The sequence below is a fragment of the Cucurbita pepo genome, chromosome LG05 (assembly GCF_002806865.2).
Source record: "Cucurbita pepo subsp. pepo cultivar mu-cu-16 chromosome LG05, ASM280686v2, whole genome shotgun sequence".
NCBI classification, from domain to species: domain Eukaryota; kingdom Viridiplantae; phylum Streptophyta; class Magnoliopsida; order Cucurbitales; family Cucurbitaceae; genus Cucurbita; species Cucurbita pepo.
Window position 1 is genome coordinate 2,110,269 of NC_036642.1, and position 64,009 is coordinate 2,174,277.

General features: G+C 36.1%; 9 protein-coding genes and 2 long non-coding RNA genes across 24 annotated transcripts; 7 read left to right on the forward strand and 4 right to left on the reverse strand.

The window, feature by feature from the left end:
* Positions 1-1,149: 1,149 nt before the first annotated feature.
* LOC111796105 (probable inactive receptor kinase At4g23740) lies at positions 1,150-4,904 on the forward strand. Of its 2 annotated transcripts, none has more exons than XM_023678799.1 (3): positions 1,150-1,320; positions 1,717-3,291; positions 4,110-4,904. In XM_023678799.1, the coding sequence occupies exons 2-3, from the start codon at positions 2,061-2,063 to the stop codon at positions 4,760-4,762; spliced, it is 1,884 nt and encodes a 627-aa protein (XP_023534567.1). In that variant the 5' UTR covers positions 1,150-1,320; positions 1,717-2,060; the 3' UTR covers positions 4,763-4,904. The 2 variants fall into 2 exon arrangements, with proteins under 2 accessions (XP_023534567.1, XP_023534568.1); XM_023678800.1 differs by having other exon boundaries at positions 1,992-3,291.
* Positions 4,905-6,107: 1,203 nt separating this feature from the next.
* Positions 6,108-11,090, forward strand: LOC111795621 (ubiquitin-conjugating enzyme E2-17 kDa-like). Of its 2 annotated transcripts, none has more exons than XM_023678154.1 (5): positions 6,108-6,185; positions 6,438-6,533; positions 8,190-8,317; positions 9,869-9,973; positions 10,732-11,090. In XM_023678154.1, the coding sequence occupies exons 2-5, from the start codon at positions 6,464-6,466 to the stop codon at positions 10,873-10,875; spliced, it is 447 nt and encodes a 148-aa protein (XP_023533922.1). In that variant the 5' UTR covers positions 6,108-6,185; positions 6,438-6,463; the 3' UTR covers positions 10,876-11,090. The 2 variants fall into 2 exon arrangements, with proteins under 2 accessions (XP_023533922.1, XP_023533920.1); XM_023678152.1 differs by lacking the exon at positions 6,108-6,185 and adding an exon at positions 6,270-6,309.
* Positions 11,091-16,963: 5,873 nt separating this feature from the next.
* LOC111795791 (ethylene-responsive transcription factor CRF2-like) lies at positions 16,964-18,591 on the forward strand. Its single transcript, XM_023678375.1, has one exon. The coding sequence runs from the start codon at positions 17,451-17,453 to the stop codon at positions 18,408-18,410; it is 960 nt and encodes a 319-aa protein (XP_023534143.1). The 5' UTR covers positions 16,964-17,450; the 3' UTR covers positions 18,411-18,591.
* A 3,253-nt stretch (positions 18,592-21,844) lies between these two features.
* LOC111794683 (arabinogalactan peptide 20-like) lies at positions 21,845-22,965 on the reverse strand. Its single transcript, XM_023676792.1, has 2 exons — positions 22,461-22,965; positions 21,845-22,381 (listed from the first exon to the last, which is right to left on the reverse strand). Exons 1-2 carry the CDS (start codon positions 22,591-22,593, stop codon positions 22,284-22,286), a joined length of 231 nt encoding a protein of 76 aa, XP_023532560.1. The 5' UTR covers positions 22,594-22,965; the 3' UTR covers positions 21,845-22,283.
* Positions 22,966-26,300: 3,335 nt separating this feature from the next.
* On the forward strand, positions 26,301-29,379 carry LOC111794845 (tyrosine-protein kinase ABL1-like). The gene is made up of 3 exons (XM_023677009.1): positions 26,301-26,695; positions 26,880-28,918; positions 29,003-29,379. The coding sequence occupies exons 2-3, from the start codon at positions 26,959-26,961 to the stop codon at positions 29,167-29,169; spliced, it is 2,127 nt and encodes a 708-aa protein (XP_023532777.1). The 5' UTR covers positions 26,301-26,695; positions 26,880-26,958; the 3' UTR covers positions 29,170-29,379.
* A 404-nt stretch (positions 29,380-29,783) lies between these two features.
* LOC111794947 (protein SPA1-RELATED 2-like) lies at positions 29,784-37,884 on the reverse strand. 8 transcript variants are annotated; one of them, XM_023677164.1, is made up of 11 exons: positions 37,572-37,882; positions 36,787-36,947; positions 34,729-36,087; positions 34,310-34,467; positions 32,168-32,999; positions 31,692-31,838; positions 30,944-31,261; positions 30,765-30,824; positions 30,478-30,651; positions 30,354-30,408; positions 29,811-30,105 (listed from the first exon to the last, which is right to left on the reverse strand). In XM_023677164.1, exons 2-10 carry the CDS (start codon positions 36,904-36,906, stop codon positions 30,391-30,393), a joined length of 3,186 nt encoding a protein of 1,061 aa, XP_023532932.1. In that variant the 5' UTR covers positions 36,907-36,947; positions 37,572-37,882; the 3' UTR covers positions 29,811-30,105; positions 30,354-30,390. The 8 variants fall into 8 exon arrangements, 7 of the variants coding, with proteins under 7 accessions (XP_023532926.1, XP_023532927.1, XP_023532928.1 ...); XM_023677158.1 differs by lacking the exon at positions 30,354-30,408 and having other exon boundaries at positions 29,784-30,105; positions 37,572-37,884; XM_023677159.1 differs by lacking the exon at positions 30,354-30,408 and having other exon boundaries at positions 29,784-30,105; positions 37,558-37,884.
* A 1,554-nt stretch (positions 37,885-39,438) lies between these two features.
* LOC111795547 (protein trichome birefringence-like 24) lies at positions 39,439-42,752 on the forward strand. 3 transcript variants are annotated; one of them, XM_023678038.1, is made up of 4 exons: positions 39,439-39,598; positions 40,037-40,368; positions 40,783-41,060; positions 41,457-42,450. In XM_023678038.1, exons 2-4 carry the CDS (start codon positions 40,059-40,061, stop codon positions 42,228-42,230), a joined length of 1,362 nt encoding a protein of 453 aa, XP_023533806.1. In that variant the 5' UTR covers positions 39,439-39,598; positions 40,037-40,058; the 3' UTR covers positions 42,231-42,450. The 3 variants fall into 3 exon arrangements, with proteins under 3 accessions (XP_023533806.1, XP_023533805.1, XP_023533807.1); XM_023678037.1 differs by having other exon boundaries at positions 39,439-39,585; XM_023678039.1 differs by lacking the exon at positions 39,439-39,598 and adding an exon at positions 42,470-42,752 and having other exon boundaries at positions 39,634-40,368; positions 41,457-42,271.
* Positions 42,753-44,781: 2,029 nt separating this feature from the next.
* Positions 44,782-50,444, forward strand: LOC111795946 (P-loop NTPase domain-containing protein LPA1 homolog 2-like). Its single transcript, XM_023678591.1, has 8 exons — positions 44,782-45,067; positions 45,250-45,426; positions 46,490-46,794; positions 47,694-47,775; positions 47,947-48,363; positions 48,448-49,188; positions 49,451-49,561; positions 49,851-50,444. Exons 2-8 carry the CDS (start codon positions 45,280-45,282, stop codon positions 50,223-50,225), a joined length of 2,178 nt encoding a protein of 725 aa, XP_023534359.1. The 5' UTR covers positions 44,782-45,067; positions 45,250-45,279; the 3' UTR covers positions 50,226-50,444.
* LOC111795947 lies at positions 50,362-50,870 on the reverse strand. The gene is made up of 2 exons (XR_002815270.1): positions 50,490-50,870; positions 50,362-50,399 (listed from the first exon to the last, which is right to left on the reverse strand). It is a non-coding gene; the product is annotated as an uncharacterized LOC111795947 (long non-coding RNA).
* A 6,470-nt stretch (positions 50,871-57,340) lies between these two features.
* LOC111795662 lies at positions 57,341-58,856 on the forward strand. 2 transcript variants are annotated; one of them, XR_002815229.1, is made up of 3 exons: positions 57,341-57,445; positions 57,650-57,772; positions 57,909-58,856. It is a non-coding gene; the product is annotated as an uncharacterized LOC111795662 (long non-coding RNA). The 2 variants fall into 2 exon arrangements; XR_002815228.1 differs by lacking the exon at positions 57,341-57,445 and having other exon boundaries at positions 57,453-57,772.
* Positions 58,857-60,347: 1,491 nt separating this feature from the next.
* On the reverse strand, positions 60,348-62,476 carry LOC111795661 (UDP-glycosyltransferase 86A2-like). 2 transcript variants are annotated; one of them, XM_023678204.1, is made up of 3 exons: positions 62,369-62,476; positions 61,536-62,165; positions 60,348-61,449 (listed from the first exon to the last, which is right to left on the reverse strand). In XM_023678204.1, the coding sequence occupies exons 2-3, from the start codon at positions 62,062-62,064 to the stop codon at positions 60,503-60,505; spliced, it is 1,476 nt and encodes a 491-aa protein (XP_023533972.1). In that variant the 5' UTR covers positions 62,065-62,165; positions 62,369-62,476; the 3' UTR covers positions 60,348-60,502. The 2 variants fall into 2 exon arrangements, with proteins under 2 accessions (XP_023533972.1, XP_023533973.1); XM_023678205.1 differs by lacking the exon at positions 62,369-62,476 and adding an exon at positions 62,254-62,359.
* Positions 62,477-64,009: the final 1,533 nt, after the last annotated feature.

Here is a 64,009-nt window from a genome sequence, read left to right on the forward strand (position 1 = left end):
TCTTGGGACGGTTCCTCAATTGTGCCATCAATGAAGCCAATTTTCTTCTTGGCAATAAGAGCATGCATAACTGATTTACTCCAGGATTGGTAATTTGCTCCATTTAATTTGATTGGAACAAGTGAATATCCTGGCTGATCAGAGTGATGAATATAGTACGGATGTGTTAAATCAACATCCGAAATTTTGAAGCTGGATTTGGCTGATTCCGCCATAAAGGAAATTTTGATATTTAAGAACACCAAGATCGGTGCTCTGATACCATGTTAAGAATGAGAAATAGAAATAGAATTGGGATCGAAAGTATGATCTTCATTCAGGTTTACCACGTTTAAATAGGATACAAACTATCAACTAATACCTAAAAATAGAAAAAATATATATCTAACTAAATCTGGTAAATAAATAAAATATACGGTTAATCAAATCTATACTAACAACTCCCTAAATATGTGAGATATATTCTAACTAATTATCACCGCAAAATATCCTCTTAATAACATCTAAACTTTAAACTTTGGTCAGGTATTTTACAACGGTAAAATTTGATCCTTATCTTAGTCCCACAGCTAATTTCCCGCACGCGGAAGGATATGTTCGCCAAGATGCATGGTTACGATGCTGCTAAGTGGGCCCCACCGCCATCTTTAGCGAACAGTTGTCAAAATTATTACGTAATAAATTCTGTTGTTGATTTTTCTTTATAGAAAAAAGGTTACTTCTTTAATAAACAAACAATATTAATTTGTTTTAATACTTAATTAAAGGTAAAGAAAATAGTATTAACCAATTTTAAAACCTTAAATTTAATGCAATTAATTAACACAATTATCTAAATATAAAACATGGGAATAATTGCCACGTGTTGAATATAACAACAAGAATAATGATTTGTGAAATTCATTGAGATTTTAATAAATAATAATAAAAAACATAAATAAATACGACATTAAAAAGTAATAATGTTATTTATTATAATTTCGTCGGTGCAAAAACCTCCAACTACTATGCTGTGGTACTAAAAAAAGGAAAATAAAAATAAACCCCAAATATTTGTAGTAATTAATAATCGGCCCCACATTTCGTGAAACTCTCTTCGTCTCCATTTATGAAAATTTATGGCGTCCAAAAATGCTATGCTTTATAATCATCATTCAATCCACTGTGGTTTTTGTTTGCCCTTTCTCCATTATTAGTTTACCGTTTTGTAATAATCGTCGATATAATTATTCTTCTCTTCAAATCCCCATTTTCCCTCTGCGTGTAACAGACACAGGCGCCATTGCTGTTTTCTTCTTCTTCCGAGCTTCAATGGCAGCGGTTTGAAAGCGCTTTTCCTCTTCCCTTTTGGCAATATTTCTGCAATCTTAACTTTACTACTTCCACTTTCGTTTCGATGCTTTTTTAGCCACCCATTACTGTGTTCATCGCATTTGAATTTGATTCACATCGTGCCATTAGTTATAGAGAAATCATTGCACCTTCTTTTCTTTTTGGGCTCTCTTTTTTCGACCTGCATTTTGAATTTTTGGTTCGGATTTGTGAACTGCTTTTGCTTTTTTTTTTTTTAGCGATAGGGGTAGCTGGGGGTTTCAGTTTAGATCTTGAGCTAATTATTAGCGTTGATTTGCTGCTTTTGCTCCGTTTTCGAGGCAAATTGTTTTTTATTTTCGCCTTTCTCGTTTCTTGTAATTCTGGGGTTTCTTGATTGTACAGCAAAGCGAATGCTTAATGGAGTGACTGAGTAAACAACGAAAAGAAGCTTGGTTTCGAGTGAAGAACCCTCGCTAACTTCTGGAATATAATAAACCCCTTTTTGACTATGTTCTAAGAATTCAAAACCCTTCTACTTTTCTCGACAATGTCTTTGGAATCTGGGTTTTTCGTTTCTCTTTTCCTTCACATTCCTTTCTCCCTTTTTATATAGATTTCAAATTTGTGTATCTTACCCATTTCTCTTCTCTGTTTTCCCTCTTCTGGGTTCGCTGCAGTTTGAACCATAGACGCGCGTGGAGGGAAACACTTCTGGGTTCGTTCGTTCTGTTCTCTACAGACCTCCGATGGAAGCTCTGTGGATTTTCAGCTTCGTTCTCGTTCTGGGGTTGGTTTTTGCGCCGATCAATGGCGACCCAGTTGAAGATAAGCGAGCTTTGCTTGATTTTGTGAAGAATCTTCCTCATTCTCGCTCTCTTAATTGGAATGCGGCTTCTCCGGTTTGCCATTACTGGACTGGTATAACTTGCAGTAAAGATGATTCTCGTGTTATAGCCGTTCGATTGCCCGGAGTTGGCTTCCACGGCCCGATTCCGGCGAACACTCTCAGCCGGCTCTCGGCGTTACAAATCTTGAGTCTAAGATCCAACCGTATAACAGGGGATTTCCCATCTGATTTCTCAAATCTTATTAACTTGTCTTATCTTTATCTTCAGTTCAACAACTTCTCCGGGCCATTGCCTTCCAATTTCTCTGTTTGGAAGAATCTCACCTCTGTGAATCTCTCTAACAATGGCTTCAATGGCCGCATTCCTTATTCGCTTTCTAATCTTCCAGCACTCACAGGTTTGAGTCTCGCAAATAACTCTCTCTCAGGAGAAATCCCTGACCTCCAAATGCCCAAATTGCAGATTCTGGATTTATCCAACAACAAACTGAATGGGAGTGTGCCTAAATCATTACAGAGATTTCCAAGGTCTGTATTTGTAGGCAATGACATATCCTTCGACAGTTCTTCGCCAAACAATCCTCCCCTGCCCCCACCATTGCCTTTGTGGAATGCAAAGCCTAAGAATGCTGGTGGGCTTGGAGAAGCAGCATTATTAGGAATTATAATAGCTGGTGCTATTCTGGGGCTCTTAGCATTTGGCTTTCTGATACTTGTATGCTGCTCAAGAAGGAAGAGGGAAGCATATTCAGGGGATCTGCAGAAAGGTGGAATGTCGCCGGAGAAGGTGATATCAAGGACTCAAGATGCAAACAACAGATTGGTGTTCTTTGAGGGGTGCCATTATGCTTTTGACTTGGAGGATTTGTTGAGGGCTTCTGCTGAGGTGTTGGGGAAGGGGACTTTTGGTACTGCATACAAAGCAATTCTGGAGGACGCCACCACTGTTGTTGTTAAGAGGTTGAAGGATGTAAGTGCTGGGAAACGTGATTTTGAGCAGCAAATGGAGATTGTTGGCAGTATCAGGCACGAGAATGTGGCTGAGTTGAAGGCCTATTATTATTCCAAAGATGAGAAGCTGATGGTTTATGACTTCTATGGTCAGGGTAGCGTCTCGGCTATGTTGCACGGTACGTTACCATTTCAACTGTGTACCTCGTAGTTTCGTTATTTATGCTTGCCATGTTCACACTCTACTTAAGAATATAGCTAGAATTACTATCTTTCATTGCATACTCTATTTTGGTTGAATTAGTAGCAGAATCCATATGATTTTATCAACTTGTTATCATGAGCGAAGTTTATTTTGAGTTTGTTAGGAAGGACTTTATGTTAGAAGCCAGAGTTTGTCTTGTAAGCTGTGAATTCTTTACGGGAATGGCTTAGCCTAACACTACACTCAGCTGCGTGACCGAAAATAAAGTCGAGATTATACTCTGATACCATTTATAACAGCCCAAGTTCGTAGATATTGTCCTCTTTGTGCTTTCCCTTTCGGGCTTTTCCGCAAGGTTTTTAAAACATGTCTACTAGGGAGTAGTTTCCACACCCTTACAAGGAATGTTTCGTTCCCCTCTCCAACCTAGGATTTCACAATTCACCCTCCTTGGGGGCCAACGTCCCTGCTGACACAATGCCTAGTGTCTGGCTTTGATATCATTTATAACCACCCAAGGCCACCGCTAGCAGATATTGTCCTCTTTGGGCTTTCCCTTTCGGTGGGGCTTCCCCTCAAGATTTTTAACACGCGTCTAGGAGGGAAACGAAACATTCCTTATAAGAGTATGGAAACTACTCTCTCCTAGACGCGTGTTAAAAACCTTGAGGGGAAGCCCGAAAGGAAAAATTCGAAGAGGAGAATATTTGGTAGCAGTGGACTTCGATAGTTTTCAGTGTTCCAAATGTTTATGCTTGCTTCTCCGAGTCATAAATGTGCCTTTTTTTCCAGGTGAACGCGGAGAGGAAAAGACCCCATTAGATTGGGACACTAGACTGAGAATTGCAGTTGGTGCAGCACGAGGGATTGCTCGAGTCCATGCCGAAAATGGAGGGAAGCTAGTCCATGGCAATGTGAAATCCTCAAACATCTTTCTAAACTCTCAACAATATGGATGTGTGTCTGATCTTGGACTAGCAACGATAACAAGCTCACTCTCTCCACCTATATCCCGTGCTGCTGGTTACCGAGCCCCGGAAGTGACCGACACCCGCAAGGCAACACAGGCTTCAGATGTTTTCAGCTTCGGCGTGGTACTCCTCGAGCTTCTTACCGGGAAGTCTCCAATACACGCAACCGGTGGCGAAGAGATCGTCCACTTGGTGAGATGGGTTCACTCAGTTGTCCGAGAGGAGTGGACAGCTGAAGTATTTGATATACAGCTAATGAGGTATCCCAACATAGAGGAAGAAATGGTTGAGATGTTGCAGATAGCCTTATCATGTGTGGCCAGGATACCAGATCAGAGACCTAAAATGGCAGAAATTGTGACGATGATCGAAACCGTTCGACCAATGGAAGCCGAGAATCGACCTTCTTCCACGCATCAATCTGAAACTTCAATGCCACAAGCTGTTGGGACAGAAAATTTAGCCTCTCAGTGAGTTTGGACCCAATTTGTTCTTATGGTTCTTTACATCGAATTTAGTATTTACAAGTTTTTTTATTTTTTTTTTTCTTTTTTAGATTTGAATCTCTTTTTCAGATTCTAGTTTTGCAACAGTAAATGAACAAGTTCAGTTCATACTCGGCATGTTATTTTTAGCTGCAATTCAAAGGCCAACAAATGGCAAAATTTAAGTTTTGTTCTTCTCAAAATAAAAAAAAAAAATAAAAAAGGTTTTTTTTTTAAAAAATTATCTTTTAGTAATTCTTTAGGTACATAAAAATATATGGGATAAAGACAAGGGATTGGAATCTTTTTTTATTTTAAATTTAAAATAAAGTGCATCTTTGACTCGAGCAATAACATTTTTATTCATTTTTTTTAAATAGAGAATATTCTAATTTAGAAAATTCAAAAGAGTCAACCATTAATTTAAGTTCAAAGAATAAGAGATAATCACAGAATTAAATAATAATTCTTTGGCTTAGTAGACATTTTTTTTTTTTAAGAATAAGATTATTAATATGGATTGTCATAATACAACAATTATTTGGATAACCATTATGAAAAAAATATTATATTTTTTTTTTGGAAATTTGTAATTATAACTCAATGAAAAGAGAGACAATTAATGTTGGAAGAAAGTCTCAGCTAAATCAGGGAATTATCATAGATTTATAATAAAAAAATATATTATCTACATTAGTACGAGACATTTTGGGGAAGTTCAAAGTAAAACCACGAGAGTTATACTCAAAGTTGACAATATCATAACAGTGTGAGAGTTGTATTCATCGTAAAAAGGAATGTTTTAGAATTTAGTTCATAATATTGTTTTTTCCTTCAAATTTAATATTTATTATTTTAAACCTTCTAATTTAGTATTTTAAAAACTGAATTGAAAGACCAAAGTTTTATTTTATAATCATTTAATTCTTTTTAAAAAATTATGTCGTTATATGATTAATTTTTCTACTTAGATTTCATATTTTTTTAAATAAAATATTTAAATTATAAACTAAACTTAAAAACTAATAATAAGTTTTTTAAAATTTAGTTTAATATTTTAAAATATATGTAAAAAGTAGTATTTAGACGTAATTAAAAAAAGAAAAAAATAATAGTGGTTAAAGTAAAAATAATGTAAAGGATTAGGGTTGTAGGGAAACAAATAGAGTAAGCAATAAGATTAGGCAATTAAAAATGTAAATAATTGGTATGAATATTCATGGTGGGGTCCACATGAAAAGACCAATGAGCTAAACGAGTCTACGGAGTATAGTACACAGCCCCCACTCCCTCCCTTTCTCTGTATTTAATTTATTTTTATATTTTTTTGGAATATATAAAGTGGATTTGTAAATAATTGTAAATCCTCTCTTCTCTCAGGCAAAACAACAAACACGCAGGAGGATCTCAAGGTGAGCTTTCTATTCCTTTCTTCTCTTCTCAGCTTCTGTTTTCTTTTTCCTTTTTTGTTTCTTTTGGTGTATTCATTTCTTCCTTCCTTNTGGCAAAACAACAAACACGCAGGAGGATCTCAAGGTGAGCTTTCTATTCCTTTCTTCTCTTCTCAGCTTCTGTTTTCTTTTTCTTTTTTCGTTTCTTTTGGTGTATTCATTTCTTCCTTCCTCGTTCTTTCTCTCTGATTCTCTACTCGAAACGATCTGTAGAGGTTCCACTCTTTTGGAATTTGGCGATGGCTTCGAAGCGGATCTTGAAAGAGCTCAAGGATCTCCAGAAGGATCCTCCTACGTCTTGCAGTGCAGGTTTCTTCTTCTTTCTAACATTTTTCATCGTCTTTCTCATCACCTGTTTCCTGCCTGATTTACCTGGAGGCTTGGAAAAATTGAAAATCTACTTGTTTGATTTGTTTTGTTTTTTTTCGTGCAAAACTGGATGGAGCTCTGTTTGATGTTTATGTTATTCTTTTTTGTTGTTGTTTTTTGGTTTTTAGCATGAGTGAGCGAGGATAGATCATGTTATTGCACGTTTTTAGGTTTTCGACATGTTAGGACTTTAGAAGATGGCAATTGAGAGTTCTGATCTTTGATTCTGACTGTTGTTGTTCTTAAACTGCCGTATCTGTTACAGGATCATAGTAACATTCCAATTTGTTCTAGCTTATGATCCTTGTGCATGTTTGCGACTGTGTGCTGAGCATTAATTTGTCAGTTTGGCGCGTTTTTGTTTGCATATTGTTGGTGAACTTGTTACCAGTTTCCCTGTATGTGTTTAAAACATTAAGCCTCCTTCGATTCCTAATCATAAAGTTCAAGAATAATGCTGAACAGTCAGAAGAAAGAAAGAATGAGAGAGGAATCCTTCTGTATTTCATTGCCAAGTATAATCGCATCTGCACAAGAGTATTTGTAGGCAAAATAACTCTCCAACTGCTGCGACTAATGCATAACTTCTCTCTAACTGATATGAACACGTCAAATAGAATTCAAAAGCAGAATTTATACTTATTCTTACTTTGTTCTTGTCCCTAAGCGTTTAAGTCATCTGTTTATATCATTCAACTCTTCACTTATTTTTTCATTAATTATTTATCATAAATCTTTTTGAAACCTAACACTTGATCCTCTATTTCTAGCTCCAAGTTCTGTTATGTGTAAATATCCACAAAACACATGTCTGTATTAGGTGTTTGTTAAATAATAGATATAAAAATTGAATTCAAGGACCAAAATATATTTGTATATGTAACGTACAAAGACTAAAACTGAAGATTTATAATAAGTGTGGAAGTTTTGGATATTGACATATTCAAAGGGGAAACTGAAAGTTACCGCCCCTGAAAATATTCAAGCTAATCAGAGAGTTATGTTATCGATTGCTTATTGAGCCTTGAAGTTGACCTTCTATGTTTATAATCTCCAAGTGAATAGATCCGCAATCAGAATATCTTAGTAGTTAATTTGCTCATCATGGATTCTGCATCTATATTTTGTGTATCATAATTTTATTTTATGACCTTGATGACCTTATAAGTTTATAACTTCGAAGTCCTGATACATCTACAATAAAAATATCTCAGTAGTTAAGCTTGCTCATTAAGGATTTTGCATCCAACCTTTTTGTATCATAATTTTGAATTTAATTATAATTCTTCGTGTGAGAACTGAAAATTTGGATGTCAAACTTGTAATCAGCCTTCAAAATTTACTACTGGTGGAATAAGAACCACTTTTAGTCTTACTGATAAATTTTTTAGTGCAAGTCTTCTCACGATGATATTACTTGTAAGTGGAACTGCTCGTAAATTTTATATTTTTCCGTCTTTTTTCATTTATGAATTTTATATTGTGACTTTTTCCCTGTTAGATCATATTTTTATTGTACCTCGTGTGACATAAATAATGGTTGTAGAATTATCATGTTCACTTAATTTTAATGGTCTATTCAATGAAAATCTTTAGGCCCAGTAGCTGAAGACATGTTCCATTGGCAAGCAACAATTATGGGCCCTCCTGACAGTCCATATGCAGGAGGAGTATTTCTTGTCAACATTCATTTCCCTCCAGATTATCCATTTAAACCACCCAAGGTACGTAGAAGTGATCTGCTTCATTTACACTACATCTTTTCTCTTTCACTTCTTTATGCCTCAGTATCTTTCTTTTTTTTTTTTTCTTTTTTTCTTTTTTGACACAAAACTAACTTTTCATTGAGATAACGAAAAGTTACGAGGTACAAAACTCTTTTTGAAGAATACAAAGGTCTCCTAGACAACTGAAAATTACAAGGAAATGAAACGAGCTTTATATTAAATCCCGTTTAGAGAAATTTCAAAACTTAACCGCCCAACAAAAGGAGGTTGCTAAAATATTTTCCTTACATGCCTCATAAAGAAATCTCCTAAAAAAATTTTGAATCCTCTTTGCGACCAGAACAAAGAGAATTTTAAGAGCTTCCGTCTGAGAAACTTAAACTTCTTTTTTATTATTTATTTATTGTTTTTCATTTATTTGAAAAATAGGTTCCTTCATTTCATTGAATAATGAAATTACAAAAGGGCAAGATGCCAAAGGAATTACAAAAAAACACTTCTATTGGACAATAAGTGAAGCGATACTATAAATGTGTTTGAAATCTAACAGATTTCTTTGAACCGAAAGTTGGCCCGAACTTCTGTGCACCCTTTAGCTTCTTTTACATATATATATAGGGCCAACTTACATGTTTACTGCATACTTTTGAATCCTATCTCCATTTGGCTCTCGTCTTCGTTTCATTTGAAATTGGTGATAAAATAACCTTTAATTTCTTCAAATAATCTAAAAGACCAACCTGCGAAGAAGAATCAAAGAGGCTTTCTTCTTCTTCTTTTCACTTGGAATTGGTGATAAACTAACCTCNATAATCTAAAAGACCAACCTGCGAAGAAGAATCAAAGAGGCTTCTTCTTCTTCTTTTCACTTGGAATTGGTGATAAACTAACCTCTGGTTTCTTTAAATAATCTACAAGACCAACCCATGAAGAATCCTTTGTTGAAACATAACTCCAAATTCAGAAGGGGAGAAAAATCCATGCTTGCCTCAAGCTTTCCTGTGCATTATCCCCAAAACTAGCAGCCTCTTTTGCAGGAGGAATTGCCAAGTTTTCCTCTTCCAAGTCTTCACTTTGGAATAAAAAACCGAGCTTTCCATTAATGCCAAAATCCTTGTTATTTTGATAGCGGNCCTCTTCCAAGTCTTCACTTTGGAATAAAAAACCGAGCTTTCCGTTAATGCCAAAATCCCTGTTACTTTGATAGCGATCTTGGTATCTTTCCATTAATGCCAAAATCTTCAATATTCAAACGAGTTTGCAGTTTCTGGAACTACTTTAGTTTACTTAATAGTTTGATAGCGATCTTGGTCATGTATTATACAGATCTCACTTGCACATAANTAGTTTGATAGCGATCTTGGTCATGTATTATACAGATCTCACTCGCACATACTTTTGTGTTATGTTAACCAGGTCTAGAACTTGTGTACTTGCCAATGAAGGTTTAGGCCAACTATATTACGTCATTCTATCCAGTAAAATTATTCGTTCAATTTATAATAATATATAATTGGTGGCTAAAGTTGAGGTCATTAACGCATACAGGTTGCATTCAGAACAAAGGTCTTCCATCCCAATATCAACAGCAACGGTAGCATATGCCTGGACATACTTAAGGAACAGTGGAGTCCTGCATTAACCATTTCTAAGGTTGTCATTCTTTGCATAACCGGGATTTATGAGTACTGAGAAAAATACTGATTTCAATGATTATTTATGCATTATTATCTAATGGAAGTTGACCTGAATTGTGTATTTCTGATGTTCTACTTGCTGTCTCATCCCACCTGTCATTAGATGGGTAGCTAGGATATATGGCCCTGTTACTGCTGAACAAAACTTTCGGAATCTTTTTTCTGGAACGATGGGGATTATCCCGAGATGGAAGTAACATAAATACAAGGATATTAACTTTTATTAATATATACCCATTTGGAGTCTTATTGATTATATTTCTCAAGAATGGTGGGAATAGTTTCATTTCTCACAATGATATAACTCGAGAAATGAATCAAACACGCTGTATTGATTAGGATGCTGATTCTTCCGTAATACCTCTTGGTTTGAATTACATATAAATTATGCATAAGATATCAAGTGGATGCTATCGACTACCATTTCGGTTAGCACTGAAACATGTTATAATTCGCATTTCCTGCTGTTTGGCTTTGTTTTCTCCACTTAGACTTCTATGGCTAGAAATATCTGTTTTCGTTCGTACAATACACATGCATTGTAATATGAGGTGAGGATATATATATATATATATAAAAAGTTCTAACACAGAGGTGAGGATTTGAACTTCTGACCTTTTAGTGGAAGGTACTCAACTCAACTAGTTGAGTTATGTTTGGATTAACTACAATACTTTGTTAAATTTAAGCATATGTTTATGCTTTGTCTCACAGGTGTTGCTTTCAATCTGTTCGCTGTTGACAGACCCGAATCCTGATGACCCTTTGGTGCCAGAGATTGCGCACATGTACAAGACTGACAGAAGCAAGTACGAGGCAACCGCCAGAAGCTGGACCCAGAAGTATGCCATGGGTTAGTGGCGCTGCTTAGTGTTTAGAGGAGGGCTTCTTCCCAATGGTTTTTCCTTGAATTATATCTTTGAATCTGCCTCTCTTACCCAATGGGTTTAGTTATGCTTCCCTCCTGAAAAACACGGACTGTTCTTTACCTGTTTGTATGGATAACAAAAATTTATCCTTAATCTTGAGAGTTTATTCCAATAAAAACCCATTCGTGGACCTAGACCTGGACCTAAATCCCTGATGGAAAATCTATGGCCACTTATTGCATGGTTTCAAAAAGATATAAATGGCTCGAGTGTCATTTGGATTAAAATGCTTAGCTAAACGTATTTCTTGTTGATGTTTGTCTAGGAAATGTGTTGGTCATTTTCTTTTCTTTTCTTTTCTTAAGATTTGTCCTGATCTAACCAGGAGTTCATATCAACTTTATGGATGAAGACTTTGATTGCAGAGTTTATAATATTTACTCTTGATTGCAGAGTTGGATGTTTGAATCTCTTATTTCAAATTTTATTAATTTTTTTTTAAATACTATTTTAATATTGGTTTTCGATATTTTAGAGTAATTGCGTTTGGTCACTGTACTTCTGTTATTGCTGTGTTGATTAGTTGAAATGGTTATTCATATATGGAAATTATATTGTTATATTTTAAATTGTCTTTAATGGTTAGCCAACTATGGAATGGTTCAAGTGGTTATTTACATTTAAAGGTAACCGTGGAATAAGCATGATATTCTTTTTTTCCTTAAATTATTCATTCCAATTATTCTCTACAACAGTCACTCTTCCTATTAAAACTATTGTCACATAGTAAGATGGCCACATTTATTGTTATCAAACTATTTGGCAAACATCCCATATAAGATTTTGTTTCAACCAATTATTCATCGCCAGTTCATTCATATCAAATATTAATAATACACCAATTAATTATATTAATGATCGCTAGTAATCTTGTTGATTTATTTTCTATTAACTAAAAACATGTCCAAATTATAACCTAATTACTTTCTTTAATTCTAAATTTTGATTAAAATTTATTCAATTTGACTCTTTATTTTTTAGTTCATTGTCAAGCTTTATAACATTATTAACCGAACAAATATCATTTCTTTCTTGTAGATGACCTCTTCCATGTTCATAACATAGTGTTGGGGCCTGGAAAATATTTATTTCTTTTTTAAATATAAACATTGTTATTTATAAAGTATTTAAAAACATTTTGGTGGGTTGGAGAATTTTTGTATTTAAAAAAAATAATAATCAAGATGCAGCCGGCAAACAGGTCGTGGGAGGAAGTGGGAAATGCAGACCAGAGCTTCGCTTCACTTACTTTCCATGAAATCCGGCCTTCCGATGCCTCTGTTCAGACACCACTTACTGTTCTTACAACTTGCCCTCCACAACATATATATATATATATATAACCTGCAATTTAGTCCGAAAATATCTATGATGATGTGTCAATTATTATGCCACGTGGGTTTGATATAATTTGACAGTACCTAATTTAATAATATTTATAAATAAAAATTAAAAATTAGAATGTGGGTAGTTATTAATGGCGAAATGATTCCTTTATGATTTGCAGGTGAATAATTAAAAAGTTATTGGTGAGAAAGTGGGAGAGATATGGTTCGGTGTTGCTGTCATTTCCAATTTAGTTTGATTGAAGTTGTAACTAATGGCTTCGCCTTCAACATATTTATTACCTCCATAACTTTTTACTTTTTACTAACTGTCGTCACAGGTATTTACCTTCTTCAATATTAAGACCCATTAAACTTTTAAATTTGTGAGATTTCAGGTTAGTTGAAAATAAGAACGAAATATCAATTATAAGAGTGTAAAAACATCTTTCTAATAAACGCATTTTAAAATTTTTGAAGAGAAACTCGAAAGGAAAAACTCAAATAAGACAATATCTGTTAGCGGTGGGTTTGGGCCGCTACAAATAGTATCAGAGCCAGACACGGGGTGATGTGCCAGCGAGGAGGCTGAGCTCCGAATGGAGTTGGACACGAGGCGACGTGTCACGCTGGATGTAGAAACCTTGATTAGAGAATGAAATGAGTGCCAACGAGAAGAACGAGACATCCTTTATAAAGGTGTGGAAACCTCTTCCTAGCACACGCATTTTAAAAACTTTGAGGAAAACCCGAAAGTGAAAGTCTAAATAGGATAATATCTGTTAGTAGTGAGTTTGGGCTATTACAGAACTAAAATAAATCCATATTATACAGATTTAACACCTCCATATGATGAGACCACAACAAATGAACGACGTACCCATACTTATTTTAATATTTAAAGATCGAATCTATATCTATCGTTGAATTGGCGACAAATTACATCAATGTAGCTTACGAGTTCATACACCCTAGTTTCTAGAGTTATCAAACAAGATCCATGCAAGATTTTAGACCTATGATGCCTATTGAATACTTGTAGCCATGGCAATGGACCCCAAAATAAATAGTGAAATATTTTAAAATACACAATTATATTTAAAATTTAATAAATTTAATAAATATATTATTACAAAATGTGTAGGGTTCTACATGTCATTTATTAATGGGGAGAGAATTATTGTTTTTTTTTTTCTTTTTCTTTTGAATAAAATTATTGAAAATCATAAATATAAATGGACAAAAAAAGGCGTATTAATGGCAACTTAAATTTATTTAAAGGCTGTGAGAGTAACAGCACTAACATTTATTATTTTTATTTATTAATTTTATTTATTAATTTGTGTTCTAAAAATGGAGTCCCTAAAACCCTGGTTTAAGGCTCCTTGGTCCACTTTTTAATTTAATATGATTTTTCCACTAACTTTATAAAATATATAATTTATTTCTATAATTTAAAATCTCATTATTTTATTAATTCTTTTACCTTAATATATATTAAAAAGGCCTATAGTTTCATCAATTATTGTGGGCTGATTCTATTCTCTTTTCTTTGTAAACAAGTTTAGACCAAAACTAAAAAGCCTATTTCCTAAAAGCCCACTTTTGCAACACACACACACAAAAATTCCCTTTCCTACTTTACGCCTAATAAATAAATATTTACGAACCAAACATTTTTAATTAAAGTGTGAAAATTTCTTTCTAGCAAACACGTTTAAAAACTGTGAGCCTGAAATGTAACAGGCGAAAGCAAAACTAGCGGTGGGCTCGAACTGTTACAATTGGTATCAAACAATTTACCAACAAAGATGTTGAGCCGAATTGTAAGATTAAAAGTTGATATCAAAGTCAAGACACTACTGTGTGAACAACGATAATGGACTTGATTATGAGATACTAATTATATGGTATGAAATAAATAAGTAAATAATATATATATATATTTTTTTTTTTGCAGAAGCCACGTCAGCGACTGAGGGTCACGTGAGTTGTGGAGTGGAAAAGCGTGAAAACCGCCGGTTTAAACTTTTTTTTTTTTTTTTTTGCCGAAACGTTTAGTGTCTGTGGGACCCACCGTTTCTCTCTCTTCATTTACTACTCTCCGTATTTCGAGATACACCGTACGCATCATATTATTTTATTCTTCAAAACCATATATATTTTTTTAATATATAATTAAATTTATGTTACGTTCATATATTTATTATATGCTTCATTTTTAAAAATTAATCACACCCTATACTATAAAGTTTCTAAAAATTACATATCACTAAGTTTGTTGACAAACATTTATATGATAATGTAACAATGTATAATTTAATTTAATTTAAACAATATAGTAAGACCTTAATTAATGGATCTAGGACATCGTGCTTATTTGACTTATAAACATTTATTAATATTCTGCATTTTCGTGGCTCAAAGTAACACTTTTTTTTTTTTACTTATAATTAATTATAAACCATACTTAGCTTTCCTCTATTTACATTAAATAATTAACTGAAAATATGGCAACTTGTTTGTCTCCAACACCCATCAACTCTAAATAAATAAATGGTCTATTCAATTGTCTAAACCAAAACGACATGTCGAATTTCCCATCCCAAGTGCTTACCTTTTCCTTGTTTTTTGGTATTTAAATACACTTTCTTATTTTTAGTTTGGTATTTTGTTTTGGTATTTTGTTTTTGTACCTTCCCAATAAAAAGAAAATATGTCATTTCCATCTATTCTCTAACCCTCAAAGCAATGGCTTTGTTGTAAATTCTTCCCATTTTTCATACGCCCATAGATATTTTTGTCGAAATTTACGTGATAATTAGGTATGTTTTGTGTCTCTACGTGAGACCCTATATCAGTTGGAGAGGAGAACGAAACATTTCTTATAAAGGTGTGAAAATCTCTTTTTAGTAAACACATTTTAAAATCGTGAGGTGAAGCCTGAAAGAATGAGCTGAGCTATTACAAATGATATCGAAGTCATACATTGGGCAATGTGCCAACAAGGACGTTGGACTCCCAAGGGAGACGACGTTTTTTTTATAAAAGTGTGAAAATCTCTCCATAAATATCTACTAGTGGTGGGCTTGAGCTGTTACACTGTGTCTAAATTTTGCATACTACGTTGAATGAAATTATGAAGCAGTTATTATAAACGCTTTTAAAGGTTATATAAAAAATACACTTTTGATTTTAAAATTTGAATAAAAAAAATACCAATTTATTAAAAAATTATTTAGTTTAAAAAGCTACCAAATTTTGAAGGGATAAAAAGTGCATGCAAATAATCCCAAAGTACAAAGACATGATAAAATGGTCCAAAACATAGGCATTGCCCAATACAAACAAAACGCTCGACTATTTGAACCGTAATATAATAACCCAAGCGATTGAAAATGAAACCTCACGGGCCAATCATTGAACGACACATGTCCTCAGAAATCCAAGTAATAATACTATTACGAGTCAACCGCATATTGGATTTTGGTCATCATAATTTCTTTCTTTATTCACGTCGAATTAATTACAGCAATTAGGGAGACAAAAATCGCATAATCCGAGAANAAAAAAAAAAAAAAAAAGTAAATAAGACCAGAAAGTATCAGACTGATAAACATGTAATATAATAACAAAACTCCAAATAAAATTTGCCAAATTATGTACGACAATAAACATTGCCCTTCCTTTTTTTTTTTCTTCGCATTTTTCGATGTTAATAACACAAAATCACATGATGTGAACGCTCCCCGACCCATGCTTTCTAGCAGCTGGGTACAGTTAAGACATTAGTAACATTTTAAGTCGATTACTATTTTACTTTAATTAGTTATTAATTATTTTAAAATAATAATTATTAATGAAAATATACTCACTTTAGTTAAAAAAAAATTGTGTAAAAATAAATTAAAAGGTATCCACGTGGTGCTATAAAATAGCTATAAAAGCTTATTTTTTAAAACACAAATCTATAAAGTAATTTTTAAAAAGCAAACCCGAATTATTATTAAATTCTTCCAAAGGTTTAACAGAGCTAATGGTTAATTAAATAATGCGGGTTTAATCGGTAATTAGGATGTAATTAAACGGTCATTAAAGTAATTAAGGGGCAGGGTGGCTATGTCGTGGTGGGGTTTAATTGTTTTTAGTCAAAGTACGACTGAAAATTGGTCTCTGCAAGTCACGTGACTTTTTTTTTTTTTTTTTCTTCAAATTAAACAAAATCTTTTGCTGACTCAGCTCCACCCCTCGTGGGTCCAATTTTTTTTTTTATAGCCTCCTGCTCTGCCACGTGTCTCCTCCATGCACCCCCTCCGATTTATGCGGCGCTTCGTTACACCACCTCCGCCGCTGCCCGACGGCGCCACCCGTCGGTGATATTTCCCGTTCCAAGATATTTAATATAAAATACTAATGTTTTTTTTTTAAAAAAAAAAATTAATATAGAAAATTAAAAAATGGGTATTGGAAAATTCGGTTACTTAGGGTTGGGATCCTATAAAAATAGCTGGCTTCGATTGGTCACTGTGCTTTTTCTTCTCTGCATCTTATCGTCTCTTTTGCCTTCACTCAATCACTCACTCCATTGCCCGCCATTACTTTTCCTTGTTCTTCTTCTTCTTCTTCCTCCTCCGCCATTAATATCTTTCAAGGTCTCTGAAAGTGAAAACAGCCCTTTTGTTGTGGTGGGTTTTAGCTTTGGGGGTTTTCAAGAAAGAAAGAGAAAAACAATTTGGCGTCCTCTTTGTGTAGGTTCCTTTTGATTCATCTGTTTCTCTGTTTCTGGGTTTTCCCAATTTTTGGTCTCTGTTTCTGAGATTTTTTGTTTTTTGTTTGTTTTCTTTTTCGTTTTGGGTGTTAGTAGCTTCATTCTCACGCTTGCACACTTCTTCAAATCCCTTTCCCTTTCCCTTTCCCTTTAGGCTTTAGGTGTCCCCAACTTTTCTGATAAATTTCTCGTCCTTTAATGGCTTTTTTAAGACGGGTTTTTATATCTCATTAATGCTGGGTTTCACTCCGTTTCAGGGCTTTCTTTTTCCATCTTTATATCTTCTTCTCTCTGTCTAATCTTTCAAGTACTCCATTCCCTTTTAATCTCTCCCCTGTTTTTTCTCTGTTTTTTCTCTGTTTCATCTTCTTCCTTTGCTTTCAATGAGAATCTGATTCTTTGAGCTCTGTAATGAGTATGGATTTCGACTCTGTTTTTGACCTCCCTGTTAAGTTCACCGAGCATCGTAACCATGTTAAGCTCTCTTCAATGCCGGAAATTACGCCGAGAGTTGTACGAATTTCGTTTACCGACGGTGACGCCACTGATTCCTCCAGTGATGATGAGAACGAAATGTTTGGTCGCCGCAGAGTGAAGAAGTTTGTTAATGAGATTACGATTGAGCCGTCTTGTTCTGGAGAAGGAAATGGAATCTGGGGTGTGAATAGATCGGCGAGAAATGGCCGGAGACGGTCGTCCGGGAAATGTGGGGTCCCGTCCAGGAGTCGTCGGTCGGTGAAGATGCCGGATGGGAAGAAGTTCCGCGGTGTGAGACAAAGACCGTGGGGAAAATGGGCTGCCGAAATCAGAGACCCACTGCGGCGCGTACGGGTGTGGCTAGGAACTTATGACACGGCAGAGGAAGCTGCCATGGTTTACGACAACGCCGCCATTCAACTCCGGGGTCCTGATGCACTGACCAATTTCACTACCCAATCGCCCAAAAAATGCTCCGCCTACGACTCCGGCGAAGAGTCGAACAACAACATTTGCTCTCCGACCTCAGTCCTCCGGTGTCCATCGCCTCCAAACGAAGAGGCCCAATCTCAACTCCCCGGCGAGCCAGACAACTCGTCCGTATCGGAAAATTTCTCGTCGGAGTTCTCAGACTTCTCGAGCTACTCCGACACCTTCATTCCGGACGACATTTTCGCCTTCGAATCTTCAATTCCGACATTGTTAGACGACGAGATAGGCCTACATCACCAAACCAACTTCTTCGGCGATGACAGTTTCTTCAACGGCGTGTTTCACAGTCCCATCGAAGAAACCGGGTTCGGGTTCGGGTTCGAGTACCCTACTCCCCCTACAGACGACTTCTTCCAAGACTTCAGCGACGTGTTCGGTTCGGATCCTCTCGTTGCCCTTTAAAGCTTCCCCGTCGCCGTCCATGCCATTTGTCGGCGAAGATTTTGCTCCGGCCATGAGTATCGAAGTTTTATTTTATTTTAATATTGTTTTAAATTTAATTTTGTAATTTTTCAAGCATTAGTATTAAATATGAACAAGAGAAGGTCTCCGTCACGTTAACGGTGATGGACGAGTTTGTCTACGTGTTTCATTCCATTTGCCCGTTCCGTTTTTGCACCGTTTTTTCCAGAGCCACGTGTTTATTCACGTGACCGGCACGCTGAGAAAAAGATAGAACCAGAGTTCAGAGCGTACAGAATCGCTCCAATTTTCTTACAAAAAAATTAATACACGTGCTAGTGGACCAAGTGGGTGTGTACGTTAAATGACCTTTGTGATTTTGGGGGTTCATGTTTATGTGTATGTCAGTTTTATTTAATAATATAAATTAACCTTCAAAAGCAATATTTAATAGAGGAATTAGAAGCCATTATTCAATGTATATTCACCTGAAACATGAATTAGGAACTGTAAATACTAAATTAATAATAATAAAACTCTTAATTATACTAGAAATTTAAATTAAGATTTTCTCTTTTATTTTTCCAATATGTTACCTCAATTTTCAAATAGATCGAACCATCGTAAACTTTTACAATAATAATCAGTGTTTTATGTACTAAGTTAAATTCATATTGGTTCGTCTGAAGTGATTAGCGTTCGCTAGCTTTACCTATTGTCGTTGATAGCTATAGTTGTTCTTTAAATTAAAAATAAGTTAATATACTTAGAGAAAATAATAATAATAATAATAATAATAATAATAATAAAAGGATAATTGNAGATTGAACCATTGTTTACAATAATAATCAGTGTTTTATGTACTAAGTTAAGCTCATATTGGTTCGTCTGAAGTGATTAGCTTTCGCTAGCTTTACACATTATGGTTGATAGTTATAGTTGTTCTTTAAATTAAAAATAAACAATGAAATTGGTTAATTAGAGAAAATAATAATAATAATAATAATAATAATAATAAAAAGGATAATTTCGATTCCCAAGGGAAATAGAGGCCTAGGGAGCGTAGGGAAGTTGATAATGGGTAGGCACAAAATTCCAAAGGAGGAGGAGGAGGAATGAAGGGAAGAGATTGAATGAATCAGAGCCGTACACGTGTGTCTGTCAGGCTAACGGTTTTTCCAGTCCCATTTTCTCACCACTCAATTGGAGGGACCCCCACCACCTCTGCATGCTTCCTTCACCCTCTTCACCCTCCTTTTGTCTCCCTATGCCCACTTTTACCATTACAACCTTCCCTTTTGTCTTTTCTTGTTCTTTTTTCTTTTGGTAAGGTAAAAAAATTTCAACCATACAAAATTTTTATCTTTTTACTTTTTGTACTCTTATTACGATCAAAATATAGATATAAGAGGCAAGGTGTCCCCTAGGGCAGCCATATTAATATTAATAAATGTATATTCTTACTTTATAAACACTAATTCAATATCATATGCTTAGTGTCCTTATAATCACATTAATTAATGTAAATGGGAATATATATATATATATATATTTTTTTTTTACCACCGTCAAAATAATTAAATTATCCACGTATGTTATGTTATGATTTAATATCTTATNATTTTTTTTTTTTTTTACCACCGTCAAAATAATTAAATTATCCACGTATGTTATGTTATGATTTAATATCTTATTAATCTTTCATTTGCTAAAAAGAATTAACGAAAAAAGATGTCCAGCTGTTGGGCCCACTAAAGATATGGGCCATAACGTTGTGTTCGATACGTCGTCAACCATGTCGCGACGCATCGGATTGTGAAATTGATAGAGTCACGTGGGCCCATCTGGGGACAATTTCTGATTCGGGCCCATATATCAGGCCCGCTTTAAATATATATATATATATATTACTTGTTCTGAAAAGCCTGCAATTAAAGTCAGACTTTTGACCAACTTGACCATTTTAAAGCGTGTGGGCTCGCACGTGCGGAACAGTTTCCTAGAAAATTTCGNTGGGGACAATTTCTGATTCGGGCCCATATATCAGGCCCGCTTTAAATATATATATATATATATTACTTGTTCTGAAAAGCCTGCAATTAAAGTCAGACTTTTGACCAACTTGACCATTTTAAAGCGTGTGGGCTCGCACGTGCGGAACAGTTTCCTAGAAAATTTCGAGTTCGAACGTGGAATCTGCGAATACCTCTTTTTACCTCTTCAGCGCAGCTTTGGTTTCCTTTTTTTANCGAGTTCGAACGTGGAATCTGCGAATACCTCTTTTTACCTCTTTAGCCGCAGCTTTGGTTTCCTTTTTCTTTTCTAATCCAAATGCGCCTTCCCATTGTTTTTGCGATTCCTTCATAAACAAGCTGCTGCATCTAGCTCACTGGTTTTGAAATCCACTTACTGTTCCGCCATGGATGAAGCTCAAGCTCAGCCGGTTTGCGCTCAAGAAGCTCTCGATTTGCTCAATTGCGTTACGGAGTCTCCGTTCGATCAAGAGAAATGCTACCGTCTCCTTCATTCTTTGCGAGAATGCGTGCTCAGTAAGGTATTCGTTTTCTCTGTTCAATTTTTGCCCTAACTGTTCGTGTTTATTTCGATATTTGATGAACTCAATTGGTGCTTTGTTTATTTTCGGAATTTTCGAATTAGATCGCCTTGCACTCTGAATAGGATTTGCGGAGTATCGATTGATTTTTTTATTCCATGGAGTTCGATTGTTATTCTCCAAATCGTGATTGATATTATATAATTTATTTTTCTAGATTTAGATTAGGATTCGTGAAATCGAGGATTATGCTTGAAATGATAATCTAGGTTTCTGGAATGATCTTTGATTTCACAATTTAGGATATGGCAGGTAATTGTAATTCACTTCACACTGCAACGCTGATTAAAATACTCAAAACGCGTGGTTTCTTGTTTTGATTATTTGTTCGGATTGGCTCGAACTTTTTGTCCTCAACATTCCAGGCACATAGATTCACNGGTAATTGTAATTCACTTCACACTGCAACGCTGATTAAAATACGAGGATTATGCTTGAAATGATAATCTAGGTAATTTAGGATATGGCGTGGTTTCTCGTTTTGATTATTTGTTCGGATTGGCTCGAACTTTTTGTCCTCAACATTCCAGGCACATAGATTCACTATTCTAAATGCTTAACACTTGCTTCACATTCATATTCATATTTGCTGTATAAGCAACAAAATGTAACTGTTCTTTTCTTTTCCTTGAATTTGTTGCTTCATCCTTCGCCAGAAAGTGAAAAAGTTCTCGTTGGCTGATGAAGAACGAGCAAAACCAAGTGGTAAGAAGAGCACTTGAAGGAAGCAATTGAAGTTTCCATTTGTAGGAGACATTGTTGATTTGGGACTGAATTCTATCAAAATGATGACAGAATTCCTTCATGGAGTTANAAAGTGAAAAAGTTCTCGTTGGCTGATGAAGAACGAGCAAAACAAATTGGTAAGAAGAGCACTTGAAGGAAGCAATTGAAGTTTCCGTAGGAGACATTGTCTGATTTTGGACTGAATTCTATCAAAATGATGACAGAATTCCTTCATGGAGTTGGTTCCAAACAAATCCAATAAATTTTGTTGAAGTTGAAAGATTGTCTAATTATTTTGGGAATCTTTGAAGTTTCTAGCAGATCGATCTCTGTTGTTTGTGAGCTATACATTATTCTGGGAAGCTTTTTTACTCTTTAGAAAAACATCATCCAACCACTCAACATTGGAGCATTGAGGTAAAGAATTGATCATTGCATCAATTGACATTAAACTGCAAAGAAAAAGAAAACAAAAACCCCACTTTTTACATTGGAGCTCTCGGGATTGAATTTAATTATTTTGTGCACTAATTTTACAAACTGATTGGAAGCTCTGCTAAATGAATAATGTAAGTTAGCAGCAACGCCAACAACATCAGCACGTACGCTATTCCTTGGTCTAAGCTCGTCCCTGCAAATTTCCAAACATAGAACTTAATTACTAACATGTTTTTATTCTTTTTTTCTCAATAATAATGAAAAGAACAAACCATCGCTAGCAATGGGAGGTTGGGCTGGAGACAAAGAAGGATCAGCGGCGGAGGCAGGGAAAAGCATAGCCAAAACAAAAGCAACAGCGACTAAAACGCCATAAGGGACCTTATTATAAGCAACGACCTCCATTGTTATTGTTGTTATATAGTGTTCGACGACAATTAATCTCCCTCCCCGGAGAGGCGCGGGAGAGAGAGACTAACACACAAACTGAATTACTCAATCCCGAAGACGACTATGGCTGCTCTCCACGGCGTTGCAATGGCTGTGTGGCTTTCAACCAATCCAGGGTGTGGGTCTTATACCCGCTGCATGCTTCGAACGGCATGGCCGGAAATGTTGCAGCTACTGCATGTTTCCCCACACGACTCGGTCATTTTGAGGCCCTCATCCATCATTACTCTTTTTTCCTTTTAGGCTTTGTTTGAATGAGTCCCTGTGGCTATGTTGAGGTGACCCTTCTTAATCCAATCGAATATATATGACAATGGTTTCATTGGATTTGAGTCTATTTTTTAGTTTTTTCCTTATTAATCCATTATATATATATTCCAAATATAAAGTTTCCTCAGCTTATCATCCATCTTTCAAACTATGCCTCTTGAATGAGACGGACTTAAAATCTCACTTATTTTCTTTCATTCTGGAAGATACAATTAATTATACTAATATAGTGTTCTATTTTCGTTGCCCACGTAAACTGAAAAACGTTGGCTAGTTGGGCAGCTGAGTTCTTCGGTGTTGGAGGATATTGTTGGTTTCTTTTAGTAATTTATCTTTAATCTCGGCAAACATTCTCTGGATAAGAAAGAACTAGGTGTTGATTTACTTGCCCGGAGCTCGCTTAACCGAATACACAAAATTGAGATCTCTCTTGTAAATATTTCGATCGAGAAAACCTCGCTTCTTGAAAGAGCGGATTGAAAATTAACATTTTGCATAAAATTGAGTGGGAATGGGAATGTTAATGCATAGGGATGCCGTGGATGAAAGGAAACAAGTAATTTTCATATTAAATGCAAAACCTACTCCAATACGGCTTCTTCTTTCCCCATTAATTAAGAGTTTCTTTTAATAACATCTCTACAAAATTAAATTTTATGATAACACTTGTTTCATAAATTTTAAAGCTTTAAAAAAATTTCTTCCAATTTGTTTGAGACTTAAATATTTAATATTTAGAGACTAAACTTATAATTTAATCTATATTTTAAAACATTATATATAATTATATTATTCACTATTTTAAAATTTTGTTCATCGACACTTTCACATGTTCATGAATTCGAGAACGAGAAAGAATGATATAATAAGTAATTTTAACATTTTTGGATACTTTGCTTAGTTTTTTACAATATTTTTCAACATACAACATAACATACAACATAACGGTTCAAGTGCATGAGATCGAAACTTGAAGCCGTTCTTAACTTTTCACATGAACACATACTAAAACGTAGTAGCTAACGCTACATAATTAAATTGGATGGGTTTAGAGTTTAGGGTTTAGGGTTTGAAGTTTTTAGTAACGATCAATACATTTAAGAAGGCCAAAGAAAAGCTCCCATGGCGAACTTTCGCTTCTGGGCGACGTCTCCAGCTACCGGGAGGCCGTATTCTTTGAGAAGGCAGTCCAGTTTCCACTCCGCCATGCCCTCATAGTCACTCCTCTTGTACTTTGGGTAGTGAAGAGGCATCTGAAAATGATCGAACTGCTTGCTGATCACTCGCTGCTGATGCTGCTGCTGCGGCTGCTCGGCCCCGATCACGGCGCACCGAGCAGCATAGACCCAGCTCATTATTCTGCTCATCGTTTGAATCTTTCACTTTGTCCTGCAAGTGCAAATGGTGGTGGAAAGGTTGGCTTTTTATAGCCCTCATGGGGTGGGAGAGGGGAGAATGAATGAATATTTGAGTGAAAATCGTAAAGAATTGAAAGATTTTGGAAGGTATGAATGGTTGGTGTAACTTCCCCGGCCCACCGCCAGTAGATATTGTCTTTTTTGGATTTTTCCTTTCAAGCTTCCCCTCAAGATTTTTAAAACCGGTCTGCTAGGAAGAGGTTTCCATGTACTTATAAAGGGTGTTTCGTTCTCCTCCCTAACCGATGTGGGATATCACAGTTGGGAAGGCCTTGAAAATGGGTCTGCTAGGGAGAGGTTTCCATGCCCTTATAAAGGGTGTTTCGTTCTCCTCCCTAGCCGATGTGGGATATCACAGTTGGGAAGGCTTCGAAAACGGGTCTGCTAGGGAGAGATTTCCATGCCCTTATAAAGGGTGTTTCGTTTTCCTCCCTAACCGATTGGGATATCACAGTTGGGAAGGCTTCGAATTGAATGCAATTGTTAGTATTCATCACTAAGAATAAATGCAAGATGGGATGATGGAATGGTATGAAACATTTGGGGCCTCATATTTTGAACCTCCTCTTCCCTTCACCACACAAACTGAACTAACAATTTGACTAGTTGCAGCCTTCTGTGTTGATTTGATGTTGAAAATGTTCATGGAAGTTGACAAGAGACTTCTAGAGAGAGTAAGAGAACGCTCGATAGAACTTTGTGGTTGAGACGCTCGTGTTGAAGTCCGAGAATTTATTCAGAGAAGTTGATAGGTTATTACGATTCTTTAACGACTTGGATCCCTACTCTTGATAGGTTGTATGAATGAACCGAGATTATATCCGATTGAGAAAGATCTCGAGGATAAGATGACTAAGAAATACTTAAAAGAAAATGAAAGTTATTACTTTTTCAATAAGACCCACCTTTTTTTTCGGTGACTCAATCTTAGGAACTTCATAGTTAAATGTGCATTACTTCGAGCAATTCTATATTGAGTGACATCTTGGACACTTTCAATAACTCAATTATATGAACTTCATGGTTAAGTGTTATAGAGACGTTTCCACGCTCTTATAAGGAATGTTTTGTTCCCCTCTCAATAAATGTGAGATCTAACAATATGATTATGATCTAAACGTGCCTGATCTAGTTCTCTTCTCTTTTGTATCATATCTAAGGGATTCCTGGGTTCAAGCCGAAGAAGCAATGTCACTCGATCATTTTTCTGTCCATGAGGATCCCAATCTCAACAGAGCGCCTTCTACTTCTAATAAGTCATGAACTAGATTAGAATCATTCTCAACGAGTCCATAAGAAGTGATGGTTCATTTACATTAACATCTAATTGAATGAATTCAAGAAAGGGCCTGACGAACACAAACACGGGAGAGTATAGATAAGAAAACTGTGCGTAAAACATAGACAACCCTTTGAATCACTAATATGATCTAAAAAGAAATCGACAAAAACAATAAGAAGGTCGTAGAATATTTTTCTTTAAAAAGATTATTAATTATTATTTAAAAAACGAGTAGAATTAATTTTTGTACTAAAAAAATATTTAATAAGTATTTTTTATATAAAAATTATGTTAAGCAATTTTAATTTTTAACTTAAAAACTCTAAATTTAAACAAATAACATAAATTCTAACTAATTTGGTCACAATTCAGGTTAAATTATATATTGCATGTATTTTTACCTTTTTAATGTTTTGTTTCTTTCAGTAAAAAACACACACGCACACAGCCAATAAATTTACCGAGATTTTACAACCAATAACAGAATGAGCTGTCAGTCAATCTAATACCTTTTTTTTTTTTCTAATAATTAGTGTTTTTGATATTTATAACCAAACGACACCGTTTCGTCTCCACTATGTTCGGCAGTAGCGAACCAAAACGACGCGTTTTGAATATTTGTATATTATATAAAAAGGAAATACGAAAGCCGCGGGAACACGTACTATAAGTGCGTGCAAATAAAACGGAATTTCAACGGCCACGCCTCCATTTTTCTCCGACAACACTTATTCCCCCTAAAAAAAAACTGCTTCTTCTTCTTCTTCCTTCTTTGTTCTTCTGATTTTGATTCTTTGATTTCATTAATTTCTCGTTCATCTTTCGTCCAATTTGTCGTTACAGTATCCGACGAGAAACTGCATCTTGAGATTTCCGTTGTGTTTTTCCCCTCGGTTTCGTAGCCGTTTTGTCAATGTAATTACACCGTTCATTCATCAAAACCCCCCCACCAGGTGTTCGATGATTTGCCCCAATGAGGATTTGATTCTCTAATTGGGGTTTCTTCGTTGTTTCTTGCTTGTGATTCCACTTTCGTTGCTTTTGGAGGGTTGGTTCTGCAATTACAGGGGATTTTTTTAACTGAAAGGTATTGCGTTTTCTTTTGATTGTTGAGATTTTGTGAAGTTCTTGACTGTTCTTCATTTAATTCTGGGGTTTGATCATTTTGCTTGATAATAGAGGTCGGTTGATTGTTGTTTTGGAATATTGGGATTTCTGGGATTTCTTCCCTCTGCTTATAGCTTCTCATTGTCGTGTGGTTGAATCTGTAGGATTTTAATTGTGGTTTGGGAGGCGGTTTTGTGTGATTTGGGGTGATCTCTTTAACGGAATCTTTCTCTCTGAGCCGGGATGGAACAATTCCGGCGCATCGGAGAGGTATTGGGAAGCTTAAAGGCTCTTATGGTGTTGCGAGATGATATTCAATTCAACCGGCGTCAATGCTGTTTACTGTATGATTTGTTTAGTTTGGCTTTTGATACCATTGCCGGAGAGATAAGGGATAATTTGAAGGTTGAAGAGAAGAACACCAAATGGAAAGCTCTTGAACAGCCTTTGAGGGAACTTCATAAGGTTTTCAAAGAAGGGGAGCTTTACATTAAACACAGCATAGATTCCAAAGACTGGTGGGCTAAACTGATCAGCTTCCATCAAAACAAGGACTGTATTGAATTCCACATCCACAACTTGCTTTCCTGCTTTCCTGCTGTCATTGAAGCGATCGAGACGGCTGGAGAAATATCGGGGCTCGATCAGGACGAGATGCAGAAGAGAAGGCTTATACTTGTAAGGAAATATGACATGGAATGGAATGACCTCAAACTGTTCCATTGGAGATATGGGAAACAGTATTTGGTCCCTCGAGAAATACGTAACCGATTGCTGTGTGTTTGGAGAGAAGATCGATGGCTGATGGCTGAAGCACTCAAGGAGAAGATCAGTTCATTGGGAGCAGCTGGTTCAAAGAATGAGCAGCGGCTTGGGGAATTCTTGATAAAGAAATTGAACAACTCGGAGCCATTGAATGCAAAGCTCTTCCCGAGTTCAATTTTGTTAGGAACAAAGGATTATCAGGTGAGGAGACGGCTGGAAGGAGGGCAGTACAAGGAAGTCCAATGGTTCGGGGAGAGCTTTGGACTGAGACAGTTCATTGCAGAAACTGAACAAACAAATTCTGAGGTTCAAACTCTTTTATCACTTTCACATCCAAATATTTTGCAATACCTTTGTGGGTTTTTGGATGAGGAGAAGAAGGAGTTCTTTCTTATAATGGATATGGTTTCCAAGGATCTTTCTTCCTATATGAAGGATAATACTGGAGCCAGGAGGAAGATCTTGTTTCCTCTCCATGTTTCTGTTGATATCATGCTTCAAATTGCAAGAGGCATGGAATATCTTCACTCACAATTGATGTATCATGGAGATTTGAACCCTTCCAATGTGTTTATGAAGCCAAGAAACTCCTCAGAAGGCTCTTATCTCGTGAAAGTTGCTGGCTTTGGTTTATCATCAGTCAAGAATTCATCTCCCAGAAACTCAACGAACCAAATAGAAACTGACCCTTTTATCTGGCATGCCCCAGAAGTCATGGCAGAGCAAGAACAAAATGATCCAGGAACAGTTACTTCTTTCAAGAAGACAGAGAAAGCAGATGTTTACAGCTATGGAATGCTTTGTTTTGAGCTTTTGACTGGAAAAGTTCCATTTGAAGATGGTCATTTACAAGGGGAGAAGATGAGCCGTAATATCAGAGCGGGAGAGAGACCCCTCTTCCCATTTCCAACTCCCAAATATTTGGTGAACATTACTAAAAGATGTTGGCATTCTGACCCTTCTCAGAGGCCGTCTTTCTCTTCCATTTGTCGAATTCTTCGTCAGGTGAAGAAATTCATTGCCATGACAAACCCAGAAAGCAATGAGCTCGAGCTGCAAACGCCTAACGTTGATTACTGCGACGTTGAAGCAGGGGTTGCAAGGAAGTTCTGCTTAGATGGGGTTGGAGACTTGTGTTCTGTTTCATATATTCCATTCCAAATGTTTGCTCATAGACTTGCAGAGAAGGAGAAGACGAGTCCAAGCAAAGCCAAGGCATGGGACTCTGCAAGTGATGCGGTCTCCATTAGCAAGGATGATTGGGCATCCATTTGCAGAGATGACACAGCTTCTGTAGTAGAAGATCCATTCTCCACCATCCCTGCAAGTGACACAAGATCCACTTTTTCTGATAGAAGATCTGTTTATTCAGAAGCTCCACCCAAGAAAATGGGAACCATGAGGAAACATCCAGACACAAAAATCAGAAAAGGCATAGGTAAAACTTTAGTTTCCGTTTGTTCATTACTTTATGTTGCAGACAAATTGGCTATAACTGAAGGTTGTGATTGGTTTTACACAGGGACCCCAGAAACAAAAGCACGAGTGACTCCACGAACGCCTTCACGAATAACTTCACGACCTCGAGACTTGAAGACAAATAGAGATGTCCTGCTGCCATTTTCGAGCCCTCTGAGTAAGGGAAGAAGAAGACCAAATGGTCATGTCTCAGACTCAGAAGCTCGCTAGCTTTTCTTGCCTGTCTTCACCTTTTTGTAGAGCTTTTCTTCTACATTGTTGTGAAGCTTCAGTCATTGTTCAAGTCACATAGATCAGATACTGTATTTGATTTCTTTCCTCTTACAGAAATAGTGTTAGCATTGAGTTCTTGTTAGCTTCGTGTAATTAAACTCTGTAGTTTGTGGACATCTCAGAAAGAATAGCAGATGATTCTGTTTCTATTTCATTTTCTTCAAATTTTGGTTCTTTCAGCCGCCAGGTTTAACATTGTGCAGACAGCCGATGCTCCCAGGTTCTTGGAACAGAGAATGATCATTACATCTTTAGTGTTACAGTTTTATCTTAAATTTAAACAAGTATTGCAATCTTTAATTTATACCGACTTTTATTTGAAGAATTGTAAAATAAAAATATATTTTCATCTAAATTTAAGAATTACGACATAGAAAGCGAAATCGACAAATTTTCACAGAGATACAACACTAGAGAAAAGTTTAGAACTGAATTTTCTTCACAACTGTTGAACAAAAAAAAAAAATTACCATTCAAGGTTAAATTTTTGAATCCTCAATCCAGAATGTTGAACTAAAGAAAATAAATTTCACCATGGCATAAGAACAAGGTGAGAAAAATAAATGAAGCTAAAATTCATTAGTAAATATATGATCTGCAGTCCTCCATGCATAGATTTTCAGCACATATTTTAAAAGCCAAAAGTATAATTGGTATCCCATATCCATTCTGGGCGAATAAACACACAGGTCAAATGAACACTTAAGAAAGAGAAACGAGGTAAAGGGAAACTAATGAGTGTTCATTGGAAATCCTTCTCTTGAAATTAGAACAAATCTTTGGAATGCTCAAGGAGAAAATCATAGTCCAGAAGAGGAAGTGTTCAATCTCAATATGCAACCAATCTGCTTCTTTTGCAGCTTTTATAACTAGCTGTTGGGTAAAATTACAATCACGAAAAGAATCGAATAAATTATCGGTTAGAAGAAGTGTAGAGGCTTTAGACACATATTTCTTTTTAATATATACAGTCACTAAAAGATCTGAGGCAGCTTTTCAACCATATGATTCCATATAATGAATCAATAGCTCAACTTATATAACTTAATAAGAAGAGGGAGATTCGGTGGAAGAAGGGCAATAAGAGATGAAAATGAAAATAACTGTTACCATTCTTATACCTATTCTCAGAATTGGGCTTCAGATATTCTGTCAAATTCACGAGCTGTAAAGCGACTGAAGATGACCACAATGGTCAAGTTAATCTCAGAAAATGAGTTTTCACATTCAAACCATTTGCAGTACTTTTATACACCCACTTGAATTGGCTGCAACAACCATGTCGGATTTTCCTCTCCAGCATACACTCGAAACAAACTGTCCATTGTCGTCCTCGGTCTCTTTTCCAGAAACGGGGTCAATAGAACCAAACTTATAGGAAGTCATTGGCATGGGCAGAGATCTATGGTAAGCATATACCTGAAAAAGAGTTCAAAAATATGTAAACCATTAAAGAGATGTCGTCAGGGGAAGGAGTTTATTCCACTTGTTCTCAATAGCAATATTGTATCTGAGAAAGATAAAGAACATACTTCATTTGTTTCTGAACCACAAGCAATGTAGCTATCGGAAACAGATAGACCCACGAAATTCTAGCAATGGAGAAGATCAGAGAATTCAGTAAGTTGAAAAACAAATAGAATGAAGACGTGAGTTCTTTAAGCTTCGGTATATTCTTAATCCAGAAGGGGTCATAGAGAAAAGGAGAAACCTTTTCATTAGTGTGACCATTGAGAGTTAAACTGCAAGCATTGGTAGACAAGCCAGTAGGATTGGTTCTATTAAGATCCCATAGCTTCAACGTGTTGTCAGTGGATGCAGATACAAGGGTCTCCGAGTCCAAGAATTTCACATAGCTTACAGCTTTCTCATGGCCGCCCAATACACACCAGGGGGCTTTAGTATTTCGTAGATCGAAGCAATAGGTTCTGTAATCGGCAGATCCAAAAGCAAGCATATGAGTTGAGTGAGCAGAAAACTGAACGCAGCAGACATTTGCAATGTTCCTGATTGTACCCAAAGAGTTCTTCTGCAGTAAAAAATAATGCACAATGATCAAGTAGTTCGACGTCAACTAGATTTTATAAGTAACAAGTAGAGTGATAATGAAGTACCAAGTCCAAGTGTTCTAAAAAATAAAAACAGTGATTCTTTTTCAAACAAAGGATCTATCCTGAAGGAAAAAGATTACCCTAGAAGAGCTTAATTTGAACATTAATGATGATCTTAAAAAGAATGGAGCTCCTCATGTACAAACCATTTTAATAAAATAAAAAGATACTCTCACTTTCCAAATTATGAGCTTGGGCGTTGAATTGCAAATATGAATGTAAAGCAGCACGGGAAAGAAACGGAAAGAAAAATAATCCATGGGGTTTAAGAGAGGAGAATGGATGTGAGAGAGAGAGAGAGAGAGAGAGAGAGAGAGAGAGAGAGAGAGAGAGAGAGAGAGAGCATGCCTCACTAATGCTCCAAAGTTTTACAGCACAATCATCACTTCCACTGGCCAACTTTGTAGGATGCACTTTTGAAAAGTCAACAGACCACGCCCTCTTCTCATGTTCTTTGAATTGAGAAACCTCTTGACCAACAGTTGCATCCCATAGCTGGAAATCCATTCAAGAAAATGGAATTGTGAGTGATACCCAAAATCAAACAAAAAATAGATATAAGAACAAGAGTTAAAAAAATGGAGAAGTCTATATCTGACAGCACATACTGATCAGTATAAGCATTTTCAGATATTAAAACTAAGAAGAAAGTACTGGCAGAGAATCATGGGGGTTAAATCACTAAAACGAACAAGAAACTTCTATGGACCAACAACACTTCAGCCTTAAAATTCAACAAAATCCAATAGCCAAGGCATAACAAGAAAGAGACATAGGTCATGTCTTCGGAATTTCTATTTTTCGTAACCATGCAGGAAACATACCTTAACAACACCATCATAGTCAGTAGAAGCCAGATAGTTCCTGATGTAGCTATTCCAGCAAACACAGCTAAGCTTTGATCTATTAAACATTTCAACTGCGGGATAGTGAATATCTACTGAGTCGCTAAAGACTGAATTAAAGTCAAAAATCCTTATTTTCTTTGACACTCCAGCAGCAGCAAAATAGTCCTCGTCCCGATCAAAACTCAAGGAGCAGATTACATTTGAGGAACTGTTAAAATCACCACTTCTCAGTACCCCACGTACTTGAAACTTGCTATAACGAGAATACTTGCAAAACCCGTCAAAAAAGGCACCAAGACGATCACCATGAGTCCTTTCATCATCTTTTTGTGGTAGATAACAGTTTTCACGAGTTCTAAATAAATCTGTATCTGTCCGAACTGCTGAATCATTCTCAGAAGAGTCTACTTTTGATCTCATGGAAAAATAAGCACTTTCAAGCTGGATTATATTTTTTTCTATTCTCTCTTCATTGATATGTGATATTTTAGATACCACAGAGCGCACATCTGAATTCTGATATCCTCCATGAAACACGAAATCATCCCTTCCATCCACCGTACTAGACAAGCCAGATTTAACCAAGGGTTCCGTGGATCTGTGCCTTTTGTTGACTTCTTCAATATCTGATTCTAAATGCCGAATGTCCTCCGCCAACTTTGCGGCTTGTTTCTGCTTTTGTTCATTCATCGATGTGAGAAACTGCAATAATAACTCTGATTCAGCATCTTCCTCATCAATAGATGTTGAAAGCTCTACTGGCGGAGAATTTGTCATTCCATTAATTAGTTCTGATTGTAAAATTTCCCTGGTCATCCAGAAATTTCAAAAAATCAGGTTATGTTACATATATGAACAATTAATCGATAACACAAACAAAGAAACCAGTTAACCACCAGTAGAGGTAACCAAACGATATTATTAGAAATCCACTTAAATTACTTTTTCCATTCAAGTATTTTTTTTTTTTTTTTTTTTTTCCCATTCAATTTCATTTCCACACCTTAAATTTTGTTCCTATACTTCATTTCTAACAATGGTTCTTACCATCGACAGCTGATGTTACTTTTGACAAAAAATTTCCACAGCACTGCCAACAACCTTAAACCATCATAAAGTACACAATCCAATCCGCCCTCTTTCCCCTTTTACTTTCCTCCACCAGCATTAGTAAATTAGAAAATTTGGCCTAATTCTGAATCCATCTGGACCCCAATACATTCAAAATTCTTACTGTCTATCTACACTCTAATTTGTGCAATCACTGCCAGGTCACTAATTAAAATATTAGCCTTAATAGATAACCCATCAGAAAACTGTCACCCATCACATCTTGATAAACTTCCTGTCACAACCACAATCTGTAAACCTTCATTAATGATTGGAATGAACTACAGGGATGAAACTGAAATAATGGTCAAAGAATATGGACAAAATTTTTAAATTATGCAACAAATTATCAGCGAGCACCAAATGAATCAGATGCTAAATGAGAATCCATGAGTTGTGAAAACAAAAAACCTCTAATCCCCTGACCTGAAATAAACTTTTATTGTCCTCTTTTACACAAGGTTGAAACAATATACTCAATTTTCAGGTCAAAGTGTAAATAAAAATCCCACCTCAAGAACCAATAATCTGATAGAACACAATAGATTAAAAAGAAATGATTGGCATAGACACAAAACTTCATCTCTTCTCAAATAGTTTCTCATTAATGAATGAATATTTGTTGCTTGGGGTTAGAAAGATCGAGTTGGATGTAACAAAAAATATACAACTTCACAGATATTCAAAAATCAGAACCAAAAGGACAATTAGAGGAATAATGATCATGCTTGTCAAAAGAGAGTGACAACCCAAATTAATGCATTTGAGTAATTATATATGATCTAAGATATGTCAACATGTCCTTACCTAGATTGCATGTCAATGTGATAACTGACAAGCTTCCAGCGCATCTACACTTCGTATGATCTATTAATCCCTTTTCAGCCAAAACGACTAATACTAAATCATGAATGACAGTCTTAAACGAGTAAGCATTTAGATTTAACATCTAATGTTCATTCAAACACTAAGATTGGTGATCTGGGAAAGACTACAGTTCATTATTACCTTGTTGTCGGACGAGATGCAGGTTCAGGATGAAGTAGCCAAAGACAAAACCCAACTTCCTTCAAATTATCTGCTAGGAAGTTAGGAGGAAGAATCCTATCACGCAAATTTGACATTGCAGCAGCAAGTGTGCCATCAGATTCAAACTTTCCAAGTAACTGAAAGAAATAAAGTACTTTAAGGGTCACTTTCAGGGCCGCTACAAAGTAATAAGGCAGGAAACGACACCCACCCCCCCTCAAATTTTTGCTTTAAAAAAAAAAAGAGAGAAAGATGGGTGGAGAATAATTGGCTAAACTTGACAGAAGAGCATTGATCAAATAGCGTATACAAAAATTAGAAGCATATTAAACATTTTATGAATGGATGAAAAAAGTCTCAACTTCTTCCTATCAATTAAACAAAAACTATCTTCTCACCTCAAAAAGAAGAACACCAAGTGAGAATATATTTGATTTAGCTGAGAAGCATCCTGCATTTAGTTCCTCTGGACTTGCATACCAATTCTCTTCCAATTGGTCACTTGTTGGAGTCTGGGCTGAATCATATGCACAATGGCCAGCAGGCATGCTCCAAACCCCCCGTTCCGTAAAACGTTCATCATAATTTTCCAAATCATTCATATTGCAGTCCCTTGTGTTTGCAGTCTCAAGATTGACACAAGATTTTAAAGGAAAATGAGAGTGCCGGGCCATAAGACTTGTATTTTGGATATCTTTTTGCTTTTTTGGAGATACACCAAATGACAGAAAGTTCCCTTGTTCTAATGGCCTTTTCCGAGTCGGACGGCTATCTGAACATTGACTATCTATAACCATTAGACTTTCAGGCATTTTCCCTTGAATAAAAGATCCAAAGTACCTCACCTGATTTGTTGTCAATATCCTGAAAGAAGATGGTCGTAAGTCATGCAAGAAAACCCCCCGAGCATGAGCACGATCCACCAGTTCAACTATGCGCCTAAATATATACAAGCATTTAGTTTTATTTACTTTTTCGTGGGGAACTTTAAGCCATTCTCTTAGATTAATACCATCTAAAGCAGAACTCTGACGTTTACGCTCAGATTTCTTATACGTAGAGGGCATGACAGCTTTAGCATCATGCCGTAATGATGAGTCAGATGCCAATGTAATGCCCCCAGCATTCCTTGCAGTCTTAGGGTTTCTATGTTCAACACTAAAGCCCTCCAGAGGAACAGCTCTTCGAATGATACCCTTGCCTTTCAAGGTATTTTTAACAAAATATTCAGGAAACCCCGATTTTGATAGAATCTTGGTCCGAATGCTGCCAAGAGCATCACCACCCTTATTGTCAATAGCCTTCAATTCTTCCAATTCCTCTCCACAATCATTACGATTGGCTCCTCCAACAAAAGACTCCGGAAAAGATGAGTACCCACCATTCTCCAAGCCAGTGATTACTGCCTGACCAATATTCTTGTAAGAAGTATCGCCAAATGAACTCCCACTTCCTGAACCACTTGCCAGCTGGTAAAGATGCTGCCACGGACTATGCCCAGAAAGCAGTCGTGCTCTATTGTTTGATGGACCAATAATTGCTAAATTGGAACCACTTTGATTTTTCACAGTTAGTTCTTCAACCATTACGCCAGCATCATCCATACAGTGAGGACTGCACTCTGGTTGATCAGATAATTTCACATTGTTCTTACACCTATTCAGATTCTTACCCTCTAAAATGTCAGTAAATTCATGAGGATAATCCTGTGAATAGCCACCGTCAATGGGCATAAGCATTTCTTGTGATTCAACCATGTTGATATTTTCAGGTTTCAGTGAATACTCATTCTCTTGAGCATCTTGCCTAACCTTATTTTGGACATGCGCATCCTCTGTCACATCCAATAGCGTCATTTCCTCACTCATTTCTTCCATTCTCTCCAGACTAACTTCATTCTTTCACGTACTTGATTTCCCTGTTAGCACGACACAACTCTCTAAGTCAAATATCACAAATAGAATACCAAAACCTGAGAACCAATTTTTTTCAGTTCTTGAAAACTTCAGAACAACAATAATCCTCTTTAAGAAAAGAACGGTAGTTGGAAACTACAAACACAACTAACAGATTCCAAGATATGGAAAATTTCTGAAACATAGGCCATTCAAAACCGTTGAGCAGCAGAAGCAGGAAACTCAAGGTTAAAGGTACAGATGTCAAAGAAGTGCAATTGAATTCATTTATAAAATAGAACTAAAACGACTTCCCATTAACACGCGGAACAGAGAACAGAAAACCCAAAGCATCAGTTAAGAATGGGAATTAAACTATCCACTCCCAAGCTTAATCATTACGAACAGGAACTTCAAAACAAAAATGATCAATAAACAACCCAATTCAGTATAAATAAAATCAAGTCCCCCCAGAAAAAACTGATTCAATAAAAGAGAGTAGAACAAGGATTGGAAATATACATTAAAAAAANGCATAAGCATTTCTTGTGATTCAACCATGTTGATATTTTCAGGTTTCAGTGAATACTCATTCTCTTGAGCATCTTGCCTAACCTTATTTTGGACATGCGCATCCTCTGTCACATCCAATAGCGTCATTTCCTCACTCATTTCTTCCATTCTCTCCAGACTAACTTCATTCTTTCACGTACTTGATTTCCCTGTTAGCACGACACAACTCTCTAAGTCAAATATCACAAATAGAATACCAAAACCTGAGAACCAATTTTTTTCAGTTCTTGAAAACTTCAGAACAACAATAATCCTCTTTAAGAAAAGAACGGTAGTTGGAAACTACAAACACAACTAACAGATTCCAAGATATGGAAAATTTCTGAAACATAGGCCATTCAAAACCGTTGAGCAGCAGAAGCAGGAAACTCAAGGTTAAAGGTACAGATGTCAAAGAAGTGCAATTGAATTCATTTATAAAATAGAACTAAAACGACTTCCCATTAACACGCGGAACAGAGAACAGAAAACCCAAAGCATCAGTTAAGAATGGGAATTAAACTATCCACTCCCAAGCTTAATCATTACGAACAGGAACTTCAAAACAAAAATGATCAATAAACAACCCAATTCAGTATAAATAAAATCAAGTCCCCCCAGAAAAAACTGATTCAATAAAAGAGAGTAGAACAAGGATTGGAAATATACATTAAAAAAAAAAAATCCAATAGCGATCCATCTGGAGGATAAGAATAAAATTCAATTCAAATAAAGAAATTAACAATCCGAAACTCGGATATAGCCTCAATAATTACCTACCGATAAGAACTCACCTCCAACCTGCTCCCGAGCACGAATACTCTGCATCTATTAAAACGAAAACAGAAAATCCGCAATATAAAAACTGCCACCTCCATCCACAAATCATCTTCACTTTCCCAGCAGGGAAACAATATGAATTCCCCACCAGAAAGTTGAATTAACAAGCTACTTCAACAATTATCCGACGGAGCTGAGAACCAGACCAAAATAACAAAAATCCAGAGCATAAACAAGTAATTGAGCAGAGCAAAAACCCTAGAAAGCACAGAGGAGGGAAAAAAAAAAAAAAAACCCGGCAGAAATAGAAATAGAAATAGAAATAGAGAGAGATACTGTGACACAACAGCTGATACAAAGCCTAATAACAAAATATCTTTTTGCCTCGCTTTCTCATCCTCAACAAAATATAAATAAATAAATAAATTCTTCTATTTTTGTTTTTTCATTTTCTTCCTTATAAATTTGTAATTAAATTTCCTCTCCTCTAAATATATATATATATATATATATATATATATATAACATCCCAAAGGGATCAGGTTTTCCTCACGGGCAATTTTGTATGGGTACAAATTTTTAATTAAAAATTAAAGTTATAGATTAACGAAAACTATATGATATTATTTATTTGTTATGATAGTCTTTTGTTGTCGTAAACTATAATGAAATCAATTTCATTGTTACGCTTCCCGAAGTATACTGAAAACTATAGGATAAGAAATAGTATTAATATATGTAATATGAATAAATAAATAATCCAGCTTTGAGGTTTAGGAGATTTAAACGATAGGTGGTGGTGATGCCACGTCGATTAGACAAGGTAGGGCCCCGGAGACGTGGCCAACTCATCGAAGCGACGTAGATTTGAGAGGAGAAGTGAAGGAACACGTGGTAGTCATCCAATGGTTGGATCTCTGTGACTATACTTTTCTCATTTTCTTTTGTATAAAATATAACAATATAGGATATTAATTATTATTATATTAATATGGTTATTTCCTCCTTAGCTTGGTTTTTTTTTTTTTTTTTTAATGTTAGATTAAATAATATTTACTTTTTTCTTTAAATGGTTTTAGTCATATAACTAGCTAATCAACAATGATAAATTAACGTTTTTCAGATTATTTATCGAAATCAACCGATTAAATCAAATCGAGATAAAATTAAATTATGATTTTCTTTTACAAAAAAATTTAATACAATTCAATCAATAAAAAAAATAGTCGTATTTTCAATATTTTAAAGTGCACGTTTGTGAGACCTTAATCAGAATGTATAGGGAAAAGATAAAGAAGTATCGTTAATTTCTTCATGCTCGTTCCAAGTTCGAATTACCATTTGTACAAATAAGAACCCCGTTTGTTACATGATTAAAGGCCAATGGGTCAATTCCTTGACTATAACGTGAGGTATTGTTTCCAAGACTTTCTTGGACCAGCACCCGAGACCAGTCATAATCTGGAAAAGTAAAGCTCCATTTAGTGATCATATTTCACGATCTATGAATTTTCAGTTCACTGGAAACATTCTACATCGTAATCATGAAACCATTCATACTCGAGTACCTTAATCTTATCTTAGCTCTCTTGTTTATGCTCGTAGAGATATTGACCGAAGAACATAGATATTATAATGAAATGCAAGACACGGTCGAGTTGTTTTATCTTGAATTAAACAGAAATTTAAAATAATTATAATTATTTCATCTTTAATATGCTCGGTCTTCATGGTCGAAATATTTAATCTAAAGATTTCTCCCTCTAACTCCATTGATTCACAGAATTGAGATCTTGGTAACCATGTATTTGTAAGATAAAGAACAAAGAACAAAAAAAAAAAAGAAAAAAAAAGTGAATTATTTAGAGGAAGAAAAAGGAAAACAAAATAATTTTCACGAATTTTCGTGATGAAGCGAAGGCACCGACTCCCAGAAAAAGTCCTCACCATTCCCCGCAGAGATTTGTACCTTTTCGCCATATCAAAATAGGGCCAATTTGGAAGATAAGACGACTGAAACTGGCGGAGGTATTTATTTCAAGTGGGTCGGAATCATAATTTTCATTAGCTGTAATTCCATATTTTAATCGTGTTAATGTGCCATTTTGATGATCTTATGATTTGATTACTCTAACCCAAAATTATTAGCGAATTAATATATTGATTTCTTTTTCCTTTTAGCTTGTTTGTGCAACTGGGTAGCTCCTCTTTTATTCGTATCATCTCTCTCAATCATTAATGGCTCAATTAGTTTCTGTTTCGCCTTCACTTTCTTCTGCACTAGGTTGAATTAGAACGACCTAAGTTTATCTTTCTTGGTTTTTTTGGCTTTACCCTTTTGTTACAACGACAAAATTTGGAGCGGGGAGCTTGGATCTAGATGCGTTTTAATGGAATCGCCCTGATTTACAGTATTGGGTTTTGGATTTTAGCTTCGGCTTGATACGGTTTTGAACTGGGCATTGCGATTTTGTTACAGGGACAAAGTGGGGAAGAGGAAGATGAAGTTCAATTGGAAGCTGCCGTTTCCTTTTAAACGCAATCATGTATTGATTTTGAAGCTCGTTCTTCCTATTCTCTTACTGGGAATTGCTTTTCGATTCCTCTTTGCTAGTTCCGGTGACATTCCGGCGGTTTTAGAAACCCCTTTAACAGAGAGAACGGCGCCGCCGACGATTTTGGAAAGCCCTTTAACTGAGCAGAATGACGTTCCTGAGATTTTGGAAACTCCTTTGTCTAAGAAGACTGAGGATTTGCAGGCGACGATGCCACTGGAATCTCCGGAGGTTGAAGATCAGACACCACGTGATGGTAATGAACTGATGCTCTCTTTTGTGCTATTGTTCTTATTCTTTACAAATCACCCTCTCAAAATGCTTGGATTAGGATCGAAAATTCATAACTATTTGCTCTTCTTGAATTATAGTGTTAATCAAAATATGGGGTTTCTCTTTTTCTGTGTGGTGCTGAAGTTTTACTACCGTAGTGTTCTTTAAAATTGATACTCAATGTGGGATTACTCTGTTGTTAAGCAATGAGTTGCTTCTCTACTTATTTTTCCTGTTCATAATCTGTATAGAACTGTACTGTGCATACTTAGATAACGAAGTGTTAAACTCTTGGTTGAATTGAACTTGNTTTCCTGTTCATAATCTGTATAGAACTGTACTGTGCATTCTTAGATAACGAAGTGTTAAACTCTTGGTTGAATTGAACTTGGAGCAGGGAAGTGTAATCTATTTGTTGGGGAGTGGATCCCAAATCCATCAGGTCCTGTGTACAATAACGAGAGCTGCCCCCATATTGAAGCTCATCAAAATTGTATGAAGAATGGGCGGCCAGATACAGAATACCTATACTGGAGATGGAAGCCACGTGATTGCGAACTATCGAAGTTCGATCCACAACGATTTCTTGAGGCGATGAGGGATAAAAAATGGGCGTTGATCGGAGATTCTATATCTCGGAACCATGTTCAATCATTGCTGTGCATGCTTTCAACGGTATGTAATCATATGCCAATACTAAATTGAAAGTAGGGAGGGTTATCTGTTGATTGGACTTGACTGTCGACTTTATGCTTACCTTGTATTCCATAGATACGTTCTTGTTATACCATCCCTTCATAGAACAAAGCCAATCTCAGAAAATCATTCAAGCCTTTTCAATGTATAGCTCCATGACTTGATATCATATTTTGGTGAGTTCTTTAAGGATCTTGTGTGGGCGTTCTTGTGACTGGACAAATAGCTGTGTTGAGTCTTTTAGTGCTGGTAGCTCCTTTTCTTTTGGGCTTGTTGGTCTAGACATCCTTGTGTTGAATTTTAGTCGTTTCGTGTAGCTGTTTGATAAAGAATGGATTCTGCATCTTAATCAGCTGGCTGTATACTCATTCTCAGGTGGAAGTAGCAGTTCATATCTACCATGATGAAGGATACAAGTCTAGAAAATGGAGGTTTCCATCATACAACTTCACTGTTTCAGTTATTTGGTCACCTTTTCTTGCAGAAGCTGCTATATTTGAAGATTATAATGGTGTATCAACATCTGAAGTTGAGCTGCATCTCGACAAACTCGATAAGAAATGGATCGACGAGTTCCACGAACAAGACTACATGATAATTTCTAGTGGGAAATGGTTTGTGAAATCTGCACTATACTATGAGAATAACAAAGTGCTGGGCTGCCATTCTTGCCCAAAAAGGAATTGTACAGAGTTAGGTATTGATTTCGCGTATCGCAGATCACTCCGGTCTGCATTAAACTTTATTGTAGCATCCAAGCATAAAGGTATGATATTTATGAGAACATCAACCCCTGATCACTTCGAAAACGGGGAGTGGTCTAGCGGAGGAACGTGCGATCAAAGGGCACCTATAAAAGAAGGCGAGATTGGACTGAAAGAACTGACCAAGATTCTGCGACACGTCGAGTTGGAAGAGTTCAAGAAAGCAGAAGTAAAAGCATCTCGAAATGGGATGAATCTTAAGCTTCTTGACCTCACCCAGCTTTCATTGTTGAGGCCTGATGGGCATCCAGGCTCATACAGAGAGTTCCAACCATTTGCACATGACAAAAATGCAAAGGTGCAGAAAGATTGCTTGCATTGGTGCCTACCCGGACCGATTGATGCTTGGAACGACGTGATCATGGAGATGATGTTTAACGAATAATAAACTTCACCACGTCGAGCATGAGATTTTGCTACAAAAAGGTTCGCTCTTGAATTTCTCTTATTGTAGGTAATGCCATCGAGGGCATCTTCTGCAGATTGTTGGTTGTTCATCTCTATCTGTATTAAAACATAGCCATTTGGATGAGTTGATTGATTAGTTACACATTTCTTGTCCTAGCTTGAGAATTAAAATGGACTGAGATTCATTGTTGCTTCTACTTCTTATGATTGAATCAGGCAAGCAGATCTTTGTAACTATAGTTCGAATGCACCGTTCGAGTTCATCGATCGTAGGATCAATTTTGTTCTGTGGTCCTATCATAGAACATTGGGAATCTTTTTGCAGAATTTAGACTCCAGTCAACAAACACAAAAGAATCTTGATTGAATGTGATAACTTTGTTCTTTGCAAATCAAAAAAGTCTTCCATTCTTGATTGGAGCTTCTTTGCTTTTGTGGAGGGAAAGAATGGAAATTGTGAAGTGGGTTCTTTTTCTTTAATTGAACCACAGATTATTCAGCTTTTTTGATCGTTTGTGGAGACAGGAAGTATAATTAAATTTTGAATAAGGTCTTTACATGTTCCTAAGCCTTTTTCTCCCTTCAAAATGAGCCCTATTTCCTCTCTTCCGATTTACGTAATAAGGTAGAACCTCACTCGGGTGGCCTCCTTTTCGACCTTCGGATGAGGGGTACCCAATCAAGGCTGCCATCCTCATCCTCGTGGCTCGAAGAGAGTCTAGAGTCAGGTATACGCTGGTTTGATAAGCTAAGAAAAAATAATTCAATCAGGCAAAGTAGGAGTCAAACTAGCACACCAAGGAGGAATCCCTTACTTGTTCGGTTGGTGAATGTAGTATAGTACGAGATAATGATGAATTTTGTGAACGATAACAGGACAGTTATTGGGTTGGAGAGGGGATTTGTGTGCTTGATGGTCATGGAGATGGTGAAATTGGAGTGTCTGTCAACACCTTTTACCTAAAGATGTATAAGTAAAAGGGCCGAATTTGAAATTATGCCAAAAAAAAAAAAAAATAATATGAATGTCTAATTAAGGCCTGAAATGTTAAAAAAAAAAATTAAGGTTTTAATATATATAAAATAAAATTTTTAAATTTGATTGGTCAATTAAATTTTTAAAGTAATTTTTAAAATTTAAAGTTATATCTAGTAGATTCTTGACATAGTAAATAATACAAAACTCTTTATGACATCTAAAAGAATATTTGAGAATGAAATAACTGTCTTTAGTATTACATAGAAATGTTATCAAAATTTCATGTAAATAAAACACTTTAATAATTTTATTACGTTATTTAATTTTTATTCCTATACCTTAAATTTTTTTTTTAATTTTGTAATAAATCTAAATAATTATACTCAAATGAATGATTTTAATAAAATTATATAAAGTTTCAATTACAATAAAATACCTTAAATTTGAATTTAATTTTCATTCAAGTATATTATAAATAATATTAATTTTTAAAAAAGATTTTGAGTTTGTTTAGCTATTAATGTTAATAACAATTCCCAAATAAATGATTTTGATAAAATTATACAACTCATCCAATTGAAGAATTAATTATATACGTTGTAACTAAAAAATCAAATAATATGTATAGTGGAGTAAATGAAAATATTATTACAATAAATTGTAAAATAGTAAAAAAGAGAAAAAAGATAAATAATTTTTTCTTAATTTGGAGGAAAAATTATTTTCTTTTAATTCATAAGGTTTTAAAAACTTCACTTATTTTTTTTAAGGATTATATTAAAGTCTATATAAAAAACACGCGTGATAATTATTGTCAGAGTACAGAATATATATCATTGTAATATCGTTATTGATGCATTAGACGTCAATCAGCTATATGCCAAATCGCATAATAATTTCTAATCAATGAATAATGATTTTTCTTTATAAAATTTAAACGTTTTATTTTTTATTTATTTATTGAGTTTGGAGTAAACAATTTGGATTTTTTAAAATTATTTTATATAGGATTGGAAGATTATATATATCATACCAAAAATAGAAAGTTGAATTTGTGCTTATTTTGACTGTGTTGGTTTAATTTATTTATATTCCCAGATGAGTGAAAATAAATGTCCCATAAACAAAACGATAAAAAGGAATAAAAACTGGAGAATCTAATTCTTTAACACTAAAAAAATTACAATTTTGTTTCTTACTTTCTATTTTTGTTTCAAATTTTTAATTAAAAAAATCTATTTATTTTAGGTTACTCAAATAAGAAATAAGAACGTTACTACAATAAAAAGAAATTAAAAAGAAATTAATTTCTTTGTTTTTTTTTTTTTTGAAAGCGAATTTTCATCATGTTTAAATTAAATGTTTTGGCGTTATGTACACAGAAGGAGGAGTCGGGGACGACGTTATCGTTGAAGCGAAGTTGTTGGATTTTGTATATTCCAATATTACCCCGGGTTTTGGTTCGGAATTACGTGTATACCGGAGCCTTTGATTTTCCTTTTATAATCTCCGGTTGTTTTGTTTGTAAGTGTCTGGGAGTGAGGGGAATGGGAATAGGGTTGCAAAACCAAAGGAAATGGGGTATTAAATGGGAATTAGAATTAGGAGGCGAATTGGGTAATTTCAGTTGGAAGTCGCCCTCCAAAAAGGACTCGTGGAGGCTGGGTCTGTGCGCTGCGTGGAAGACAGGTGACACGGCAATGACCGCAACAATGAATAGAGCTTCTCCTTCTTGTTTATGGAGGATCTTCAACTTCAACCCTCGCCTCAATCCTACTTCTTCTTCCTTTTGATTTCCAACACACTTCTGAGATCTGTTTGATTATCGATTTCAGGTTCACGATCCACATTGCATCTGTTCTTCATTCTCTATCGTTCTTGTTCGTGTTTTGATTTGAATTGTGTTTTTTCGTGGTGTATTCCGCCCTTTGTAGGACAATGCTCAATGTCGTGGTTGTCTGTTCATCTTTTGAATTATTGGTTTTTTGTTTTGAGTTGTTGGTTGGTTGATGTGTAGATAATTGGCTTGGCTTGGCTTCTTACGTACATGGCGGACGTCGCTAAGGTGTTGTATGTTGTGATTTTGGATCATGAAGAACAAGAAAAGGAGGAGAAGGAGTCGTTCCGGTATACTCGCCCCGTTTTGCAAAGCACTCTGCAGCTTATGGGTTGCAAAGCACGACATGCTTTCAAGGTGCTTCATCTTTAACGCCTTTTTTTCTCTACATCTTCTCAATTTAAGATTGTTTGTGTTATATTGCCAACTGGTTTTCGTTTTCCTTCGCCATTGCGTTCTTTCTTAGGCGTATGGTCAAATATTTCCGTATCTGAATTCTAGTTGTGGATGTTGGATCTGCCTTTTCTTTTTCTGATATTGTGACATGCATATCTGTTTCCTTCCTTTTGCTTTTATTATTTTTTCAAAACCTGCGAGAGCAACCTGTTTCGATTGGCTATGCATTTTTTTGTGTCATGCATTTCTATCTGGTGAAGTAGTCAATTTTGCGTTATGTTTGTAGAATTTTATGAAGTATAGATTTCCGCTATCTTGTTCTTCTTCAATTATGTTTATTTCTCTCTGTCTTTCCTTTGTCCCTTGAGCTTCTTGTCCTTTTGTATGCTTTAATTGTGAATTACCGTTTCTATTTTGTACTCAATTGCCGCTGCTGGGTTTTGAGCTTCACATACCGGTCTTTTTCAATGTCTTGACCATTCTCAAAAATGGTCTATTTTCGATCTCCTATTCCAATTCTCTCTTGCATGTACGAGTGCATTGTCATTATGTGGCGTACAAGTTTATGCTTTTTAGTTTGGGAGCTTGGATGTTTACCATTATGCATAGATGAACCTGAGGAATTATGTGGCGTTCTAAGTTGTTTTAATCTCATCCATCCTCTTCTATCAATGCCATTTGTCTACTCCAAATAAACTGATGGATATTTTAACATTTTTTGAACTGATGAGTGTGATGGAGAACATACAATGCCTTGTATACAATTGTATGTGGTCGACTTTCCAGCTTCATCCAAGATTTACAAATTCGAGAGAGATGTTTGTGAGTTGGGAGCCGCAAGTTATCATAATTTTTACTCCTACTTTCATGAAATTCTCGGTGGAAAAATAATAGTTGAAAATAACGAGTACTTCTGTTATTGGTAACACATCAAACAATGAATTCGATTCATTATTTAAATTTCAATTCCAAGCATTGTAAACTCTAGATTGATATATTTTTTTTCCTGTGATTACATGATTAGATAAGCCAAAGGGCTTTTGAGTTGATGCGGAAAGGTCATGGTGTGCTTCCTGAAGGGTCTGGGACAAGATTTTCTGAAAAAGAATGTGTTAATAATTGGGACGTGCGTTTTGCTGAAACTGAGGTTTGGAAACCTCTGAAATCATGTAAAGATGGTGAAAATAAAAACATTCCGTTTGAGCTATATAAAAGGCGCACAACTCTGATTGTAAGAAGAGCAAACTTCTTAGATGTTGTATGCAAAGCGCTGGCAGAATACAAGTATGTGAGTCCCAACCAGAGGGCTGACTTGCTTTTAGCGTGCAGGTAAACTCATAAATGATATGAGTCTTCGGATAGAGTCCCCATTATGTTCAACTGTTTTTCTTATTTGTTTTAAACCTACTTTTGTTTTTTCCACAACTTTGTACTTCTGTGGTTTAGTCATGTGCAGTTTAACTTCAAGCTGCCTTTTACAAGGATGAGTTTTGGGATAATCTTCATGCCAGAAAGTTTTTATGTTGATCTGAGTATTGTTAGATTTACACCTAGTCTATCTGATGCAAGTAGTCGGTGTATTTGACACTTGAAATATTTAAAGTACTTTATCTTATGCAATATTTTTCACCTTGGTATCTATAATACCACTTCAAATGGTTGCTTCAAAATGTATTCTAAGGATGCCATCTTAGTTAAAAGAACTGTTCACGACCTTATATTGTATTAATAGGTCATTTATCCTGTCCTGCTTGTTTTGTGCTCCACTAGGTTCTAAATGAACCCTAGTAACTAGTACAGCTGGTCTATCTTGTGGGAGCTTTGAGGAGAGAAATTTATGGGAAATTTGAGGGAGAGAAAGTAGTATTTTCTACCTTTGAAAAGAGACTGCTGCTGCTGTTTGTAATCTTGTAGAATTCTCGGTTCCTTATTCGGTCTCCATACAAAAAATATCTGGGTTTTCTCTGATCTGAATCAAAATACGAACACTTGAGACAATTCATAGGTTTCATGGAGTAAATTTTGCGTCTTTTGTTATTGTTTGGGAGATGGGTAGTCTTGCTAATTCATTATATTTGTTTCTGCTTAGGTTTATTATTGCTATTCTTTGGATCTTTGAATAAGATTTGGGGCTGCCTGCAAGTTTGTTAAGCACTATTATTATATTTTCTCTGTGATGCTTGTATAGCTGATTTGTATTTCTTCGTAACAATAATTTCTTGTCACAGAATCCGAGAAAGGAAGGAATCTGTAACTGTACTATTATGTGGTACTAGTGGCTGCGGCAAATCTACTTTGTCTGCCCTGCTGGTATGTCCTTGCAGCCACCTTAATCTTTAGTGACAAAAGTGTGTTGCATTATTCAGAGGCTTTTACAGTTGTTTTTGCCAACAGTTAACTGCAATGAATGAGTTGTAGTTGAAGGTATATTTTGGTTAAGAATGTTTTTAACTTAGGTATACTGCATTTTTTCTCTGACAGGGTAGCAGGTTAGGCATTACGACAGTAATATCAACCGACTCAATTCGCCACATGATGAGGAGTTTTGTAGATGAGAAACAAAATCCTCTGCTCTGGGCTTCAACTTACCATGCTGGGGAGTATTTGGATCCAGTAGCAGTTGCTGAGGCTAAGGCGAAAAGAAAAGCAAAAAAGTTGGCAGGAAATACTCATTCATATCTGAAGGATGAAGTACTGGAGAGTTCATCCATTGGAAGACTTGATGGCCAACCATCAGACCGTTGCACTGAGTTCATCAGTCAAAAGCAGATGGCTGTTGAAGGATACAAGGCACAGAGTGAGATGGTGATCGACAGTCTTGATAGGCTGATTACTGCATGGGAAGAGCGGAAAGAATCAGTTGTTGTTGAGGGTGTTCACTTAAGCCTAAACTTTGTGGTGTGTAATCTAAGTAGTCTTTTCTTCCCTATCTATGTAGATTTTATATTCTTCTTGACATTTATTTTGATGCTGCTTTTGCAGATGGGGCTTATGAAGAAGCATCCATCAATTGTACCATTCATGATTTACATCACCAATGAAGACAAACACTTGGAAAGATTTGCAGTGAGAGCAAAATATATGACACTTGACCCAGCTAAGAACAAATATGTGAAGTATATACGTAATATTAGGACAATTCAAGAATATTTATGCAAGAGGGCTGATAAGCATCTTATCCCTAAAATAAACAATACCAATGTTGACAAGAGTGTAGCTGCTATCCATGCAACAGTATTTAGCTGCCTTCGCAGGCGTGAATCTGGCGAACAGCTATATGATCCTGTGCGGAATACTGTTCCTGTTATTGACGAGGAATACAGGAACCAGTGTGCTGCCAACTCATTGAGCTCCAAGTGCATGTTCCAACTCATCCAGAGGAAAGGTTCCTCTAGGAATCTGATGGCTATGGTTAATACTGATGGATCTGTGGCTAAGGCTTGGCCTGTTGATACAATTGGTGATACAAATGGGAAGCGTTTATTAGACCCGTGGGCTGAGAATGGAGTGGGGATTCCAATGTACGGTCCATTGCAGATTGATAAAGCTGAACCTGTTAATCTTCAATTTGGTTTCTATGGCATCAGTGCTTGGCCCACTGATGCTGGTGGGACTAGCCGTGCAGGGAGTGTTGATGAATCCAGGGCGGATGGGACTGATACTAGTAAATACCTTTCTTCTTGCTGCAGCTCTCCAAGGTTTTCCGATGGACCTTCCAAGGAGGTAGTTTTGGAAATGATTTTAATTTTCTGAAAAACTCGTTAGGTAATTTTTTATTTTGTTTAGAAGTGCATTTCCTCTCAATTCTTTTTCTTCCCGACGCACAGTACACAGTAGTTGTGGAAATTTAAAATCTAACATTCAAGCCGTATATGTGCTCTGTATATTTCCTTTAATTTTATTTTCTTCCCATCATATCTCTTTGGTGGTAGTCGGTAGAATGCCAATTTCTGCTTAGATTTGATGGTCCGTTATTCCCTTTCAGCTTAAGGAAGATATCTCAGTGCATGGGAGTGATGAAGAGGCTGATGATCCTCAAGAGCTTGGCAGCGATGAAGATTTTAGTGAAGATGGTGACATTGAGATTCATGAGGAGGTATTATCTAGTTCTGCGTACAAGAAATATTGTTAAATATGCTTCATAGCAGTCCTCTGCACTGAGTTGAGTTATCCAAGGGGACTGTTCTTGCTTCATGAGTATTCAATATAATTTGTTTAACAATGTCATGCACTTTATACCTTGTTTTGGCATCGGTTCATATTTATCAATGTTGGTTAGTATTCTGCTTCATACTTCAGAAGAATTCCTGCAAGGATCAGTATGGATTACTGAAAGATCTGAATTTGAAAATTTTACGTGAGTATTTTATTCTTTTGGCCCACAGGAAGGCTCGGTTGATGAAGAGTCGACAAAATCAGATGAAGAATATGATGATCTGGCAATGCTGGACATGAACGATGGTTCCTGGTCGGGTGGTGATGACAATGAGTATATGGAAAAGGCTGGATCTGTTTCTAAGGGGCCAACGAGTGCTCGGGCAGTTGATAAGTATCGCCAGAACCTAGACCACTTCCTGCGCTCTAAAAGTGAGTCATCTAAGTCACTCTGCTTATATTCTTCTCACATGAAGGAGAAAGAAAGGAATGTACGAACTTCTGGTTCTTTGAAAATGAAAAAACGTTCCCTTAGCATTCCAGCCGTGAGAAAGCAAGGTTCAGCCATCGATGGTCCCATACTATCTGGAGCACCTCAGGTGTAGCTCAAGAATTTTGCATAGCTTTTAGTTTTTTGTTTCTTTATTGTTCTCTCGATGATCTCGTCTTTACTGGAATTAGCTTAAGACTATGCGGGTATAAACACACCGCACCCCTGGGTTTAAAAAATGTACAGAGTGGTGCTCCTTGTAATGGACTTGCTTCGTGTTGTAGCGTTCCTTTTGAGTATGTATACATATATCCAGATCTATATTAGGTACAAATGACTATACTGCTTAAAACAAAAGGCTAATGTATATAGAAGTTACCTGGGCTGCCATTGACCTCCTCAGGACCTGTAGCTTGGTGCTTGTGGCTGCTGAGTCGTTGCATAACAACTGAGGAAGTAGTGGTTAAAATCCAGATGAGTGCTCAAGAGCCAGGGACTCCCAGCTTTTAGGATCCGGGAACAGCCATCTTTCTGGCGAGAGAATTTTGGTAACGACGTCCTTGCTCTGGCATCTTTTGATTCTAATTCCATTTCACATTGACATCACATTCTGGGTATCTATTATTTTTCACGTTGTTTCTTGTTCTCACCACTTGGCATTTAACTTAATCGGGTCTTGTAGTCCCACATCTTTCTCATATGTCACAACCATACAGGCAGAGGGGGTGGTCCATCTTATCTACTGAATTAAATTGCATGTTTCCACATCGGGATTAACAGTTTTGTAGGATTCGTTGGAACATATACTTTTTTATATAGCCCAGTTGCTAAATAATTTCTCATTTGATGCATGAATTTTCTGTTTAGTTTCGAGCCAAGCAGTAATTTTGAGAATGAAACAAGGTAATATAATGAAAAAAGGTGAGCTCTAATTCGAATTTTGCTACAAGCCAACCCCATATCTCCTTCCTTGTAGAGACCATCTGTAAGTAGTCAGTATCTATTAGAATTTGGGGCACTACTTCTCTCAGTCATTTCGTCGAACAATAAACATGCACTTCGGATCGTCCCTACCTCAAATAATTAGATGATACAAATGGGGTTCCACCTTCAAGCACTCACCATGCATCTTCATCACTCATTTCTCAGCCTTACCCATCAAAAGCAATATCAGATCCTAACTCCTCAAAATTCCATCGCTTGGCACAACAATAACCATCACGTAGAATGTAACAATGTTAAATGCATGTGATCTAATCGTTTAAGAGCTAGTAATGGACAGTACAGGTCTTCTCATCGATCTTAATGCCATGGGGGTGGAGTCGAATGGCGCCGGAGCTAAGATTGTTGAAATGATTACCAACAGTGGTTTCGAGGAGGGATTGGATTGACGATTCGGCTTCGACAGCTTTGAGGGTTTTGAGGTGGTTTTGAATTGACGTTGTGGATGTTCAAGATTTTTGGTTCAGAATCGAGGGAAAGCCAACTATAAAACTCCTTTGGCTTCTTCCACCTTTAGCGGCCAATCGCCAAGAAGTAGAACAAAATTATAAAGAAAATTTATTTATACCTCCAATAATTTTCTTCATAGGATGATCTCTGGTGAGGTAAAGTTCGGTAGGAAAGCTAAAAAAGGATAGTTGGTCACTTACAAATAATATAAGAGTCAGACTATGTAAGGCACTGGTCGGAGGGTTAGGGCTTGGTCAGTTGCAAATAATATAAGAGTCAGACTGTGTAAGGCACTGGTGGGAGGGTTAGACCCTCTCCGTAGTAGACGCATTTTAAAGCCTTGAGATAAAGCTCGTAAGTGAAGCCCAAAAAGTACAATATCTGCTAGCGGTTACAAATGATATTAGGGGCACCCATCGGGCGATGTGCCAACAAGAATGCCGATTCCCCAAGAGAGGTAGATTATGAAATCCCATATTGGTTGGAGAGAGAACGAAACATTCATTACAAAGGTATGAAAAACGAGAGAGAACGAAATATTCATTACAAAGGTATGAAAAACGAGAGAGAACGAAACATTCATTACAAAGGTATGAAAAACGAGAGAGAATGAAACATTGTTTATAAAGGTATGAAAAACGAGAGAGAACGAATCATTCTTTATGTGTATGAAAAACTCTGACGCGTTTTAAAATTTTGAGGGGAAGCTCATAGGGAGAGCCCAAAAACACAATATCCGCTAGCGGTGGGTTTGGGCTATTACACGTAGCTTCTCTCACAAGATTTTCCTGACTATCTTTCTTTATAAATACATACTTCGTCTTTATAAATACATATTTTTAAAATACTTATAAATTCCAATGACATAAAATGATGTTAACATAGTAAATGAAATGTAGATCCACTTGAATATTGTGTTTTTGGTGGAGTTTTGACCTTCATCTTGTATAGATAACTATAGTAAGGTCATGATGGTAGGCTAACTTTTGCTTGCTACCTCTTGTGTAACTTGTCAATCATGCATAATAGCTTATCTTGTACAAGATAAGATGTGACACGACGACACAAAGTGCAGTGATAGTGAGTACCAGATACAACTTTGCATCGATCGTGTTCGATATGTCAAACTCAACAAGAGCACTGTAGATATAAAATCCGCCTTCCTTAGACCCCATGTCTGATTATGCCTCTTCATACTTGCATTTGGGATAAACAACTTCGAATTGATCATACAAATACAAATTCTCACTTATAGATCAAAATTTGCTCTAGTTAAACGACTAAAACTCGTTTGCCTAATTACTAAAATACCCTTTGCATAGCTCAATTTTTGTTTGGAAAACTCAACACAATGACTAACAAACAATAAATAAAAAGAATGGTAAATGTGTAAAGAGATGAGATGACGTCCATTTGTTTCATTTAGGTTATGAAAAAATGTGAAGGGTGGAATGCTGAGGTGGAGGTGGGTCCCTCCCTTCCCTTGCGTGTCTGCCACATGTGTATCAATCATTCTCACATGGGCCCCACCTTTGTACTATTTTTAGCCCCCACTGTCATCCTCTTCCTCTGCCACATTTTCAAAATTTTCTTTTAATTTTCTATTTATATTTATATCCCAACACAACACTCGCAACCCTAAATATGACGTGTACTCTCGATTTTTCCGGTTTCATGGATGATTTAAATATTTTCCATAATTTTTTTAAATTTTAAAAATTAAAAAAAGGGTATCCAACACACCGTCATCCATTTGAGTTTGTCNTCGATTTTTCCGGTTTCATGGATGATTTAAATATTTTCCATAATTTTTTAAAATTTTAAAAATTAAAAAAAGGGTATCCAACACACCGTCATCCATTTGAGTTTGTCAACTTCAATACCTAGCATCAAATTATATATATATATATAACAAAATATTATTTTTGATAACGTTGTGATTGTGAATACAGATGAAGTGTCTAGAGCATAAGATTTCCACCATGATATGATATTGTCCACTTTAATCACAAGCTTTCATGATTNAACTTCATGGTTTGATTACTTTTTCAGAAGGCTTTATACCAATGAAGAGTATTCTTCACTTATAAACTTATGATCTTCCAGGCAGGAGAGAGATAGTTTACGAGTTCCATCTGTCTCATGNAGCTTTCATGATTTGATTACTTTTTCAGAAGGCTTTATACCAATGAAGAGTATTCTTCACTTATAAATTTATGATCTTCCACTGAATTAACCAATGGAAGACTCACTCGCATTAATCCGGAGCGATCGGTGTCAGAGAGAGGTGGGCGAGTGGGCATTCCTGAAGCATCACTGTCAGTGTTTAAGGCAGAAGAAGGGGTCCTAATTACAGGCATGTCTCGTGCCAATTGGTCCACCAACAAACACAACAAGAGTGATGGATTATGAACGCTAAACCTCAACGTCCACTGACTGACACACAGATACTCTTTCTTTGCAAACCACATTTATCCCTCTTTCGGATCATTTCTTGTTTCTCTACTTTTCAACTCAACTCCCCCCACTCCTCTCTCACTCGCTACCCGACTCATCTCTATGAGCTTATCAGTAATGAATACATCTCTATTAGTACGAGAGCTTATACTCAAAATAGACAATATCATAAAGAATAAAAACCTCGAATGTTGGAGCTTTTCATCTCTTGAGATTCTGTTGGCTGCTACTCAAGACGAGACAAAAACAAGAAAAATAAAGAACTTGGCTGAGCAGCTAGATCTGGAATCTGAAGACTAAGAACAAGGACAATAAGATGATTAAAGAGAATTAAAAGAAAACCCAGAAGATATTATGAACTAAAGAGGAAGAAAAAAGGCATGAGCTGTGAGATGGAACATGAAATATGTATGCATATCATATTCAAAGTGGTTTATTGCAGATGCAGCATCATCAAGATTCTCAATTGCGAAGAAATCTGGAGAATTTCATTTGAATGTGAATCTTGATAATGCTACACCAGCAACCAACGACTGTCATTCACGAACAAACACAAAAAGAAAGGGAAGAAGAAGAAAGGAGGAAGGTTGAAGAGAAGGAGAGGGGTTTGGGTATGTATATAATGGCAATTGATTATTGGTCACTTGTCAATGCTTCACACACCTGGCGCATTTTTATTGGTCCTTCTCTTGCTTCGCTGTATACTACTGTCATTATACCACAAACCCTAATCTATTTTTTTATTTTTATTTTTATTTTTATTTTTATTTTTATTTTTATTTTTATTTTCCAAGTTTTCCTCGTATCATCACCGTCTTCATCACGTGGGATTGGCTTACACTAATTCTTTTTAGAATCCAAATTAAACTAATCATAATTCTCCTAAGCTTATCTCTTCATTTTTTTCAATTATTTTCTTCTTTTTTCAGAATTTAATGACCATTGTTTTTCAATTTTTTTTTCAAACTTTAAATTTTTAATTTTTTAGTTGATGATATAAGGAAGATAAAAAAATATATATTTAAATTTTTATTATTTCGAAACATTAAAAAGCAGTAATTCAGTCTTCTTCTTGGATTAGAAATCACATTTTTCAAAAAAAAAAAAAAAAAANAAAATTACTTTTAAATATATTAATTTTTTTAAAAGTTAAAAGATAAAAAATTGAATCAATAATATTTTACCCAATTAAACTATAAATAATCTTTGAAATATACGATTTGGTTCGTTCTTAATTAGGTCAAAGGAAGCTAGTTTTCCTTCTATATTTTTATTTGGTCTATTATAGTTCGTGTTTGGCTTTTTTTTTAATCGTTTAATCTTTGATTTCTCGGGGTTATTCTTGGGATCGAATTTCAATCATGCACAAAGCCTATAAACATGACTTCCACTTATTTTTTTTTTAAATCAAACCAAAATTTATAAATAATTTTTAAAAAACAGGTTTTGTTTTGAAATTTAGTTAAAATATAAAACAAATGTAAGGGAAAATAGGGTATAAACTAAAATACCTTTTCTATATTTGGCNGGGATCGAATTTCAATCATGCACAAAGCCTATAAACATGACTTTCACTTATTTTTTAAAAAATCAAACCAAAATTTATAAATAATTTTTAAAAAACAGGTTTTGTTTTGAAATTTAGTTAAAATATAAAACAAATGTAATGGAAAATAGGGTATAAACTAAAATACCTTTTCTATATTTGGCATATTGCCATTTATGATGCACATGCATGTGAAATTTTTAATAATTCTTATTATAAAAAGATAAAATACAATTCAAAATGATTAAATTGCCAACAAATATTTTAAAAGAAAATTGTATTCAACCTTTTGCCTTCATAACTTAAGTATGCTAATAAATGTGGTTTAAATGTAAAGTATATTTATAAATGAATTTATAATATAGTTTTGGGTAATATTAATACAATAAAATTTAGGGTAGAAAATAATGATGGAATAAATAAAAGGGAAGGAAGACTGACAGATTCCTCTGCACCACAACGCCTCCACCCGAACCGCCGGGTCCATGTCCGTACATGTGATGTGCCCACTTCAACGCCGCTTTCCCATTTCCCTCGCTCTTTTATTTATTTATTTATTATTTTTCTTTTAATTTAATAACAAGGTTATTCTCTGATTTAAGTTTTTTATTTATTTAAACTTACCAATTTAAAATTCTCAAATGATTAAACTATATATTAAGAAATATATTTGAATTATATGAATAAAAATGTACTTAAAAAAAGCGTGACGTTTTTGTAATAATGGAGTATAGAGTAGGGGACCTTCATGGTACGTTGATCCCGAAACTAAGAAAGTGATTTTTTCGATAGTTAATTAAATATTTTATTGTAAAAGAAGGAAGCATAATGTGCATGAGTATAAAACTATACAACATTAAATTGTATATAATTGTCACATGGGTACCGCATCTAATGCAACGGTCAACTGGATATATTAATAATTAAAAAAATAAAAGAAAACAGTACGAGAATGGCTGGAGATGGGCCAAAGCCCAAAGATAGGAGGAGGTCATGGGCTGATGTTATACATAAAGGATGGGCCAAGCCCAAAATCTTCAATTCCACCTTTAAATGATGGGCCTAAGCCCAGAGCCCAAAGCCCAAAGATNAGGATGGGCCTAAGCCCAGAGCCCAAAGCCCAAAGCCCAAAGATAGGAGGAGGGCTAATGTTATGCATNATGATGGGCCTAAGCCCAGAGCCCAAAGCCCAAAGATAGGAGGAGGGCTAATGTTATGCATGAAGGATGGGCCAAGCCCAAAATCTTCAACTCCATCTTTAAAGAATGGGCCTAAGCCCAGATCCCAAAGCCCAAAGATAGGAGGAGGCCATGGGCTGATGTTATGCGTGAAGGATGGGCCAAGCCCAAAAGCTTCCATTCCATTTTAAAAGGATGGGCCTAAGCCCAAAGATAGGAGGAGGCCATGGGCTGATGTTATGCACGAACGATGAGCCAAGCCCAAAATCTTCAATTACAGTTTTAAAGGATGGGCCTAAGTCCAGAGCCCAAATCCCAAAGATAGGAGGTGGCCATGGGCTGATGTTATGCAAAAAGGATGGGCCAAGCCCAAAATCTTTAATTCCAGCTTTTAAGGATGGGCCTAAGACCAGAGCTCAAAGCCCAAAGATAAGAGGAGGCAATGGGCTGAGGTTATGGCTGAAGGATGGGCCAAAGCCCAAAGATATGATAAGGTAATGGGCTGAAGGATGGGCCAGGCCCAAAAAGTTAACTTCCATTTTAAGAGAGAGAGATGAATATATTGGGGAAGAGCATATGCGTGCTCCAAATAAGGAGTTGGTTCGGATTCCCTTTCGTGGATTCGTTTAGGGAGGCAGTCTCTGTGTTGGTCCCCTTTGCCTTCTTCTTCTTCTTCATTTCTTCATTGCCTCTCCTTTTCCTGTATGTATCTCTCTTTTAACCTTCCTTCTCTCTCTTCTCCAGGGGTTTTTTCTATTTCAGCTTCTTCAATTTTCCCTGCCTCGACTTTCTCTGTTGCTTCTTCAAATTTTAGATTCTTCTGTCCTAATTTTCCTGAGTTCAAACTGCCCAATGTTGTTCTTATTTGACTGAATCATTTGATGGATTGCTTATAATTTGTTGCAGGTAAGTTTGGGCTTTGGGAATTCGATTATTGTTCCATTGTCTTCTCGTTTCTGGGTTTCGGTCTGGGCTTTCTCTGGAGCTTTTTGGTGGATAGTTGAAGGGTCAAAATCTGTAATCATCCAGGTTAATCTCCTTCTTGAGCTGCAATCTTTGATTTTCTTTTCAATTTTACTTAGTAGTACGGTAGCGCCTACGAGGTTCTGTTTTTTGGCTTACCCTTTTTGTTTCTTCTTCTCTTTTGGGTTCTGGACGTCTGCAGCCGATGCCCATTTGATGTTATGTATATGCTTACTCTTATGGTGTGTTTTTCTCTGTCATAAATTGATTTTTGTCTGAAGGGTCACAATCTGATTTTGTTTATTTCTATTGCATTATCTTGGTAATCTGTACTGTTGAATTGGAAGCTGGATACAGCCAAACTGTGGCATTGAGCGGGCCTGTAATTATTGGAAGTACAGGAAGGAACAATGCTCTTGATACTCTTTTATATATATATATATATAAGTAGTACTTGACCCAATAGCACGCACGCCTATCATTGATCAAAGGAATTGAACTTTACTCTACTTCATTGTTTCTGGTTTGGTTGTTTCTTGACAATGGAATGATTTTATAAGCTATACCATTTCCTTGTGAATTTTACTATGTCTTTTTTAATGTCTGTCTGCTTAACAAACGCTACTGTTGGATGTTATATTGAAGTATTCGACAACTTGGTTCTCCAATGTTTGTTTTGTTTGTATTGTAGCTCTATTTCTAGTGGTATGGAAGAACACTAATTCCTTAGTTATTCAAATCTTAAGGGAGACGTTGAACCTAGCGAATTCCCTGTCCTTCTCCCAAGAACCCCTTGCACATCTATGAGTAACTTGCCATAGTGCCATCCCCAATCCCAAGGAAACGGAGAAACGTGAAACAACACCGACCCTTCACCGTGGTAGACTAGCAAGGCTACAAGCCATCTTCTCTCTGTAAGAAACAAAAGCCTTTAAAAACAAATTGCCCTCGCAAAACAACATCCACCATGTAAGATCCCACATTAGTTGGGGAGAAGAACGAAGCATTCTTTATAAGGGTGTGGAAATCTCTCCCTAGCAGACGCGTTTTAGAAACCTTGAGGGCAAGCTTGAAAGGGAAAACCCATCTACTAGTGGTGGACTTGGGCTGACCATATCCTTTGAAGATAATCTTTGCTATAGGTCAATAGTGTCAATCCTCATGTGAGAGCCATGCCAGGGGAAAGTTTTGACCTTTTGATTCTCGCCTTCCAAAGCGAGTAGAACATTGAGGGAGTGAAGGGTGAGATTCACACAAAAAGAGAAGGAATACAACAAATTCCTACCCTTGGGCCACGAGAGTGATTGTTATTTAGCGATTAAAGGAGATTTGTTACAAAGCACTCTGTAAGAAGATCTCTGAAGGCATCAAGATTAACATCGTCCTGTTATTCCCAAATATCCTCACGAATATTGCAAAACACTCATTCAATTGGCTGTATATATCACTCCATTTAGCGAACCAGGATAACGCCCTAGTTTCCATTCTGTCGATTTTCTATTGAACTTGAAACTAGAGAATATGATTTGACTCCTCACATTTGCTAGTCTGGAAACTCGTGGAATGTTTAAGAGATCTTTCCACTATATATTCTTGGATCTGAAGTTTAAAGTTTGATCGACATACCTGATGGAACACCAAAAGAAGCAATAATGGGATTGCTCAATAGTTTCGTCGGTGTCTCAATAAGCTCCCATTGGCTGCGTCGAGCATAACCCTGCTGCATGACTTCATATTTGAATGAAACTTGTCTTGACCTCACACCGAAGCCCATCCTCTTTACGTTTCTGATTAGTCGCGTTAGGAGAATGAAATGTCATATTGGTTAACATTCATGGCAGGGTTGAAGTGTATCCTTGATTGATTTGAAGGTAGCTAGACCAGAACTTCAAGGTTGTACAATATTATACAAAGTTGTATGTAAATACTCACTGAATTGTGTTCATTTCAGGTTTCCAGTTTATAATTTTCTACAATTGATGAGTTTCTTCTGTTAGCTTGGAAGTTTTCACTTCAACATGAACAACCCTTTCCCTGAAGATAGTGTAAGCTGCTAATCCTAGTTGTGTTCATCTTCTAATTACACCAAATGGGGTTTAAAACATGAATCCTTTCTACAGGATCAGACCACCGTAGTCGGTTTCGAAGTTCCAAAATCACCGGATTCAACCTATAACAATGTATACCTTGGAAGCGAAGACGACGCACGTGATCCACCACCCGTCCCGCCTCATTTGCAGCACACCTTACTCAGTCACCCAGCGGGCCGAGATGCTGGTGGAACTCTTCCTTTGCCACAGAATGTGGTTCTCAACCATCTTTTTATCGAAAACCGGGAGACTCCACGTTCCGTTGTGGCTCTTGGATTCACTCATCGTTTTCATTCAAAATATGTCACGGTTGTGCTTTACAAACCAGTTCATAGAAGAGGAAGTAGCGCGCCTTAGTTATGCATATACATCGAAATCATTCAATAGAACTAGTCCATCGGTAGAAATTGTTTATGAAGTTAGAGCAGAAGCATTTAACTTTTTCACCAAGTAAATGATTGTTGATGGGTAGATATTGTTCTTGCATTTTTTGAACTGTTAAAAGATGCAAATACTTCTTATCTTCTTAGCTCGAAGTTTAGACTTTAGAGTTCGGTTTGTAGGACGTGTTTATTAATTTAGCCTTTGGATTACATTATATTCGAGGGTTCAATCTAATGACCCTATTAACACAACTTTACCTATCGCTCACTCGTGAAAGAGGAGGAAAGACAATTTCAGGCCTCGGGGCCGAAATGCTCTAATTTTAGTAGCCATTGGACATTGATTTGTGCATCTTTTTGTCCCCAAATTTGAATGAAATGGCTGCGTTGAAATCTTTTATGAATTGGTTCATAGATTGATGGGATGAACCATTAGGCTTCACTGCATTTTCCAATGCCTTCTTGACTTCTCCAACGGCAGCTCGATATTGACTCCCAGATTTAGCATCCATCAGATGGTTAATCTTCTCCGAAACCCTTTCCTTAGATATCTGCCGTCCATTTCTCAGATTAATCCCCACCTTCCAATCTTCCACCACCAGTTTCCGATTGGTGAACTGATCCGTAAGCAAAGGAAAACACAACAGCGGAACATTACACCAAATGCTTTCCAGAATTGAATTCCATCCACAGTGAGTTAAGAACCCTCCGATCGCCGGATGGGACAGCACTTGTCTCTGATGACACCATGGCACAATCATCGAACGGTCAGAAACCTCCTTCCGGTAACCATCCGGCAATGGATCGGTGTCTGTTGAGCTGACAATATCCGGTCGGAGAACCCATATGAAATGGACCCCACTCATCGAAAGCCCATGGGCTATTTCGGTGAGGTCCGTTTTGGTGACGTGGGCGTAGCTTCCACACGAGACGTAGAGAACCGAGCCGTGGGGTTTGGAGTTGAGCCAGTGGGTACAGTCGGACTCGGGCCAGAGGCTGGTTGCGACGGAGGTTTTGGTGTAGCCAGGTGGGAAAATAGGTCCGATGGTGTAGAACCGGGTTTCGGCTTGTAGCGCTGAAACGGTGTCGTTCTCGAGCTCATGTACGGAGTTGCATATCACGAAATCTGCAGCTCTAACATCCTCAAACGCTGCGAAAATGATTCGGTGGCAAACCGACGTCGTATCTGTGTCTTGTAAATACGACATCATGTCTTGTGGATTGATTGCGCGTACTCCTGGTATGTAATCAATGGCGTCCTCTCGAACATCTGTTCAAATTCACATTCAAATTCAAATTCAAATTCAAATTCAAATCCAAATTCAAGTTAACCCGATTGGGTATGAGCAAACCAACCCGGGCATGCAAAATGGCGGTTTTGTCGGAGAAGATTCATATGATAATAGAGCGTAAAAACCAACGCCGGTTCGGTCCAGAACGAAACATAAAGCAAATCAAACTTCCTCGCAACCTTCGACGGCCACACAAAGAACGTATCCGCTATCAGACAACTCACCGGCGGCCCTCCCTCTTCAGACGACGCCGTTTTCACAATGCTCTCGACCTCCTCCTCCACGTGAGCCGAAAACACATGCAACAACGACTCCATGAACTGGTCGTGATTCAGCGACCGGTCGAATCCAACCGGTAGTCCATCCGACACGGTTCGGTAGCGTACATCCAACCCCGACTTCCGCACCGCGGAAAACAAATCATCTCCAGCAGGCAAATGGGCTTTGGCGATTTGGCGGTGGATGGCTTGCGTGTTCACGAAGGTGACGGTGAAGCCACGTTGGGCGAGGTCAGTTGCCAGGTGGACAGACGGTATGACGTGGCCTTGCAGAGGGTAGGGAATAATAATGGCATGGGGATTTTGGCGCTCCATTTTGGCAATTAGGACAGAATTAGGATAGCACGTAAATCACAACAACCCGAGTTTATATCTTTTAGACGTCGCGAAGCACAAAGTTGACCCCAGAAATGAACCTAAAAAAATGAATGGATTAGCCTTCAATTTCGGACAAACATTAAGGAAATTGAAATTTAGTAGAGAAATTAAAGGATAAATGCATACAAAATTAAGAACAACAAGAAGAAGTAATGTTTTTTGAGCTTAAACCCCAAGGCTTCTGTAAACATAGTACACATCGAATGAACAAAAAACCAGACAAAGATTGCTGTTTGATTACCAGATGTGGAAGAAGACCAAGATGTCTCTGTATTTATTTCCTATGTATTATTTATAGGCTATGAGCTTCGCTTAGTCATGCCTTTATTTTATTTATCTCTTAACATAAAGTTTTGGTGTATAATATAATTGATAACCAAAGCTTAGACTCACTAAATTAGCTTCTAGAATATATAGAATCTATGTAACAAGTCCATATACATTTCACCGTGATTGGCATCAATTTTCTTTTTACTCCTCTGTTAATTTATTTTATTTTGAATCAACTCAATTATTACTATTATTAAATTTAAATATATATTTTGTTTATTTTGATGAAATTTTTTTATTAAATAAATCAAATACTTATTAATTGATCAGCTGANTCTTTATTTTGATGAAAATTTTTATTAAATAAATCAAATACTTATTAATTGATCAGCTGAAAATAAGTAAAATTTAAAAGTTATTTAGGACTAATTAGCTTATGATCTTCAATAATTATGTTACTTATTTGATTATTTATTGAATCTAATTTTGATTAAACTATAATGAACAAAAATTAATTAAATATCTATTGCAATAATAATTTTATACATAATTTTTTTGAATTATTTTAGGATGATTTAATATTAATAAATATGTCTCGATTTAAACAACATTTGATTTTAGTTGTACTTAGGGTTAAAAGTTTATATAATTTTATTAAAATTAGTAAATTGAGGATAATTATTAAAATGGATCCCGGAATAAACTCAATCTCAAATTATTTTAATAGGTTGATTCAACTGTAATGTGACGTTTGGACATTTTATTCTTAGATATCCAAAACAAAACTTGTAAACGAAAGAGAGTTATCGAAAGAGGCTTTAACTTTTCATATTTTGCGGTTGAAAATTAAGCCTACGAACAATACTTATTCTAGAATTTGGTTAAGAAATGTGATATTTACTCAAAATATGAGAATCATAGAGAGAAAGTGGTAAAGAAACAAAAACGCTTCAATAAATAAATAAATAAATAAACAAATAAGAATTGGTTTATTTTGTGTCAAATCAACTTTACGAGAAAAAAAATAAAATAAAATTTAAGATGTGCGAATGTATTTCTACTTTGCATAACTTTACTCTTTATTTATTTAATACAAAGTATTAATCAATTTGAATGTACAATTATTAAGTTGAGAATATATATATAGAGAGAGAATAAAGTAAACTGTTAAAATGAAGTAAAAAGTAAAAAGTAAAAGTAAAAAGTAAAAGAAAAAAAGAAAGTAAAAAAAAATAAAAAATGAAGGGAAAACATTAATTAATTAATTAATTATATGGTAACAGGAAAGGAACATGAAATTGAGAATAAAAAGTACAAAAACAAAAACTGGTATAATTATTTTGAGGAGAAAAAACCGGGTTTTTTTTTTTTTTTTCTTTTTTTTCTTTTTTAAGGAATGGCTTAATAATTAGTGTTGGGACATGTGTGGTGCGAGACAACAATAAATGTGTACTAGGACTTCTTGTCTCTCATTTAATAAAAGATAAAGAACTTTTTAATAAATTTAATAATATTTTATAAGAAAAATAAAGAGTAAATTGATCACGGATCTTCGTAATGGTATGATATTGTCTGATTTGCTCTGAGCTCCCCCAAAAGACCTCATACCAAT

What these genes read in the sequence shown, in the direction of transcription:
- LOC111796105 (XM_023678799.1), top strand. Translation starts at nt 2,061, where the DNA reads ATGGAAGCTCTGTGGATTTTCAGCTTCGTTCTCGTTCTGGGGTTGGTT. An exon ending in CGTCTCGGCTATGTTGCACG is followed by an intron (nt 3,292 to 4,109) that starts GTACGTTACCAT and finishes CTTTTTTTCCAG; the next exon opens with GTGAACGCGGAGAGGAAAAG.
- LOC111795621 (XM_023678154.1), top strand. Translation starts at nt 6,464, where the DNA reads ATGGCTTCGAAGCGGATCTTGAAAGAGCTCAAGGATCTCCAGAAGGAT. An exon ending in ATCCATTTAAACCACCCAAG is followed by an intron (nt 8,318 to 9,868) that starts GTACGTAGAAGT and finishes TAACGCATACAG; the next exon opens with GTTGCATTCAGAACAAAGGT. An exon ending in CTGCATTAACCATTTCTAAG is followed by an intron (nt 9,974 to 10,731) that starts GTTGTCATTCTT and finishes TTTGTCTCACAG; the next exon opens with GTGTTGCTTTCAATCTGTTC.
- LOC111795791 (XM_023678375.1), top strand. Translation starts at nt 17,451, where the DNA reads ATGAGTATGGATTTCGACTCTGTTTTTGACCTCCCTGTTAAGTTCACC.
- LOC111794683 (XM_023676792.1), bottom strand. Translation starts at nt 22,593, where the DNA reads ATGGAGGTCGTTGCTTATAATAAGGTCCCTTATGGCGTTTTAGTCGCT. An exon ending in ACCTCCCATTGCTAGCGATG is followed by an intron (nt 22,382 to 22,460) that starts GTTTGTTCTTTT and finishes GGAAATTTGCAG; the next exon opens with GGACGAGCTTAGACCAAGGA.
- LOC111794845 (XM_023677009.1), top strand. Translation starts at nt 26,959, where the DNA reads ATGGAACAATTCCGGCGCATCGGAGAGGTATTGGGAAGCTTAAAGGCT. An exon ending in AAAAATCAGAAAAGGCATAG is followed by an intron (nt 28,919 to 29,002) that starts GTAAAACTTTAG and finishes GGTTTTACACAG; the next exon opens with GGACCCCAGAAACAAAAGCA.
- LOC111794947 (XM_023677158.1), bottom strand. Translation starts at nt 36,906, where the DNA reads ATGGAAGAAATGAGTGAGGAAATGACGCTATTGGATGTGACAGAGGAT. An exon ending in TTGGTGTTCTTCTTTTTGAG is followed by an intron (nt 34,468 to 34,728) that starts GTGAGAAGATAG and finishes TATTTCTTTCAG; the next exon opens with TTACTTGGAAAGTTTGAATC. An exon ending in ATGGTCACACTAATGAAAAG is followed by an intron (nt 30,825 to 30,943) that starts GTTTCTCCTTTT and finishes CTCCATTGCTAG; the next exon opens with AATTTCGTGGGTCTATCTGT.
- LOC111795547 (XM_023678038.1), top strand. Translation starts at nt 40,059, where the DNA reads ATGAAGTTCAATTGGAAGCTGCCGTTTCCTTTTAAACGCAATCATGTA. An exon ending in AGATCAGACACCACGTGATG is followed by an intron (nt 40,369 to 40,782) that starts GTAATGAACTGA and finishes AACTTGGAGCAG; the next exon opens with GGAAGTGTAATCTATTTGTT. An exon ending in TGCTGTGCATGCTTTCAACG is followed by an intron (nt 41,061 to 41,456) that starts GTATGTAATCAT and finishes ACTCATTCTCAG; the next exon opens with GTGGAAGTAGCAGTTCATAT.
- LOC111795946 (XM_023678591.1), top strand. Translation starts at nt 45,280, where the DNA reads ATGGCGGACGTCGCTAAGGTGTTGTATGTTGTGATTTTGGATCATGAA. An exon ending in GACTTGCTTTTAGCGTGCAG is followed by an intron (nt 46,795 to 47,693) that starts GTAAACTCATAA and finishes TTCTTGTCACAG; the next exon opens with AATCCGAGAAAGGAAGGAAT. An exon ending in CCGATGGACCTTCCAAGGAG is followed by an intron (nt 49,189 to 49,450) that starts GTAGTTTTGGAA and finishes ATTCCCTTTCAG; the next exon opens with CTTAAGGAAGATATCTCAGT.
- LOC111795661 (XM_023678204.1), bottom strand. Translation starts at nt 62,064, where the DNA reads ATGGAGCGCCAAAATCCCCATGCCATTATTATTCCCTACCCTCTGCAA. An exon ending in CCGCCATTTTGCATGCCCGG is followed by an intron (nt 61,450 to 61,535) that starts GTTGGTTTGCTC and finishes GAATTTGAACAG; the next exon opens with ATGTTCGAGAGGACGCCATT.